This window comes from Giraffa tippelskirchi, chromosome 5, assembly GCF_054371585.1.
Source record: "Giraffa tippelskirchi isolate mGirTip1 chromosome 5, T2T-mGirTip1v1.2.pri, whole genome shotgun sequence".
NCBI classification, from domain to species: Eukaryota; Metazoa; Chordata; class Mammalia; order Artiodactyla; family Giraffidae; genus Giraffa; species Giraffa tippelskirchi.
The window spans coordinates 8,790,777-8,862,364 of NC_137279.1; the positions used below are offsets into that span (position 1 = coordinate 8,790,777).

The window sequence follows — 71,588 nt, forward strand, 5'->3', positions numbered from 1 at the left end:
CATGGAGGTGAAGAACGGGCTAGAGACAAAAGAGAGGATGAAGGAGGAGAGGAGGTGGGAGCAGGCTCTAAGTGGAGTGAGAGGAGAAAGGCGAGGAGAAGAAAGCGGAGCCTGCTGTGGTGAGTGCTCCTCTATAGTCACTTCCGGGGGTCTCCGGGCTTTTCAAGAGGACGTCTCCAATCCACGCAAAGCTGATTCATTCACCCTGAGCTCTTCTTTCATTCAGTTGGGTCCTGCCACAACATACGAGGAAGTCTGGACTCCCACCAAATCCCTTAAGGAATTGCTTATCCCTGAAGCTTGATATCGCCACATAAAACTCAGACCACATGCATAAAGAAGACCCCTGATTGTATTTCATGTGTTCAACTTTAGCATCTTCCCCCTGGAGAAGGAAATGGCAACCCACTCCAGTATTCTTGCCTGGAAAACCCCATGGATGGAGAACCCTGGTGGGCTACAGTCCATGGAGTCCGAAAGAGTCGGACACCACTGAGCGACTTCACTTTCCCTTTCCCTACCTTAAAACCATATATCAATATTTCATTAACTTACTTATCCAAAGAAAATGATTGCATAAGCATGAAACAAAAGCTATACCATCATTTATGGCATCTAGCCCTTTTCTGATAAAATTCTATTTATAAGTAGGTCTGTACTTTAACTTCATGATAGCAAAGGTTTGGTAGTAATAAATATAGAAGTTTAGTGTATCAATCATATTTATGTGCTAATAAATGTATATTAGTTTCTTATTGCTGCTATAACAAGCTACCACAAACTTAGTGGCTTAAAACAAGACAAACGTACTTTACATGTCTAGAGGTCGTAAGTCCAAAATGGGTTTTACGGAATAAATGCAGGCATCAGTAGGCTTCATTCCTTCTGGAGGTTCTGAGGGTGAATTGGTTTAAATTAAAGTCTCACACCTCCCAGCTCACGCTGCTTAGAATGGCCTTTCTGAGACTGTTTAAATCAAAGTCTACAAACAACAAATGTTGGAGAGAATGTGGAGAAAAGGGAACCCTCATAAACTGTTAAGGGAAATGTAAATTGTTAATTGGTGTATTCATTATGGAAAAAAGTATGGAGGTTCACTAAAAAACTAAAAATAGAACTACCATATGATCCAGCAATTCCACTCCTGGGTATGTATACTCAAAAAACGAAAACACTAATTTGAAAGTTATACGTGAACCCCAATGTTCGTAGCAGCACTATTTACAATAGCCAAGACACGGAAGCAACTCAAGTGCCCATCAACAGATGATTGGACTAAGAATATGTGAGATATATATATATACACATATATATATGTATATATATATATATATATAACTATCTCTATATATAACAACAGAATGTTACTCAGCCATAGAAAATAATAAAATTCTGCCTTTTGCAGCCACGTGGATGGACTTAAACAATATTAAGTTTAGCAAAATGAGAGCGAAAGATAAATACTATATGATATCACTTATATGTGAAATCTCAAATATGATACAAATGAACTTATTTACAAAACAGAAATAGACTCACAGATATAAAAAATAAATTTATGGTAACTAAAAGGAAAAGGGAAGAAGGAGGGACAAATTAGGGGCATGGATACAAACTACTATAAATAAAATAGATAAGTAACAAGGGTATACTGTGTAACACAGGAAATTATACTCATTATCTTGTTATAACCTATCTGTGCTCATGCTCAGTCGTGTCCGACTCTCTGCAACCCTTTGGACTATAGCCCACCAGGCTCCTCTGCCCATGGAATTTTCCAGGCAATAATACCGGAGTGAGTGCCATTTCATCCTCCTATAATGGAATATAATCTTCAAAAATACTGAAACACTATGTTATATGCCTTTATATGTTATTAAAGTAACTTAATACTGTAAATCTATACTTCCAAAAATGAAGTCCAGATAAATTTTGTCCAAATTTTGACATTTTCACAATTAGAAGAAAAATTAGGGTCAATCCTTAAAATTTCTATTTGAATATTCAAATCTGTACTTTAATTAAGGGCACTGGTTTTGAACCCCTTTTACAATGCCAGAAATTCGATTCTTATACTCCAAAAAAAAGATATGGTTTCCATGACCAATTCAGCTGGCCACATCTGCACTGCTTCCTTACGCAGAACAATCCTCTTAACCTCTCAGAGGAGTTCCTGTCTACCCAGTCTTTTCGATGGCTTTAAGTCTCAGAAGTCAACTCTTCAGATTGTCTATTTGATTCTGTAGGAATGGAAGCTTGGTTCTTGGACTTTAAGATGGAACTGAAGTTCAAACAAAACACAAAGAATCTATGTTATTCGGTCTGTGTAAAAGGAGGAAAATAGAGATAGCATTTGGATCATGCGGGAGAGACTGGAGGAGTCCCACTAGGTCAGTCCTTCATGGTGGTCCAGGGCCAGGCTGCCTCCCTCAGAGACATTTGCAAAAGTTGAGGTGTATTGATGTTGAGCCAGGGAAAGTGGAGGAACTACAAACACTTGTGTGGAAGGAGGTTGGGTTACTAAATCCAGCGCACGGGACACTTCTGTACTATGGTACATTTTCTCACCCAAATGCTAATGGCATCTCTGTCGAAAAGCAAATCATCTTCTACCTGCATCTCCTCATTCACGTTTAGTTCAATCACCTCTGCTCTCCAGTTCTCCAAATACGCGGTTTTCAGCATAAAAATATATGTAGGCCATAGGTGTTTGTGCTTCAAGTGGAGCAGTTTCTACCTTAAACAACACTTGTACTACTAGTGGCTTAGCTGACTACTTTGTAATGATGGGCACTGTCTGCAAGGCTACACTGAAACCGAGACACACTAAATTCTAAAAAATATTGTTATCTCTCTGCCCCATGTAATTTGAATGACACAACCATAAGTTCTGATTTTTCATCTGGTGACTATGCTGATGTTTTTTGTAAATATCAAATACTGTAAAATGTATTCTTTTTTTTTTTTTTTGCGTATCTATTGCTGCTTGTTGCATGAAATTTTAGAAGAATTCTTCATTCTGAATTTACTTATGAAATAGGTTGTTGACAGCTCAAAGTAATGGGAAAGCGTGCTACTTGATACACTCTAGATCTCTTGCTGAATTCCAGTTCTGGCTCCATCGCTATCTGGATGCCTTTGGGTAAGGTACTTGATATCTGTTGGTCTGCCAAATGGAATGGAATGTGACTAACAGTTTGTAAGGATTAAATGAAAATGTGTGTGGCTGGTAGGTAATAACTACTCAGTATATTTTAGCTATTAATAGAGTTATTGCTATGTCCTCTTCCATGCCTGCCACTCCTCAATATTCCTGCAAACACCTTTGAATGCCTACAGTGTGCTAGACCCTGAGGAAATAAAGAAGACAGCTCTGACCTCATAGAATTTATAATCTTTAAAAAGGAAATAGGTTTGTAAATAAGCAAATGCAACAAAGTGCTACGTTACTTGATTTAAAAGTGAAAAGGCTATATAGGCTATAGTGAGGACAGGGCAAAAATGGTCAGTTCTGAAGGCTCAGAAATTTCTATGGGATTTCTTTAAAAACAACATTGTCATTGACTTTCTTAAGCATAGTTTCACCTAATTCAAAAGCAACAGCTCTCATCCAGATGTGCAATGCATAGTACATAAGGTTTTAGGAAATGTTGGCAGTACTTCTGGAAAGACCTGGTAATTCTTTTCTAAGTGATTAATTTTAAGATACATCCTAATAAGAAACATAGTTGGCCAAAAGGAGTTGTAAGATATCATGGATTGTATTGATGCAATCTGATTTCAGAAATGTTCAAGTATGAAAAAAATGTGGAGTCAATTGTAGTAGTCTCCTCTGGTACTATAATTCAACTCTGGATCTTACATTTAATTGTTTGGAAAAGAATTACCAGAAAATACAGTCTAGTAGTCTCCTCTTGGGCTTCCCTGGTGGCTCAGATGGTCAAGAATCCAACTGCAACATGGGAGACCTGGGTTCGATCCCTGGGTCAGGAAGATTCCCTGGAGAAGAAAACGCTAACCCACTCCAGTATTCTTGCCTGGAGAATTCCAGGAACAGAGGAGCCTGGAGGGCTACAGTCCATAGGGCCACAAAGAGTCGGACACAACTGAGCGACTCTTACACACACACACACACACACACACACACATTTTTAGTCTCCTCTTATCCATACATTGCAAGTCCCCCAGTGGTTGCCTGAAATCGTGGATAGTATGACACTGGTTCAATCCCTGGTCTGGGAAGACCCCACATTCTCCAGAGCAACTAAGCCTGTGTGCCACAACTATTGAGTGAGGCCATATGCACAAAACAATGAAGTAGATATTAAAATTAGTTTATTTTTCTACTTAACTTTTAATAAATGAGAAGAAACACAGTAGCCTGTCTCATAAAGAACATTTATAATACATAACAATCCATAAAGCCTCATGGTGAGGTAGGAACAGCTTTGGAAAACAACGCACAGTCAGAAACATACAAAAAGTTAGGTAAAATGTTGCAGCACTAAAGACATTTTATCTGCATCTGCATTTCATGAGATGATAATTGCATTTAACTGTGCCACATCTGGCCCGAGGGCACCCTGTGGCAGACACAAAACAACACAACATAGAAGTTTCATAGAGAATCACAGAATACACTGATACACTTTATTGTGCTGTTTCAAGGCAGAACCATAACATGGCAATTTGTGTCTTTTTATATATAACCACATATTAATTGTATGTTACATTCCCTTCAGTATCTTTTTGCCAAAGACACTGAACCATAAAGTTTTTGGTTTAAAAGTTTAAATTGAATGACATACAAAAGTCTCCTGTGCCAGTGAAAATGACTGCTAAATATTTCAGAACTTGTTAGTAAAACTAAATAGCATTGCCACATAATAGCGGTCGAGTTACATCAAAATAGTGCTATTATAATTCCCGTTTAAGATGGTCAAACACTGTATGACAGTTTCAATTTAAGATAACAAACCCTCCACCTTCCCAAGTTTTAACACTGTTTTATGACTTAACTGAAACTCTATTAAAATAAATATTTCTATATTGTAGGATTCTTCTCCATATTTTTGTATGTGTGAACATCTTAAGACAGCAGGTAAATGACATTTCATCAAAAGATATTTGTTTATAAATAGTAAAAATCTACAACTCAATACCAGTTAGCCTACTAAATACTTCACATTAGGTTCCATAGGACTTTTCCTTCAAAACTTTCAAAAACTCAAAATTAACTGAGGATGTTAACAAGATACAAACATTAATATAGTCTTCTACTTATGATTTTCCAAGGTGCTCTTGATGCAAATTCTTCCTGTTCAAATTATATACCTTACTTACTCAAACATACTACTTTCTAAAACGTTAAAATACACACAGCAAAGTTTCTGAGTTTTTTACTTTTCCTTTAGGTTCTAGTTCATACTTTATACAGGGCAGATCCTCTCTGGAAAAAAGATTTTATTAAACAATCATATAACTAAAAGGTGACAATGGAGAATTAAATCTCTCTCATCACTAAGGTGGAATTTAGGTTGGAAAAAATGTCTGGGTTGGTTTTAATTCAGGCACATGCTGCACCTCCTTCTTACTAAATTGAGACAACAGACACATTTCTAAACACATATTCTAAATACACTGATCTTGCTCAAATATAAAAGAGCCAGCAGGAGAGATGCACCTCCTAAAACTGATGCAGTGTTATAAAACAGCATTTAAATATTGGGTTTAAGTCTCCTAAAAAATCAATGGAATTTCCCTCATTTTCTTTCAGGAAGGAATAAACTATTTTGGAAAAGATACTTAAATCCCACAATATTTAAATATAAAAGCATTTTTAAAAGATAATGCTAATATAGCTAAAAATGGGTTAGAAAGTGCATTGTAAAGAAATAAATAATTCTCTGCTAAAACTGAAAAGGTGGGTCAGTGCCCACTGATTTTGCTATTATGACAGAAATCCTTTGAAAAAGAGAATCCTATGGTACCACTTTGTTACTTATGAGCTACTTAAAATTATGAAAAGTGAAGTAACTAAAATCTAAAGGCTGTTACTTTCAAAGCACTTTGGAAAAAAAAAAAATAGCCCTTGTCCCATGCTTATACACCATTTAAAAAAAAACTTCTTTCAGTTGATGTCTTATGCCTTATGCAACCTTTAATAGACCCAATAGAGCATTGTAAAGAAAACCTCATTGAATGTAATATATATTACCAGTTATCCTTTTATATTACTACTGAAATATTTCTATAACATAAATTGTTTTGAGATCTTCAAAAAATGGTAAATCAGGAATGTACATGATATAATTTGAAGCTTTCTCTTGTTCACTCATATGAAATTCCCCCAATTTCATGTTTAAAAAAAATGTTTGCAAAATTCCAAGTAACTACCAGTTTAGGAATTGAAATATACAATATCAGAAGAGTATTAAATGATAAAGATGTATTGCAAATTGTCAGGTTATGGTTTTGGCCCATTGTAGTAAATGTGAACTTACAAACTGTGTTCCTAAAATTACCTCATTCTCAATGGAAAAATCGGGTGTTCTTAAACAGGCCCATTGCCAGCAACAGGCTTATACTAGGAAAAACTCACACCGTCTACCACAAAAGATCGTCCCTTTAAAAAGTTAACTGTCAAATGCCAACGTTTTCATCTTAAGACCCATTAAACAATGAATTATTTCAAATCCCAAAAGGTAGCCATCCCCAAAGTAGTCAGCTATAAAAGGTACTAAAGTAGTCAGGATACCTCGTTTCTAGAAAAATAGAGCTATACATGATAACTGATATTAATATTCATCCTTTTGAGGACAAAAATCTAGTTTTTTCACAAAGCATAATCCCTCTCTATCAGAAAAATATAACTTAAATACCCTTAAATAATATTTGTGTATGGATTTGAAATCCATTCGAACAATGAAATAGCCAAAAACAGTTTCCTGTATAGATACTACGACATCTTGCAAAATAAGCCACTATTGGAAGGTCTGAGCAATGTCAAGACAGAATGACTTATAGAATCTCAATTATGAATTTTTTCTTAACTAATTTTGCTTTTTGACAGTTTAATATCCAAACTGCATTAACCTTCAGATTTTTCTCTCAAGTCAATGGCTCTTGGCAAAGCACAAGCATTGCTGGTTGGGCTCAAAACGCTGTTTGAATCCCTTCATGATTGGTCACTGTGAAATGACTCTGAAGTTATTTTTAAAACTCACAATTTAAAAGATTAGATTAATAAGCTTTCATTTAACATGTAATTATTAAACAGTCTTAAAAATATTTATTGTATATATTTTATGAGTAAACTTTCAACTCTGTTTCTAATGCCAATCTTTCAAAGAAGTAATGCTGGTGAACATACCCATCTTTTAGGCTACCTTTGTTTTTTTTAAAAAAAAGTTAAAATTCTCAGAATAATTTAGATGTATAGTCTGATTATTAACTTACAAGAATCTAAATATTTAATTTGGTAAAACTTCCTTCCCTGCTCTTACTGCCCATATGCCCTATTATAGGTACACTAGTTCAATTTAATTATCTGTTTATTAGAATAATACTCAGCAACATAGGATACAGAGGACCAACTTATCTTCAGTATCATAAAACTCCATATGAAGAAAAAAAAGAACTTTTCCTAATAATATTCATGAGTCATTCTTAAAATATGCTGCCATTATGCTATGTAATGATCTCAAAGGGCAAGTAAATATTACATAAAACGGCAAAGAAAACCGACCTGTTGATTTTTAGAGTTCTAGCAATTATAATTCTAACAAACAAAATATAACACTGGGGGAAAAGAAAAGCAGAGAAATTCCAGTAACAATTTAAATTTATTTATCCCCCTAATTAGTTTTTTACCATTGAAAAACTGGAAATCAAATAGCATTATGTTATATAAGGTTTATACTTAAACAAAAATGTAACATAGTGTTAAAACTGGCTTTTCAAAACTGTTACAGCATAGCTGTACTCTGCACTAATAATCACAAAGTTGTAATATAGAACTCTGTTAAGCAGTCCCATTATGTTCTTACAAAAATAGAATTAAACTGTGACCAGACAAGGACTTCAATTACACTACTTGGCAAACATAGAATTTCAATGGAGTCTTTTTTCCTCTTGCAGTTTAAAGCAAAAGTCAGACATCACATCTTTTTCAAGACTCACAAAGATGATTCAGGTTGTTTGTTTGGCGTTTTTTTAATCTCTATCACAACAGCAGGGATGTTTTCAACTTTAGTCCTCTTGGGCTGCTTCTCTAGAGTGTCACTAAGTTCTAAACAAGAAACGCTAACTGATGGGGCCTTTTCTGCATCCTTCCCAGACTGGGCTTGTGGCCGTGTCCCACAACATTGCTTCAAAGCACACTGAGTTCTGCAGGCAAGTTCACACGGGACTACACTTGAGTTAGAGCCTACACTAGCAAATTCAGGCTGAATGGTGGTAGCGTGAATTCCGTGATTATGGAAAACGTCTTTAATGATCTTAGCCACCTGCATGTATGATGTCGGGTCTTCACATTTTATGTGAGCAGTGGCAATGATTCTGCTTCCAGCAAGTTGCCAAACATGTAATTCATGAACTTCCTCAACTCCTTCAACATTTCGAAGCTCTTTTATCAAATTTTTGATATCTATTTGTTTAGGAACAGTTTGGAGAAGAATAAGAGCAGACTCCTTAAGCAATGGATAAGTTGTGTAAAGAAGTATACAAACCATTACAATACAAAGAGTTGGGTCTAAATATAGTACCCAGCAAGGACCAGCCTCTCGAACTGTTGCCTGAGTACTATTAACTAATTCTACAAATGCTTTGCAGGGGTCAGGCGTACATGGGTTCACACAAATCTCCCCTTCAGGACAACCTTTCCAATTAAAGTAAAAGACTAAGGCATTTACTACCACAATCACTGAACCCAAAGCATCTCCAAAGACATGCAGAAAAACTCCACGCATGTTAAGTTGTCCAGTCTTATCTTCATCCTCTTCCAATTCCACCTCTTCAGGTTCTCTGATAAGATTCCCATTCACTTGTACTTCCACTGCATCATTTCTGGACTTTTCTGGATCTACAAAAAAATAAAAATTCTGTATCAAACACATCTAAAGTGTTTATATAAACATCCTTGCCTAATTCCATTTAAGAGATGGAGGTGAAAATTTTTCATAAAACATATGAAGAAATGTGTTCAGAGCAATTTAATATAAATTGACATACTGGGAACAGGCCAGGACATAACGGTCAGGGCTAAATTAAGTCATTAAGATGATACTACTTTCTCATACTCTAACCTCCTAACTTCCCACTTCCAAATGAAGTTCACCTTTTCTGTGGGGTCCTGGGAACATTCTATACTTGTTGGCATATATCAAAAACAAAACAAAATTGAATGCTATCACCCCAAATCATACACAACTATGGATAAGTTTAATACAAATGGCTGACCTGACACAGAGCTCTAGTCACTTTTCATCATTAAGGTGTTAAGGTTAACTTTTAGACTTTTGTCACTTATAAATGATAAAGAGTCCCTTGATAGAAGAGGTTTAGAAATTCAACCATATAAGCCTATCAACAATCACACAGAGACTTCACGAAAAGTTGGAACTAAATGATCACTATCTACCCTACTAGCTCCTAAACCAAACATATTGATCCTTTAAAGGAATTATACACACCAGAACAGCTTAATATTCTTTGGAATAACTCCTTGCAGAGTAGAAGTGAGAGGAAATTCAATTGTTTATTAAACATTTTCAATGTACAACTTCAATTTCATTAACATGATATCCTGAATCCTAGAAAGAGGAAAATTGTCTATGTAGTGCCATGCATGTGTGGTTCCACACAAATAGGTACATAGAAATTGGTATTTCCATATAAATGGAACCGTGGGAGGAAATACACCAACCCATTAAAAATATCACTGAGCTTGGTTAGTAGGGCATTAGGATGATTCCTTTTCTCATCTCCTCTTTCAACACCTATTTCCCAATTTCCTTCCAAGAGCACTTAATGTTTAGAATGAAAACTACCCATTAAAAATATAAGATGAATAAATTATCACCACTTTTACCTTAGTACAATCACGACAAATCCTAAGTGAAATGTTAAAACATGCCCAGACAGGTCCTAAGTCTAGGATTTTCAGGATTGGGTTTAGACTTAAGAAAATTAACCAAAACATGCATTGCTGTTCATAACAGAAACCTTTAACCAAGATTTTGAGTTCAGGAAAGTCAATCACTAAGATCGCTCTGAATACAACATTAAGAAACTTGTTTGAAGGGCAAAAGTACTACTTGGGAAGAGTAAGGTTCCAAACATCCAACAACTAAGGACCAAATGGGGATACTCTCCGGTTTTCCAAGAGGGCCAAGAAATTTAATTAGGAAGCACTGCTGATCCTGCTAACGCCAAAATCAGTCTCTTGGAACAACAGCCCGTAAAAGACTGCCAAGTGCAGTTGCGGACTGCAGCGGGCTGAGGGTCACCTCCTGACCTTTTGCCCGCTCTCACCGCCTCGGTGCCATCTACACCCCCATACGGGGGGAGGGGGGGATGCACTTCCCCGGCTCCTGACACCCGGCTGAAAGCGGGGGGTAGGGGTGGAGGGGGGCGTCTGTTTCGCCGGCTTCCCCGCAGGTGCGGGTGCGGAAGCCGGCCCGGGAAGGAGCGGCCCCGAGGCGGCGCGGCGCGGCCGGCTCGGGCACCAGGGGGCGTGCGGGCCACCCCGCCCGGGGCCATCCCGGGGTCTGGGCTCCCCAGGGCCAACCACCTGAGGCGGCGACTTTTCTCTCCTCACCTGTCTGGTCCAATTTCAGCCCGTTGGAGTTGCTGCTGTTGGCCACCAGGATGTTGGTCTCCTCCTGGTCGGGACCCTGCTCGCCCGGGGTCACGGCGTTGTCGCTACCTCCGGCGCGGCTGCTCTTGCTGCGGGCCCCCTTGGGGAGGCCGTGGCTGTGCCCCCCGTGCGAGTGGCTGTGGCTGGAGTCGTCGCCGAAGCCGCTGTGGTGGTGAAAGAGACAGAGCCCCAGCACGTTGACCACCAGCCCCGCCACGCCGACCCCGAAGACCACCAGCGGCTGCTGCATCTCGTGCGGCTCGATGAAGCGCTCGATGGCCTCCAGCAGGATGGCGAAGCAGAGGCCGGTCAGGAAGATGGCGTTCACCAGAGCCCCCATCACCTCGGCCCGGATCCAGCCGAAGGTGTTCTTCTGGGTGGCGTGGGTCCGCCGGGCGAAGCGCTCGGCCACCAGCGCCACCACCAGCGCCAGCACGTCCGACAGCATGTGGAAGGAGTCGGAGAGCATCGCCAGGGACGTGGTCACCCGGCTCACCACCACCTCCAGGACCATGAACATGAAGGTCAGTAACAGCATGCACAGCAGTCGGCCCCGGTTCCGACCCCAGCACCCCATGGCTGCGGCTGAGGAGCCCGCCCAAGCGCGGCCCGGACACTCCTGAGGAGGCGGCGAGGCGCCGAGGAGCCGGCGACGGAGGGAGGGCGGGCGGGAGGCGCGGGGCTCGGGAGTCTGCCGCGGGGCCTCGGTGACCGGACAGGGGCGGGCGAGCCCGGGGTCTGGCCGCCGAGCCCCCGCGCCTGCGGGCGTCCCCGGCCGGCCGGCGGCGCGCAGCTCCTCCTCAGGCGTCCGTCCTCGGAGCCGGCGCCGAGGCCCGGCTCAGCCCCAGCAGCCCCCACACACCCACAGCGGGGCGACGGCGGAGGCGGCAGGGAGCTGGGGCTCCCGAAGCCCGCCGACAGAGAGCCGGAGCAGGAGCGAGCGGGCGGGCGGGGGCGGGCGACCGGCAGCTCAGCGCTGAGGAGGCTCCAAGCATCTGCGGGTTCTCCGCGCAGGTCTTCCCCTTCGGCGGGCTTCCTCCGGTGTGGCTTAGACAGAGGAGCCGACGCCTGAAGAGCTAAAGAGGCGGCGGCCACGGCTGCTGCACTCGGCCCGGTGTCGGGCGCCTTCTTCGCCACCCGCCGCCCCCCCGCCTTTGCAGACGGTTTACAAAAAAACTTTGCTTTGCACTCGGAACCCCCGTTTTCACACGGACCCGAGCGTGACAAGGCCTCGCTGCCCCGCCCACCAGGCCCGGCACGCCTTCCCATTGGCCAGGACCCCCTCACGACAGCCGTCGCGTCCCGCCCACCGGCGCTCGCTATTGGGCGGAGGCTCAGAGGGGCGGGGAGGAGGCGGTGTCGCGGCTTCAACAGATGGGGGCGGGGCCTTTCCCTTCAGGAGCCGGGCGTGGGCCGGGGGCCGCGGCCGGGTGCAGAGACGGGCGTCGTGGGGGAGGGTAGGGGGCGCGGGCCGCGTGCAGCAGGAGGGGGAGGGGCAGGGCGGGGTGGACGGGGTCCCCTCGGCGTGGCGGGCCTCTTGCCCGGGCGCTGCGGGTCCTAGCAGCCCCCCTCACACCTGCCAGGGGCCAGGCAGCGAACAGACTTTGATCCTCCCAGCCGGGTCCACGTGGGGCGGGCCGCTCGGCCGCCGTGTGACAGTCGGTAGCCTGGGAGGGGCCGGGAGGGGGAGCCCCAGTGTGAGGAGCGGCGGGGGGCGCAGGGGCGCGCTCCTGTCAGAAGAACCGCGATGAGGGCCGACAGATTCATAAACAAGTGCAGCACGTAACTTGTGACTCTGCCCAACACCGAGTTGAGGAGTTCGTCCAGGACGGTCCTGCGAGGCGATGAATGGAATCTTTGTGAATGTTTCAATAAAGCAAATCACCCCCTATCGCCACCATCACCCGGAGACCTTGTGTGAAGTCAGATATTTCTGTCACCGATTATCTAAGGATCATTTAGGGTGCAAAACTTAAAGCAGGAGAAACCTGGGTTCTGGTTCTTGCTTTGCCACTAGCCAGCTGGGTGACTTTGGGCAAGTCAGCCGGTCTCTCTAGACCTGTTTCTTCGTCTATGCAGAGTAAAGGACTGGACAAGACGAGCTCTTATGATTCCCCCTGACTTTAAAATTCTAAGACCCTGTGACTTAAACATTGTATTTATACACTACAAACAGCAGAACGCAGTGTTGGTTGCTATGGGGAACAGGAGGGGCAGTGAGAATACAGAAGAATGAGCTTCTGTCCAGGTGGAGGTGAAATATAAACATAAAATTTTAAATTACGGTGAAATACTCCTGATAAATTGTGCCAACACTGCTTCAGATTGGATACATACCGTGCTGTGCTCTGAATGGAGACTAGCTAACTTGAAAGTGAGGGCTTCCTGCTTCATAAGTGGAGAGGTGTCTAGAGTCAGAATGGCCTGAACTGAACTCCCAAAGGCCTCACGACAGCCCCTCAACAGAGAGAAGAACCTCCAACTGCTCTGGATTGCTGCGAGACAAAGACAGTGCTAGCCAGTGCCTCGGGGTCTGTATCTAAGGCTTGTTTGGGGCCATGTATTTTTGCATTTAAAAAAATATTACTTCTAGAAAAGTTTTCTCACTTGTATATGGTGTATTTCTCATCTCCCCATCCAGACTAGAGAGCCAGATCCTCATATATTTCTGTTCTTCTGGAATGCAAAAGAATGGAGGAAACTTCCTGAGACATTTATTAAGGAAGAATTGACAGGACATAATTAATTGAGTATTGGGAGAGTGAAAGCTGATGAGGAGAATTTTTAAAAGATAGTTTTTAACCCGACAAGGAAAATATTGCTTAAAACAGGTGGAGAAGTTGGAAAGGGTGTGCAAGGAGCTGCTTTTAAGGAGCAAACACTGAGCCTGTTTTTAATGTGCTGAATTTTCAGTGAAGTCTGGATGGTGGCACTGCTAAGGAGGAGGGAGATGGGGTTGGGGACTTCCATAATCATCTTTCCCTTGGCGTAGACAATGGATGTTTGTGCATTCATGTATATGAACACAGCCCCAAACCTCCTTCAAACCAGATCCTCCTATATAGACATTGAGGAGCCACGTATGGGTCAAGATATCCCACGGAAATGTCCGGGAGGCAATTGGAAGACCATTTTGCCTCCTAGTGGGAGCTGCTGGGTCCCTTTACTTAAAAGATAGATTCCTTCAGGGAGTTCCTTGGTAGTCTAGTGGTTAGGATTCAGTGATTTTACTGCTGTGGCCGTGGCTCAGTCCCTGGTTAGGGGAACTGAGATCCTAAAAACCATGTGCTGTGTGGGCAAAAGCAAAAAGAAAACAATATTCCTCCAAGTGTAAGTATTTAATGTCCAAAAAGAAATCAATAAGACGATGCAGAAGGCGAGGATGCTCAGCAAACAGTAGCAATCCTTTCAATAACTAAGCAGACTGAATTGGGAGACGTTCAGACCCACGTAAAAGGGGCTCTAGGTTCAAGTCAACTCAGTAGTCACTTATGAGAACCTGTGTGGTGTGGCATTTTTTCCCCCTCTTGTAAGCCACTTCCCAGACAATGTGCTTTATGCGCTCATAACCTAGAAGCAGGGAGGGGGGTCAGAGATGCATTTTCCATTTTGGAAAAGTTATAATCATGCATTCCAGAAAGAGTAACATTTACCTATCAGCAAAACATTTCAGTCAAATAAACTTTTCTTCCCCCTCCCAGCATAGTGTAGTCAAAATACTTCAGTAGCTTGACTCAAAGTTGTCCTTTTTTAGCTGATTGTCCTGGCATAGCATTAACACAGCCAGAAGTGGATTAAAATGAAGGGAAGCCATACCATTATTCACCAACACTCCTGGAGGCTGTGGCCCCAGGTTGAGTAAGATGGCTTGGCTTTTCCTTCCTAATTCTTGAGAATTCTCCTGACAATTTGCTTAGTGTTCAAACTGACTAAACTCAGCATACTTTAAAGATGAGAAAATAATGCTCATTTTGGAAAGAGACTGCCAATTTGAGTGAAAGTCAAATGTTGAACACCAACTTGGCAATTTCAGAGCCCTCTAAGACACCTCCCTGCTCTATCAATGCCAAGCTTCTCCAAGTTGGATCTTCTTAGCTCAACGAGCTAGCCTGAACCTTATCAACCCAAAGTGTAGGTTCAAAAGGATTCTTGTAAAAACAAGAACAAAAACTGCTAAACACAGACACACCTATGAATATTGGGTTTCAAAAATAATTGAGTGTTAAGGACAGATAGATGAATAAAACCATGTGAAAAGCAGATTGCATTTGACTTTGGTTGATGGCCAATCAATTCTAATGTTCAATCTTAGGGCAAAAATGATGGGGGAAGTCAGATCTGTTTGTTTTGTTTTGGAATGTATTGACTAATTATTAAAAATATAAAATCTCTACCAACAACATGAGGGCCAAGGCTTGGATTTGTAGCTGCTCCCTGAGGGAACAAGCAGTAAAAAAAAAAAGAATAAACAAGTAACAATGCAGTAATAAAGCCCAGAAACATCACAAAGGTGCTCAGAGGTATAAGGGAAACCATATGAAAGAAAGGGTCAGAGCTGGAAACCCTACTGGGAAGCAAATGGGAAGCAGGAATGGGGCAGGGAGTAGAATGTCCAGTGAGAGGCCCCAGACAATCACGGAGCTTTTTGTATGTGTTGGTTAAGCTAAAGAATGGCAGGTGAGAGTGAATAGCAAAGGAAAACTCATTTTTCTTAGAGACTGAAAACTGGATCTAAGATCTTGTCATGCCTGGAAATTAAATCTAGAAATAAAGACCCTGACACCTATACAGAAAGGCTCATGAAAAGCATTTGTGAATTTCTTGGGTGCAGTGTTACATAATACTAGAAATTGTGGAAGGCATATTTAGTCAGTTTTAAGGTTTAGGCTGAATGCCCATTCTTTCTTTAGCCCTTCTAACTCTAGGGGTGGGAGACTGTAATTAAAGTACAAAGTACAGAAGTCTAAAAAAAATCAAATTTAATTTAAAAGCATTTTTTTATGATTCTCTCCATTACTTGTCTATAAAGATGATGTTGACTAGCAGAGTGTGTTGAGAGTTTTACATACCTGATGACTTTTAGAAAGTTCAGGGAACTGGTCCTTAAAAATGACCTGTTTTGGACAAGTTATTAAAACTCTGTAGGCCTCACTTCCATATCTTTTTAGTGAGGGGTTCTAAGAGATGGCCATTTAACTGGAGTTACGTGTGTGTGTGTGTGTTAGTTTCTCGGTTGTGTCTGACTCTTTGCAACCCTATGGACTGTAGCCCACCAGGCTCCTCTGTCCATGGGGATTCTCCAGGCAAGAATACTGGAGTGGGTTAGCATTTCCTTCTCCAGCGGATCTTCCCAACCCAGGGATGGAATCTGCATCTCCTGCATTGCTGGCAGGTTGTTTACCATCTGAGCCACCAAAGGAAGCCCTAAGATGTGACTAAAGACCATACTCCCTGCCTCATATTCTCATGAGGGGTGGGAAAGAGAGCCTTTTAGGCTACCTGTACTTGGGGTTACCATGAATCCAGGGCTGAAAATTTTAACCTGCAGATTCAGAAACCACACTTTTGTCATTTTACCTGAGGGGAACTGATTCACATAGACTCAGAATGGACTGAATTGCTGACCAGAATCCCCACTTCGTTTTCTTAGTCTTGGAGGAAGGAATCCATTGCCCAGAGCCTGCCTCCCTCTTGTGGGAAGGGCCTCTCAGAAGCAAAGCTGTATGTGGAGGAGAGAACTGGGCCAGAGGAGTTGGGTCTTCTGTGGAAGAGACAGTTTCAGCTCTGTCTCCTGAGCTGTGAGAGTCTCCTCCTCATCTCTCCACATACACCTGGCCCTCCTGTCCCTGAGTCATGCTCCATTTTGCTGCCAGAGTGATCTTTTCGAAACCTAGATCTGATCATGACAAAATACACGTCCTCCACCACCACCTCCATCACCTCCATCACCACCTCCATCACAGCTGCAATCCCTCGGTGGCTTCCCAGCGCCCAGAGGGGATAAGCCAAGCTCGAGCGCACAGGGCTGGCCATGGGCTGGCCTCCCCAGCCTCATCCCATCACCGCAGCTAATGGGCCTGGCCTTTCTGAACACCATGCCTCCTTTTGCCAAAACACCTGTGCATACCCTATTCCCTCTTCCTGGGACACTCTTCCCTCCCTCCCCACCTTAGTTCTTACTCATCCCTCAGCTCTCAGCTTAAGAGCCACTTCCTCAGGGAAATTTTCTGTGACCTCTCTGACCAGGTCACATCACTCTAGTACAAGTTCGCTTGGCTCCCGATCCTGATTTTTGTGGCATAGAGCAAGGATGCCATTTACATTTATCCATTTGAATATTTGAGTAGGCTGAAGGCTCCATGGTGGTCTAGTGGTTAAGAGGTTAAGACCCTGCACTTCCAATGCAGGGGTCGTGGGTTCGATCCCTGGTCAGGAAACTAAGATCCCACAATGCCATGCAGCACAGCCAAGAATAAATAAATAAATTGGGTGGCTCTGGTGGTAAAGAACCTGCTTGTCAATACAGGAGACAGAAGAGACAGGGGTTCAATCCCTGGGTTGGGAAGATCCCCGGGAAGAGGGCATAGCAACCCACTCTGGTATTCTTGCCTGAAGAATCCCATGGACAGAGGAGCCTGGCGGGCTACAGTCTACAGGATCCAAAGAGTCGGACACGACTGAAGTGACTTAGCACGCTCGCACACAAGCTCCATGTGGGCAAGGGCAGTGTGTGCTTTTTTGTTCACCATTGTATCTATCCCCAGCCAACCTGGGACTCAAAAGTGTTTGTTGAATAATTGAACGAATGAGTAAATGTTGGTAAATTACCTTTCTCAAGTTTAGTAATTCAGGCATTTGTTCAACAGATCCTTATTGAATATCCTTGTTTCCCTGTCTACACTGGAACTTGAGAATTGGAGAATCCTCTTCTTTCAGACAGTGTAGAAACCACTGTGACACAATATTATTAATTAGCCATTGTTTTCTTTACTTCAAACAGGCTACCACAGTTTTGCTGTGATATAGTCACAAAAAGATGCAATTAATTGAATGAAACTAGGACCCACCCTTGAAAACCGCCATGGCAACATTCTAGGTTCTCATATAGTTTTCAGAACACGTCCACATTCCTTATTTAAGGTGCATTGATGACCCTATAAGGTTTGCAGAACAGATTCTACAGATTATGGGATGAGACTCCAAGAAATGAAGAAATTTGCTCAAGGTCCCTCTGCTTGCAAGGCCCTAATCACACCAGCACTGGGTTTGTTTTTAACTTCATACCTCAATTTGGGAGAAACAAACTCAGTGTGAGGCTCCAGACTTCACACTCACTGATTACTACAAATTCTATCATTTGTCTCAGTTTTAAAGGTCTCTGGTTCTATGGTTTTCTTATTAATTTGTAATTACTATAAGGACTAAGGGGAGGTGGCCTACATGTGAGTGACATCTCTTTAGCAGGTCACTCCCAAATCTGATTCTCTAGTGGTGTGTTCCACAATTGGGTTCTGATCACACAAGAGTTTGTAGAGTGAATTCCTCATTGTTTTGCCTACTGTTTTTATGTATCTCTTCCTTTCAATTTCTTCAATAGTTTGGATGCCTTCTGAAGGACTAACGTTAGTGAAAATAGTGACCCCTCGCCTGGGGTGCCTTGTCAAAAGCAGATGCTGATTCAGTGAGGTCTGTAGTGGAGCCCGACATTCTGCATTTCCAATAAGCTCCTGGGGGATGCCAATGTTAGTGTTTCCCAGATCATACTCTGAGGACCAAAATACTAGAAGCTTTTTTTTTTTTTCTGGCTGCAGCAAGTCTTACTTGTGGCACATGGGATCTTCTGTCTTAGTTGTGGCATGTAGGGTCTAGTTCCCTGGTCAGGAATCAAACCTGGATCCCCTGCATCGGGAGAGTGGAGTCTTAGCCACTGGACCAGACCACCAGGGAAGTCCCAGAAGCTTTTTGTTTTTAACCTTAGAAGGAGGCTATTCTGTGAAGTTAATCTGTTCCCATGCAAAAAAAAAAAAAAATCCTCAAACGTTAAAATGTTTGATTTTACTTTTTATTTTATATTAATCTGTCATATTCATATTTTATTTTGCACTAAATGATATCATATTAGAATTTTTAAATGAAATCAAATTTCTTTTTCTTGTAGGTAAGCACACCTTAAAATTAATCAAGCTCCAGGTGTAAATATGCATTTCAGGTTTTGCCTTCACTGTGTCAGGAAAAAAAAAAATTCTTGACAGTTTTTGGAAGTATTTGTTATTCTGACTAACATTAATGGCTCCTGAAGTCTGAATAATTGGTTGGGCTGAGGAGTCAGAGCATGACTAGGGGTCTCTTGCACTCAAACCTTTCATTATCCAACGTGAAAAGCCTTTTCTATCAATTACTGATCAAATTCTCATTAGGAGCCAAAGAGACTTAAAATGAAAAAGGGGTGTTTAATATTTAGGCAGCCCTGGAAATGGCAGTAGACACCAAAAAGGGTAGGTGGGAAGTGAGGCTAGAAATGATTCCCTCTAGCCTGTCGTCTGCTGATTCTGGAAGAAGAGAGCCAAGATATAGCCTCATGGTAGCTGCAGCCACAGACCATTCCCATGAGTCCTTGTTATTGACTTTATTTATGCTTTGCATTGAGCTTCAAGGTTTTTCCATCATAAGGTCAGAGTTGACCCTCTCTTGAACTCAAGAGAGACATCTTTCCGTCCCCAAAGTGCCATTGTCTTAAAAGTGAGCACAATCAAAACTACTGGGATTGCATTTCCAGGCGTTGCTCAGGTGTCTTCAAATTTGAGAGCAATCCTTTAATGGAAAAACCAGTGTCTGCTAAATTGGGGCAAATGGAGATTGTTTTGTCTCTCAACTGCCTCCCAGTGTGGAACCAGGAGGAAGATGGAAGAGCTGAGTCTAATGGAAAAGACTGCCTGGCTCCCCATGCTGGGATGAAAAGAAGGATGAGCTATTAAGTATTCCTCTCTGTTTCTGTGGCCAGACTTCCAGTCCAGGCCAACGCGTCTCTCGGAGCAATTACGTGAGCACTTCTAATAGGTATCCCATTCCTGCCCTCCTCCAGTCTGTTTAACACAGTGCTTTCTGATCAATATTCCCATATATCTATGCTCACATGACACTCTTGTTCAAAACCCTCAGTGACTGCCCATTACCCACAAATAAAGGCACACTATTTTATCTAGGTATTTAAGGCATCTTGCATGTGATCTTAACTTGTTTATCTCTCATTCCTCTTCCACAAGCTTGCTGCTCAAACCAAATTATCCTAAGAAATGGTTGCAAGTTACCTAACGGCTCTGGGCCTCCTTTCCCCAGTGTGGACCAAAATAATATCCTATATCATTGGGTTGTTGTGAAATAGATGGGTTAATGCATATAAGATGCTTAGGACAATGCCTGGTACATGGAAAGGACCTGTAATGGGTTGAATAGTGGCTCCCAAAGGATATGCCCAATAACCTATAATTCCTGGAAACTGTGAATATTCTCCCTTATTTGGGAAAAGGGTCCTTTGCAGATATAATTTAAGTCTCAATATATTTCCAGGAGAGGCTTCCCTGGTGGCTCAGCATGCACAGAATCCACCTTCAATGCAGGAATTACAGGAGATGCAGGTTCTATCCCTGGGTTGGGAAGATCCCCTGGAGGAGGGCATGGCAACTCGCTCCAGTATTCTTGCCTGGAGAAGCCCATGGAAAGAGGAGTCTGGTGGCTTACAGTCCATGGGGTCACCAAGAGTCAGACGCAACTGAAGTGACTTAGCACGCACGCACATATTTTCAGGAAAAGCAAAAGGAAGATGAGCTTAAACAGACTAATTCTTCCATTGCGGAGATTCATGTTGAAATAAGTGGGCTATAGTCCCATGCCTGAAAACCTTCCCTTACACATACAGAGATGTTGGTTTTCCTGGTATTTCTCACAGTGGAACTATTCCATTACTTGTTCACACATGAGCCTGTTTTCTGTGTGACCCACATAACTCCTTGGGTTGGTTGGTGAACCCCTAAACAGCAGGGAGCCAGCTCTGCCTTAAGCTTTTTCCATCTGATGACAATTGTTCTCATGGCTCAGTGTGGATCATTCCTTTATTCCCCCTCACCCACACACACACAGTTTGAGAATTTAAGAGATTGACCACTAATTACTAACATGATGCCAGACTGACTTTAAAAAAATTCTCCTTATTTGGACATATTTTCAAACTTAGAAAAACTTTCAAGGACACCTCCCCCCCCACACACACATATCCTTCACCTAGATGCAACTATTATTAACGTTTTATCCCATTTGTTTTAGTGTTTGAACTTTCTCTCTCTTTTGAACCATATGAGGCTAAGTCCCACACATCGGGCTCCTTCAGCACTAAATACTATGTACATTTCCTGAAAATAGGAATTTTCTCAACATAACCACAGGGCATTTTTACCAACTTTATACATGAACATCATCCACATTCCAATTTTGTCAGTTGATCTACTAATGTCTTTTGAAGTATTATCCACACCACCCCCTCGTGCACAGCATCAAGTTTTGGGTCAAACATGCATTTAGTTGTCTTACCCCTTTAGCTTCTAATCTGGAACATTTCCACATCCTTTGTCTTTTATGATGTTGATATTTTTAAAAGAATACAGTTCCCCTTGGCTTTTTTAAAGAAAATAGAATGTTCACATTTTTTTTGTTTGTTTTTGTTTATGCATTCTTGGCTAGAATATTGCAAAATGGATGTTCTGTCTTTCTAAGGGTATTACAGCTGGAGGCGCATGATGTCTATCTGCCCTTCAATGGTAATGTAAATTTTTCTCACCCATCAAGGTGTTGCTCAAATTGTCTACTGTGTATAATCTTTTTCTCCCTTGAACTAATAAGAAGTCTCTGGAGAGATACTTTAAAACCATGCAAATATCTTGCTCATTTACATGCCCCCCCTTAGATTTAGCATCTATTGACAGTTTCTGCCTGATTCCATTTTAATTAGCTAATTAATTTATTTATTATTTGGGGCTGTGCTAAGTCTTCACTGCCGAGTGCGGCCTTTTCTCTAGTTGTGGCGAGCAGGAGCCACTCTCTAGTTGTGGTGCTTGGGCTTCTCATTGGGGTGGCTTCTCTTGCTGTAGAGCATGGGCTCTGGGGTGAGCGGGCTTCAGTAGTTGCAGCTCCCAGGCTCTAGAGCACAGGCTCAATAGTTGTGGTGCATGGACTTAGTTGCTCTGCACCATGTGGGATCTTACTAGACCAGGTATCAGACCCATGTCTCCTGCATTGGCAGGTGGACTCTTTACCACTGAGCCACCGGAGAAGCCCTGACCCCATCTTTATTCTGATGATTACCAAATGATTTTTCCTGCTCCAGCAGTCTCTCCATATTTACCAGTCAACCCTCAGTATTCTCTATGTATGTATGTATCTGTCTATCTGTCTATCATCAGTAAGGGCATTCCTGAATCTTATTTTTTCAGTGGTTTATAAATCATCACTCTACTTAACTTTGGTGCTTAATTTGTCCCAGTGGGATTTAGCCAGTGAAACCTCCTTCAAACGGGCTCCTGTGTCATTTATTTAACGAAGATTTCTAGATTTTGATTCAAAGGTGAAATACATGACTTTAATAGTTATTTTATGTATCTTATCATAATAGGAGAGAAGGTAGTATGGTTAGGTTTTAAGAGTTGAAATGAATCCTGGGTCAAGTCCGGCCTTCTGATTTATTGGCAGTGTTTCTTGGGTAGATTACTTACCCCTTTCTATACCTCAATTTCCTCATGATAGTATGACAATATTAGAACCTACTTCGTAGGGCTGTTTTGAGAACTAAGTGAGATAATGTATGTAAACTGCTTAGTAAAGGAACTAATACAAAAGTCCTTGATGCTTGTGGGTCAGTGCCATTATTTCATCGCCCATATGACAGTTTGTACATGGGTTGGCTTGTCTCAGTTGCTCCTGCTACTTCTTATTACTAATAGCCCCCATCCAAAAGTTACCCCCAATTCATATCTATCTGTCCTTTTACGATACATATCAATTAACTGAATTGTTGAATATTATGGGTCTCCAGGGATCCAGAGATAGTCTCGCCCCACTTTCCTTTTGTTGAAAAGGAGGAGTCTGAGACCCTGAGAGGTTAGATAGCTTGTTCCAGGTCACCCAGGAAGAGAGGAAGAGCTCAGAAGCGTGGTCAAGTCTTCAATTATACATCCTGTAGGCCATCGCCTATCTCTACCATATCAAGAGCAACATTTAGGGACTTCCCTGGCACTCCAGTGGTTAAGATTCTGCCATTCCACTACAGGGGGCATGTGTTCTATCCTTGGTTGGGGAAATACTGTGGCCAAAAAAAAAAAAGTAGCATTCATTTGGTTTCTTTTCCCAGTCAAAGGGTATTATTCAAAGCATCAGTGGGAAAGTATCTCATTTTCTGTATGACTCATCCTCGTTCCAAGATTAACTAACATGCTCCACTTTCATTCTTTGCCTCCCACTCAGTTTCACATCCAGGCAAAGTCCTAAGAGTCTCCTTGCCCTCTCTGCCCCCACCACCCCCCCATCCTCTCCCCTCCCCAGCTGTGCTGTTACCTCCTGGCCCCAGACTGTCCAACCATCCTCAGATTCCTCTGACCATTTTTGTTGGACTCTGGTTTAAGAAAAGCATGTCTTCCTGAAATACCACTCTGAACTATGTTGAAAATAGACTAAAGAAATAGACTTACATTGAAGCAGATGTACAGGGACAAGTGTTTGTTCATATGCTTCCAACATTTCATGAAGGTCCCAGCATTATAGCAAAAAGCATGCATTTCTGGACATATACATTTTATTTCAACCTCCTCCAAAAAGAATTAAGGATTCTTCTGATGTGTTAGGATGTTGTTGAACCAAGTAGAACTGGGAATAAATGTGCCATTAGCTGAGGCTTGGGGGATCTTTTCATTGTGCCAAGATTTTCAGTTTGGGGTTTGTTTTTTGAAACACGCTCTGACCTGCATAAGTTGATCCTGCTTACATCAAAATGCTAGTAAAAATACGGAAATATTTACCGATGGAATGCTACGATGTCTGGGTTTTGTTTCCGCACAATCCATGATGTGGGGAAAGTGGGTCGGGGTATAAATGAAGCAAGACTGGCCATGAAATGATAAGTGCTGAGTACACGGGGATTCTGTATCTTTCTATGTGGCTGAAGTGATCTATATTGAAAAGTCTATAAATACTAGTTTAAATTTTCATAGTTTGCTTTCTACCTCCCCCTCCCCTCATTTATTTCTATTTGTTTGTTTGTTTTTCTCTGCTTCTCCCAAATCTGCCCTTTCTTGAAAGCGATCTCTGGCCATGCACCCTTTAGTAAAAGCTTTCTGAATGTTTGACTACTTCCTTAATCCACTAAGACTTCCCTGGTGGCTCAGAGGTTAAAGCGTCTGCCTGCAATGCGGGAGACCTGGGTTCGATCCCTGGGTTGGGAAGATCCCCTGGAGAAGGAAATGGCAGCCCACTCCAGTATTCTTGCCTGGAAAATCCCATGGACAGAGAGGAGCCTGGTGGGCTACAGTCCATGGGGTCGCAAAGAGTCGGACACGACTGAGCGACTTCACTTTCACTTAATCCACTAAAACACTAATACCAGTTAGCACCCTAAATGCATGAGTTAAGACTTATAGCCCCCTAGCTTGGACATTTTAAGGGCAGGGACTAAATCTGATACTTTGGGATAAAGCCTACACTGCATGGCCTAAACCTGGCCTCAGTCAGTGCTTCCTAAGTGATGGACATGCTTGTTGGTAGATTGGAAAAGACTGGTGAAAAGTGTTACCAAAAGTGTCGATGTAAAGAGCAGTCTATTGATTTGTCATATATATTTTTTTTCTTTAAAGCTCATCTCCATAGAGTTTACAATATCTCGTTTTACCTTGAGGGAGAATTGGCTTAAGAAAAATTCTCCTTGCTATTGAAGCCTTTCAAGTCAAGCAGGGATTCAAGAGCAACTAGTGAATAGTTTACCCCCAAAGGAGACTTAACGAAATCAAATTCTATACGTGGGAATAAACCTCGAACTCTTTATCTCTCCTGCTGCACAGTCTAATGGAAGGAGGCAGGAGGGTGAGAAAATATCAAGAAGGAAAATGTCAGTTTTTAAAGCTTTCAAAACTTTGCCTGGGGAGCCATCTTGGAACCATCTCATTTTAGGCTTGTCTGTGCTGGTTTAACACAGGGTGAGAGCCAGATTCAAAGGGCATCTCCTGGAGCTGCACTTAATTAGTTCCCTCACACACACTCATCTTTCAAAATCCTCAGAAATGGTGCTTCCTCAGAGCAGGGGAAGAGCCCCTGCAAAGTTGGAAAGAGTCCAAGTAAAGTGTCCCTTTGTTCCCCCATTGGGGAGCACAGCGGAGTCACCCCTGTGTTGAGACCGTCTCCTGTCTGTAAGTCCTCCTGGAAAGGACGAGCCACAGCCGCCCTCTAGATCAGATCTGACTTCAGTAATAGCCCTCAGAGTGAAGAAGACCTTTCCGTCCGCCTAACCTGAAAGCCGTCACTCCGCAGTTTCTGAGGTTGTGGACACCGTTGCTATCTTCTGTCTTCGCGTTCTCACTGATTCGCCTTCAGCCTTCTCTTCTCCAGGGAAAATAATCCTTGAAGAGGATGAATCAGGAAAGTGCAGTTGCCTGGCATTCAGCCAAAGTATAAAAGAGCCAAAAATACAGACCAGTGTGCCTTTGCCGGCGGAAAGCTCCCCACAGGGCCTCTCTGAGTGGGTCTTTCAAGACTGCCCTAGAGCCGACTCTTCAATAGAACAAATGAGGCCTCACATTAGAGAAACCCTGTTCTCTCCATGAAACACTGGTTGGGATGACAGAAAGAGTTACAGCAAGAAAGCGTTTGGTTAGACTTAAGGAAGAACTGTAGGGAAGAACAAACTCGAACCAAGAGGTTAGGGGCGTTATGAAGCCTATGCCCGCAGACAGTCGTTAGTCTCGGACGGTTCCACTGGTCACCTGCAGGGAAGCAAGTGAGCCAGATGACCTCTTGAAATCCCTTCCAGCTTTCGTGTCCTTTGATTCTAGAAACCCAGCAAGTTTCCCTTCTGTTGGCTTGTACTCTGAACTCCATGTGAGTGACCTTGGCTGGGCTTTAATCACTCAATCTCTAGATTTCCTCAACTGTAAAACAGTTGCAAGTGGTGGCAAGTCCAAGGGGCCAGGGAGCTGTATGACTCGCAGTTGCCAGATTTCTTCCAGCAAGGTGGCACTTTTGAGACGGTCGATAGTGGTGTGTGGCTGAGTTCCAGCAGGTAGGCCTGGGGGAGAGAGGTTGATGGAAGCTTTCTGCGGTATCCAAAGGATGTTTTTCTCTAGGAGTAAAGCATTTTAGTGCACTCTTAAGTGTACGGTGAATAGGGGACCTTCTTTCTCTGAAAGAGAGTTCTGAGGCATTTACATTCTCTCCCCCAACACCCTGAAATGCCTTCTAACTACAGCATGAGTTAAACACAGGCCTGATGCGGGGTATGTACTATCTCTCAACTAATACTTTTTTTTTTTGGTTAAATTTTGGCTGCACAAGTCTTCCTTATAGTGTGAGGGCTCTTCACTGGGGGGCACGGGCTTTCCCTAGCTGCCAAGGCAGGCTCTTCAGTTAAGGCACACAAGCTGAGTTACCCTGCAGCATGTGGGATCTTTTAGTTCCTCGACCAGGGATCCAACCCCGGGCCCCCTGCATTGGGAGTGTGGAGTCTTAGCCACTGGCACCATCAGGGAAGTCTCTCAAAAAATACTTCTTTCTTGCCTGTTGTGTAGTGTGTCTCCTGCAGTCAATGAAAATGCCCACATTCAAACTCGGGGCCTAGGAAAGGCCAGCAGCAGACAGGCCCCCCTGGGACCTGATAGCACAAGTGGTGGTTCTTCCTCAACAAAGACGTTGAGCCGACCGTGGCTTTGAGAGCCAGGCTTTATAAACGAGTGACCACAACCACAAACCACAGGGCATCAAGGGTTCATATACCGGGGTTTCCCTGGCACACTGGTGGTTAAGACTCTGCGCTCCAAACGCAGGGAGCACAGGTTCAATCCCTGGTAGGGAACTAAGATGGGCATAGGCCCCCCAAAAGAGTTCATGCATGGAAACAGGAGGAGATGTGTCTCACATTTCCCTATCTTGTCTACCACAGTGGAATACAAAGGGCCAGTGACCTTGTCTTTGGAAATGAGGGACAGGTTTGTCTGGCAGCTTTACCCAAATGGCACAGGTCTGTCTGCTCGGCAGAGCTAGAAGTCACTGAGCGAGCTCCCAGGGGCAGACTGAAGCCACACTCCACTCTCCAAGGTGGCCCCTCAGGTAACAGAGGCCAACCAGGCAGTTTGAGTAGGAATACCCGTGTGTCTGTGCTTCTACTTACGTAGTAAAAGGAGCAGTGGGTCAGTCAGGAAACCTGGCTGCTAGGTCTGGCTCTGACCAATAGTCCTTGCCGCCTTAGACAAGTGGCTTTCTCTCTTTCCGGTTCTCGGTTCTCCATCTGCTAATTTAGAGACTCATCAGTGTAATTCAGGTGCTGGAGGTCTCCCCGCCCTCTCACACCCAGACCTACAGGATCAGTCTCCAAAGGGGAGGACTGGATATGTGAAGTCTGCCAAAGCTCCCCAGGAGGTTCTGACGTGCACACCAAGGAAAGGACCACTGGACTGAGACTGGTTCTCCAGGCCTGAGAGGATGGAGGAAGCCAGCAGGTAGCTCCCAGAGTGGACAGTGTAGCCCTTAGCCCAGTTTAGGTCCCTCCATCTCCAGGGGTGATCAGGGGGCTCACTGCCTGTTTGTGCAGTTTCTCCAGAAATGTTTGGGATTGGTTTCGAAAGTTTATACTGTCTAATGAAAATGCCAGTGCACTCAAGCCTTGAATACATTAAAAAGTAATGAAGATAATTCTGTAATTACCAGACATGACCTCACGAGTAACCCTTATCCTCATGGAATCTGCTGAGGACGCTGCTTCTCCCCTTCTGGATATGTGATCTACAGCCTCCTAAGTTCTCTAACAGGGACCTCTGAGAGAGCCATCTGGCTCAGCTAGATATGCTGAAAAGGATTACACTCCCCACAAGTTTCTCATCTGTGCAGTTTCCTTCGAAGATATTACACATGTCTGTGGGTGGCGAGATGAAGGAAACATTTGGCCAGAGAGCCCAGGAAGGCCCAGTCCTCTGGCCATCAGCCCCTTGCCATGAGGTCAGCTATGCTCAGAGAACAAGGTGACAGCAGAGACTGTGACTCTGGGCCATGGGCCCCAATCGGTCCCCAATGTGCAGCCAGTAGTCTAGGCTGGGCTGAGCCCCTGCCCCTCTGACTTAGGCATAAGGCAGCTTTTTCCTTTATCCTTTTTCCATAAGTGCACCCCTAGGTCTAGATCTCACCATGTCCAGAGAAGAGAAAAGTCCAGGCAACAAGAACACAGGGACATCCCTGTTGGCTAAGACTCTGCACTAACAGCGCAGGGGGCTCAGGTTCGATTGCCAGTCAGGGAACCAGACCCTACATGCCACAGCGGAAGGGGGCTTCCCAGGTGGCGCTAGTGGTAAAGAATCTGCCTGCCAATGCAGAAGAGAGAAGAGACGCGGGTCCGATCCCTGGGTTGGGAAGATCTCTTGGAGAAGGAAATGGCAACCCACGCTGGTATTCTTGCCTGGAGAATCTCATGGACAGAGGAGCCTGGTGGGCTATAGTCCATGGGGTCACAAAACATCAGACACTACTGAAGCGACTGAGCACTCACACACACAGCAACTAAGACACAATGCAGTCAAATAAATAAAAAATGAATAAGTTAAAAAATAAAAAGAGTACAAGGAGCAGAACTCTGGGGCAGAAGGGTGTTTGTGTCACTACCAGGATTGCCCAGCTCAGGCCCCCCAGTCTGCAGCCATTCTGACTTGACAGACAGCTGGAAGAGTCCCAAGAAGGAAGGCCAGAGAGAGCCAGAGAGAAGGTAGATACTACTTCTCCAGCAGGAGGGAGTGTCCATTGAGAGAAAGAAATGATGGCCTACCTTCAGCTTAGAGCAGGCTGGGGTTGAGCTCCCACCAAGAGTGCCCATCCTGTTAAGATCAGAGACTGTGGCTTCCTCCCCTGTTCTCCTAGGATCAGCATAGTTACCAGCACATGGTAGGTCTTAAGTGCATATTATGAGCTTAGTGTGTCTCTCTAAAACTCGTATGTTGGAGCCCTAACCCCCAGTGTGATAAGATTTGGAGATGGGACATTCGGGAGGTCATTAAGGTTAGGTGAGGTATGAAGGTGGGGCTTTTACGTATCATAAGAAGAGACACTGGAAAGCTGCTTTCTGTCTCAGCAGGCAAAGAGAAGAATCCATGGGAGCACACCGCCTGATGGAGGCCCACAGACAAGCTAATAGTAGATGACTTTTGTAGCAGTTTGAAAACTGCTTGCTTTCAAACCTACCTTGTAGCAGTTTGATCCTGGACTTCTAGACTGCAGAATTGTGAGAAACAGATTTCTTGTTTAAACCATCCAGTCGATGGTATTTTGCTATGGCAGCCTGAGCTAAGACAGTGCTCCACACATTTTAATTGAATGACTGAAAGACTGAACAAAGGAACAGGATTTTGCTTGAAGGTATAGTAGAATGAAAATCATATCACATCCTCTGAGACGCAAAGGATGCCCAATTCAAACAGGCTTGAGCAAAACTGGACAATGTATCGGTTTGTGCATGTGAGAAGTCCAGGAATTTATCTTGGAGCACAGCTGGACTGAAAGGCACCAACACTGTCTTCTGGAATGTTTCTCTCTCCATCTGTCTGCTCTGTTTTGTTCTGTGTTGACTTCATACTCAGCAGCACTTCTCCAAGCTTCTCTGTGACCAGCTTAGCAGCCCCAGCTGAAAGCAAGTATTCCATTCCCAGGGGCTTCCCAGTTGGCGCTGGTGGGAAAGAACCCAACTGCCATTGCAGGAGATACAAGAGATATGAGTTCAAAGCCTGAATCAGGAAGATCTCCTGGAGAAGAGAATCACTACCCAATCCAGTATTCTTGCCTGGAGAATCCCATGGACAGAGGAGCCTGCTGGGCTACAGTCCATGGGGTTGCAAAGAGTTGGACATGACTGAGGCAACAGCACGCACACACATCACATTGCATTCCTAACAAATGCCACAAAAGTCCAGTGGTTGACTCTCATTGGACTGACTCAGGACACACACGCCTCCTGAATCCCTCATGGCTAGAGGGGTGAAAGGTGTGGGTGGTTGATGTGCTCTTCCATGGGGGCTGTAGGGTCAGCCTCACAGGAACCTCTTGGCTTTCCAAGAGGGAGGGTGGTTTCCCCAAAGGCAAACCAGGCCCATTACCTGAAGAAGGAGACTGGAAACTTCTCAGGCAAAACAAACATGGAAACAGCAGGTATCCAACACAGGTTGTGTGTGACTGTCATGGGTTAATATGGATAGTAAAGCCAGAAATTAAGGTTTTTGTTTATTCATTGCTGTTAAGGTTAATATTGTGGTTAATTTGCTTTAGTTGAAAAATTGGAAATGTGAAAATGAAAACATGTTTGAATTTCAATCAGTGTGCTTGAATTTCATACTAAAGTCTTATCCAACAATATCCTTTTAAAAATAACTTTTATCTCATTATGCAAGTTATACTTATACATTATAAAAAAATTTTCAGAAAATACAGCAAAGTACAAGGAAGAAAATGACAATCCCTTATAATCCTAAAAAATACTAACTACTAAAATTTTCTTCTGAAACTTCCCAGATCATTTAAAAAAATTTTTATTTATATATTTTTAGTTGCACTGCATCGTCATAAGTTGCATGGGCTTTCTCTAGTTGCAGAGAGCAGAGGCTACTCTCTAGTTGCGGTTTTTGGGCTACTCATTGCTGTGGCTTCTCTTGTTTTGGAGCTTCCCAGGTGGCACAGTGGTAAAGAATCAGGCTGCCAATACAGGACACACAGGAGACCTGGATTCGATCCCTGAGTCGGGAAGATCCCCTGGAGGAGGACATGGCAACCCACTCTAGTATTCTTGCCTGAAAAATGCTGTGGACAGAGGAACCTGGCAGGCTACAGTTCACAGGGTCACAGTCAGACACGACTCAGCATGCACACATGCTCTTGTTGTGGAGTGCAGGCTCTAGGCCCTTGGGCTTCAGTAGCTGTGGTGCACGGGCTTATTTGCCCCGAGGCATGTGGAATTTCCTGGTCCAGGGATCGAACCTGTGTCCCCTGCATTAACAGGTGGATTCTTATCCACTGTGACACCAGGGAAATCCCCCAGATTATTTTTAATTTTATATATGTGTTATGTATCATGCAATCTATTTTACAGAGTGTACTTTAAGAAACATATTTGAATGTTCAACATTTTTTCATGTTTATAAATATCTAAATCATTGTTTTTAATAACCACACGGTATGATATTTATTTAACCAATTGGTGGATGTTGTTTCCAATTTTCCCCTATTAGAAACAATGCTCCTGTGGACAACCTTGACCATATAGCTTTACACACTTGTGAGATTATCTCTCCATGATAAATCCTAGAAGTGAACCTGCTGTGACAAAAGGCACAAGTAGTTTTAATTATGGTGCATATAAAAAATTAGCTGTTTATGTCTTTTGCTCAATTATCATTTTCTTGTTGATTTAGAAAAGTTCTTTACATATTAAGGATATTATTTGGAATTAAAATTTCTAGAAACAGACCCTGAGACAGATTGCCATGAAAGAGTTTCTTAGGGAGTGCCCTTGGGATCAAGACCTAAGAGAGGGTGAAAAAAAGCAGAAGTGAACAGAAGGCCCCACTTAGCTGACCTCATGGGGAGTGCTTGAGCTGGAGTGGCCTTTCACAGTCTGTCTTGAGGCAAGAGGGCCAGGTCTTCATACTCCTTTATCGATCAATCATTGGATGAGAGCTGCCGTCAGAGAGGGGGGGTGGCCATGCAAAGTGGCTGTCTTCAGCTGAGGACAGTTGTAGGAGAGGAGCCTAGCTGTGAGCTATTTGACACCTACACTCTCTACAGCTAGGGAGACCCCAGGACTGTTGGTGGGATCTGAGCAGTGCACCCCAACATCCACTACAGTTATCTCTGACTGCCGTGTATGTTGCAGATGTTTTTCTCACTTTGTCATTTTTCTATTGACTAGTTAATAGTTATTGTTTGCGTGTTTTACTGCTTTAAAAAATGTTTTATAGAGTCATATCAACTTGGTTTATTTCTTTATGGTTTCTGACTTTTATATCATTCTTAAAAGTCCTTCCCCACTCCAATATTAATAAAAAATATTCATTTTCCTCCACTAGTCTCATTTTTGTTCCCATTTAAATCTATAATCCTTCTAGAGTTTATTTTGATTCAAGGAGTAAATTGGTATCTTTCAAATGCTAAGGACTAATTTTCCTAACACCATTTATTAAACAATGCATCTTTTCCCCATGGTTTTTAAAATGCCATCTTTAGCAAAACTAACTAACTATTTATGTTTCACCTCATTTCTAGTTCACTATGATATTCTATTGATCTGTCCATACTTGTACTAGTATAACACTGGTCTATTTGATTTTATATTTCAGTTGTCATACAGTAAAACCCACCCCTTGAAGTGTACAGTTCTGAGTTTCGCCCAATGCATAGAGTTGTGTAACCATCACAATCAAGATAGAGGAGTTCCCTCATTCCCCAAATTCCCTCATGCTGCCTTTCTGCAGTCAAACCTCACCTCTCCCTTTAGCCACTGGCAATCACTGATGTGATTTCTGTCCCTGTTGTTTTGCCTTTTCCAGAACGGCATATAAATGGAATTATGCAGCATGTAACCTTTTGAGGCTTGCTTCTTTCATTGAGCATAATGTTCATACAGTCCTTCCCCATAGTTGCATGTATCAACAGTTCCTTTCATTTTACTACTGACCTGCAGTCCATTGCACAAATATGCCACAGTTTGTTTATTCATTCCCCAGCTGAGAAACATTTGAACTATTTTCAGCTTCTGGAGATGATGAATAAAGGTGTTGTCAATATTCAGTTTTTGTGTGAACATAGGTCTTCATCTCATTTGGATAAATACCCAAGAGTGGGATTTCTGGGTCATACTTTTTTTTTTTTGCTATGTGACTTGGCTTGTGGGATCCTAGCCCCCCGGCTAGGGAACAAATCCACCCCCTCATTCCCTCCACCCCCTTGCAACCAGTGGAAGCAAGCAGTCTTAACCATATAGATCACCAGGGAAGTCCCAGGGCCATACTTTTAGTCACCACATATGTACCTGAACATTGCAATGCGTATTCATATATGAAAAGGAAAGTGACTCCTTCATTACCTTATTATTCTTTTTAGTCTTTTCTCCTTCTCTTCTTCTGTCTCCTTCATATCCCAATAGGATATCGGCTGGAGTTACATTGAATTTACTGATTTGTGTAGAAAGCCACCTATTTTAGGTCATGTTACCTCCTACCAGGGCTTCCCAGGTAGCTAAGTGGTAAAGAATCCACCTGCCAATGCAGGAGATGCAGGTTCAATCCCTGGGTGGGAAGATCCCCTGTTGTAGGAAGTGGCAGGTCGCTCTAGTATTCTTGCCTTGAAAATCCCATGGACCCAGAGGCCTGGTGGGCTACAGTCCATGTGGTTGCAAAGAGTTGAACTCAACTGAGCAACTGTGCACACATACACACCTCATAACAAGGCAAAAGTTCCTGAAACGAAACCAAGAGGAGCCTCAAAATCTGATGAACAGACAATTTGTAACTTTGCTAATTGTTCCACTGTTACAGACAAGAGCAAATACCTCTACCCTTAATGTATATGTACTACCAAGTCATTTCCTTTGTATGCAAGCCAGCAAGACCCAGGTGGGCCTAATTCCTCTAGATCAGGTGAGCAGAACCAGTCAGTAGAGTATCCTGGAGTCAGGTCACCAGAAAAGCATAGGTGATCCTCAGAATCACCACTGGTTGTTCTCAAGGGTAGTCCATCATCTTTAGAATCTCCTTACTCTGACACATGCTGCTGCTGCCGCTAAGTCACTTCAGTCGTGTCCGACTCTGTGTGACCCCATAGATGGCAGCGCACGAGGCTCTGCTGTCCCTGGGATTCTCCAGGCAAGAATACTGGAGCGGGTTGCCATTTCCTTCTCCAGTGCATGAAAGGGAAAAACGAAAGTGAAGTCGTTCAGTCGTGTCCGACTCTTAGTGACCCCATGGACTGTAGCCTACCAGGCTCCTCCGTCCATGGGATTTTCCAGGCAAGAGTACTGGAGTGGGGTGCCATTACTCTGACACATAATTCAGCATAAATCACAGGGGAAGCGCATCCCATTAGGATGCTGGAATTTCCAGGTGGGAAGAGTCCTGGAGAACTCCCCAGGCTCCTTGCTTGGAGACAAGATTACATTTGAGACGCGAGGAACAAACATTCTCTGACTTCCTTCAACAGTTATTTCCAATAAGTATCAACCCTCACCATCTGTGTCTAAACCAAAACTTTTGTTTTCAACACATTTCCTCCTTACCTTTCCTTGAAAAGACAGTAGCTAACTCTTGCAAAACTAGAGCTGCTTGTTCAAAGCCAGCCCTGAGCATGGAGCTTTCTCATTGGAGAAGGCGATTGTAATTATGTTGTTTATCCACTTAGGCACACTGGATCTCAGCCACCTCAGGGACTTCCTTTTAATTTGTTTGTCTCCTTTTGTTAATTGGATAAGATCAGTGAAATGAAATGTCTCTTATGGAAGTGCTGTTCACTGCAAATGCACCAGTGTGGGATTCTCTGGGATTTGCCAATAGTAAAGAGATACAGAGAAGAATCCACCTGCCCATTGCACTGGAGAAAGCGCAGCTGCTACTTTACGTCAGGAAATAATCCGTTTCTTTTAAGGGCTCACAAGGTGCTCTGATTTCCCGGTGTTTTAGTCCATCCCATGTTTTTCAACCTACAGTAGTAATCGGTCTACAGCATGGTTATCAAGTAGGACATTTATTCGGCCATCTATGACTTTATCTTTTTGGGCTCCAAAATCACTGCAGATGGTGACTGCAGCCATGAAATTAAAAGACGCTTGCTCCTTGGAAGAAAAGTTATGACCAACCTAGACAGCATATTAAAAAGCAGAGACATTACTTTGCCAACAAAGGTCCGTCTAGTCAAGGCTATGGTTTTTCCAGTAGTCATGTATGGATGTGAGAGTTGGACTACAAAGAAAGCTGAGTGCCGAAGAATTGATGCTTTTGAACCATGGTGTTGGGACTTTTGAGAGTCCCTTGGACTGCAAGGAGATCCAACCAGTCCATCCTAAAGAAGATCAGTCCTGGGTGTTCATTGGAAGGACCGATGTTGAAGCTGAAACTCCAATACTTTGGCCACCTGATGTGAAGAGCTGACTCATTTGAAAAGACCCTGATGCTGGGAAAGATTGAAGGCAGGAGGAGAAGGGGATGGCAGTGGATGAGATGGTTGGATGGCATCACCGACTCAATGGGCATGAGTTTGGGTAAGCTCCAGGAGTTGGTGATGGACAGGGAGGCCTGGTGTGCTGTGGTCCATGGGGTTGCAAAGAGTCAGACACAACTGAGCAACTGAACTGAACTGAATGCTTTCATTCAGCCCTGGAGTTGAATTAAGCACTTACTTTGGGTTGGAAGTTATATAGTCCTTGATATTCAGGTTATTTATGATTGGTTAGAAACTATAGTTTGGAGATTAAAAATGAAGGCTCTGAAGTAAAGCCAGGGATGGAGCCAGGCTTTGTGAAGACTACAGCTAACACAGTTTGGAGGTCTCTTTAAGAAAAAGAACAGACAATCATGAACACAAAATTAGGCACAGGGACGTACAAGGGGCTGGGAAAGTGAAACATCAGCTCATGTGTTTCTCAGAAGCCCCTCTGAGCTAGACACACTTCTATTTAAACCCCAGCTGTGTGATCTTGGGCAAGTGACTAAAACTGCTCTCTGCCCACATCCTCATTTGTGAAATGAGATGAATGAAATGAGAAAAATGATGAAATGATAAAATACACTTTATGGTAGTGTGAGGAGGGCTCCAAAGATGGGGATGAAAATCCTTTAGCCCAGTGTCCGACCTGTGAGACAAATGTTAGCTATTATTCAGGGTGCCATTATCCATATGAGCTTTCAGCCCAGTAGGATTTCATACCCATAAAACCCGGCTTCCTGAGCAGAAGTTAGGAAAGAGAAGGAGGATGAAGTCCAATTTCATACATTCTTGTTAATCCAGCTTCTAAACCGCGTGAGCATGAAGCTCAGCCTTGCTGGCTACAGCAATGGAGAGCAGGCATTCCTGCCTCTGTTTTAAAGTCTCCTTGCCCTGAGACCTGATTCATTCTGAGGTCATAAAGCATTTATCTTCCAAAACAGTGTATTAATATCTGATTGTGCAGTTAAACCGGACCTGTCTAGTTCTGCTTTCCTTAAGTATGTTCATTCAGCAGAAATGAGAAGGATAAATACAAACAAGTCTTTTTTTTTTTCTATTTCAATGTGCAAGGAGGGGATGGATGATAATAAAACAAGAAAGGCCATTTGGAAACTATTAAATGACATCCTTTGTATTTGTACAGCACAGTCCTCTGATTTTGATGCCACGATGTCCATATGAAGTAGGTGAATATATGCTTCCATGTTGCCAGTTTACAGATTTTTTTCTCTTCTTTTCCTATTTCTTTCTTTTTCTTTTTCTTTTCTTTTCTTTCAGGGTCCCAAACTGCCCTTTCCCTTAACCCTCACCCAACAAAAATAAGTACTTGAATATTCTCTATCTCATACCTTGTCGTGGACATCAGCCTTAAGAGCCTTAAGAGTTCTTGCCAGTGCCTTCCTATGAAAGAAGAAGCCTGGGCAACTGGAAAATAAGTTGGTAAGTTATCAAAGAAGACAACTGCTGCTTCTCCTTTTGAAATTTTGTTTTCGAAATCTTAGTGGATTTTGAAGCCTGGGATATATGAAAGTCTTAAAAACAAAATACAATTATGCTTCAGTTAACTAGGATCAGTGGGAGTTCCAAGGGGTGGCTAGGAGGAGGCGATGATTTAATTATCCCACAATTTTTTTTTTGATAGCCACCTCTCACCATGCCAAAGAGCCATGCAATCAAGCAGAATCAGCATGCTTGCTGTGTGAACATGATTTCAAGACAAGCTTCCAGCCTTCCTTCCAGCAGATTGCCAGACCTTAAGTCTCTTCCTTAAGAGGAAACCATGACTGGAAACAATGACTAGAAAAGTATACGAGAATGTCCTCCTAGTAACTGAAGTTTATTAAGTTATCTAATGGTTAACCAGAAAAGCTTATTTGTTTTAGGCTTTGTAGTAGAAAACCATGCTTATGTGTTTATTCAGTTCTTGCTTTAGTAGCTAGAACAGCCCTAACACATGTTTGTGAAACGGAGCCAAGTCTTATAGCCCAACCCTATTGCTGGTGCAGAGGAGGCATTCAACAAATGTTTGATAATATAATTAATTAATAAGGTAGGGATTGAAACAAAGACAGTGTTTAATTAGTTAACTAGTTTTCTCTAGTCTTTTCTTTAACTATGTAACTGACATGAGGCATAAATTACTTGAACATAGTAAAAATATATAATTTTTTATAAGTCCCATTGCTTGGACTCTATAAGCTTTCAAGGCATTCCTTGTTACTTAGGTTCACTTAAAGTCATCATTCTTTTGGAACAGATATTGTTTTATAGAAATATTTACATTTAAGAAACCTCCAAAAATGTCTCAGGGGCTTAAAAAAGACAATAGATGTGAGTCAGAAAAAGAAGTGGTCATCAAATATTCCTCAAGTTTCTGCTGTGTGCCAATCTTGGAGGGTTCATTGGTGAGCAGAACAAACATGGGCCCTGCCCTACAGAGGTACAACTGAACATAATATAAACATAATTACAACTTGAAATCAGATTCTAGTAGTGACCTAAGTGGGATTAAGGGGTGCTAATTTAGTTCAGGAAGATTGGAGAGATCTCTTTAAAGAATAACATTTAAGTGAGACTTGCTACAAGAATAGGAATTAGTTAATTCCTATATCCTATATAATATCCAACAAATATCACCAAGTATTTCCCATAGGGCTTCTCTGATAGCTCAGTTGGTGAAGAATCTGTCTGCAATGCAGGAAACTCCGGTTAGATTCCTGGGTTGGGAAGATCCCCTGGAGAAGGGAAAGGCTACCCACTCCAGTATTCTGGCCTGGAGAATTCCATGGACTGTATAGTCCATGGGGTTGCAAAGAGTTGGACACACCTGAGCAACTTTCACTCACTCACTCATTCCCCATAAAGGGATCAGTCTATGAGAAGATCATGAGGGAGGAAGAAATTTGGTACATCCTGGGAATTTTACAAAGCACAGAGACCAAGAGCAAGGTAAGGCAGGGCCAGCTCATGCAGGCCTTGTGGGCCACTTGTAGGGGACTGTTCACTGCCTTTGATGATTCCAATCCCCTCTCTTCATCCCCAACACAACCCTAAACATGTTCCCTGGAGCTGCAAGTGGGGCTGCCAGCCTCTACTGCCAGGAGCTACAGGGGATGCTGAGCCCACCCCCAGCTCAAAGAGTGGCTCCTGATTGGTCCAAATCAATCAGTGTGCTCTAGTGAGTCTTATTGGGTTAGGAGTGTTCACATGATCTAAAGTGGCCCAATCAGATTGCAGAGAGAAGTTTAGCTTCCTTGACTGGGAAAACCTTCACTCTTCTGTCCTTCCAGATACTAAGCCAAGGGAGAAGTCTACCCTTACTTAGATGCATCCAGTGCCAAGTGCAGCGGAGAAGAGAAGTGGACAGAACCTGTAATCTAAGGAACATTATTGAGCCGCCCAAATTCAGCCTGAACTCATCCATGTTTCCTTGTTGGTTAAGATCCTTGAATTTACCAATTTTTTCTTTCTTTCTTTTTTTTTTTTTTTTTTGCCAAACACCATGACTTTTCTGTGTTTGAGGATCTTTTATTGTTTTGTAAAACTATTCTAATGTATCTCACACTTACCTCAAATCTAATTGGTGTAACAGCATTTAACTGAGAATGATTGTAAAGGTCAATCTGACATGTGTTTTGTCAAGATATTCTTGTTTTTCAAAGTTGTATTGGCTATTTGTGAACCTTTTAATTAAAATTAAAATTTGAATCAGAAAGTAAATTTCCATCAAAAAAAATTCTTGAATTTACTCTTCCCTTGGTGTCCCTTGTTTGGACACTACCATCCTAGCTGCCTCATCTCTCTGGTAAATGCTTTGCTGTGCTGTGCTCAGCCGCTCAGTCGTATCCAACTCTTTGCGACCCCGTGGACTATAGCCCGCCAGGCTCCTCTGTCCACAGGATTCTAGGCGAGAATACTGGAGTGGGTTGCCATGCCCTCCTCTTTTCTTGGCTGGATCTCCTTAAACTGTGGTTGTTCTGGAAGTTTCCTCTGAACTTCCCTCCACATTTTCTCTCTGGAAGATCTCACCCTTCCTGTGGTCTCCCTCTTCACTTACGGGTCTGCTCACCAAGTGTTAGCATTTCCTTATGACATCTCCACGTGACTGACAGTACAGTTTGAATACCTCCAGTACACTCGCTGGTAATGCAAATAAGTTCCACATTGACGTAGTTTCTCTTTAGAATCTGCAGCTACTCCTGATTTCCCGACTTCAGAAATACTTCCTCAAAATGTATATAAAGAGCCAGTGGGTGTCTCCCAGAGCCCAAGAACAGGAAGTACAAGCAGAATGCTGTCAGCCTTCAGGGATCCTGCCTGTGGCTCCCCGGCACATTCTCGGAAGCCATATCTGCATTGGCTACGTGTTTCTTCATACTGCAGGCTTCTTCCTGTGCCCCTTGGTCCGTAGAAGAATGAGGCCAGTAGCAGGTCACAAACTCGCCTATCCTATCTTCAACCTCCCAGAGAGAGACAAACCTCACTTTCTCAGTTCTAGTGCCAAGCTGAGGAGAAGTTCTGATGGACCCACCTCAGGTCAGGTGCCCCTAGGCAGGGCCGGTATGTTAGCACAGTGGCCTCGACAGTGACTGTGGAGGGATGGTGGGGAGAGGGCAGTTCCCAGAAGGAGGGAAGTGTCCATTCCTAGAAATGGGAGGAGGGCTAGGCCGCCAACATGATGGGGATCCAGGACAAGGGCCCTTCCCTGCGAGTGAGGGGACCGCTCTCAGAGAAGGGGTTAAGGAGATGGGGCAGGAATCCAAAATTTTAACCAGGTCAGAGACCTTGTGATCATTTTTGACTCCTTCTCTGCCAGCACCCACCCACTTCCCTCATGTCTAATAAGACACTCCAATTACTTCTTTCAAAATACTTCCTAGTTGTCCCCAATGTCTTTCCTCTTTGACTTTGGTTGCCTAACCTTCTGCATTCGCTAATGACCCCATTAGTTTGCCAGACTTTCCCTTCTCCCAACCATTCTACAATGAGGCTAATCTTCCTAAAATACCACCTGGAAAAGGTTACATCTCAGGGTTGAAAAACTCCAGTGTCACCTGGCTGCCTGGGCTGCCTTTGCTGGTGGTAAAGAACCCACTTGTATGACGCAAGAGATGCGAGTTCAATCCCCGGGTCAGGAAGATCCCCTGGAGGAGGGCATGGCAACCCACTCCGGTATTCTTGCCTGGAGAATCCCATGGACAGAGAACCTGGCAAGCTGTGGGCCCTAGGGTTGCAAAGAGTTGGATGCTACTGAAGTGACTTAGCACTCTCGCATGCACCTGGCTGCCTACAGAAGAAAGTCCAGTCAGCTGGCTAGTCAAGACAGTCTCCAGCTGTAATCAGCATCCTTGATGCCTTCTCAGCACCCGTGACCACCCAAGTCTTTCCATGGCATCTCCCAGCCACATACCCAGGGTGTGCTTTAACCCACCCTCAGCCTCACGAATGGGGCCCAAGTGGCTTAAGCCCCGAAATGATGCCCCATCAGCCCGGTCCCAGGGACTGGTTCAGGAAGAGCTGTGGAGAGAGGTCCACACCAGCCAGTATATTTTCCAGACCACTGTCACTGGCTCAGGAAATGGTCTGTGAGCCCAGATGACCCACCAGAGTGAACCATGTCAGGTGGAGGCACAGAGGCCCTATTTGTTCCTCTTGGACATAAATAGAGAAGCTAATACAGTTCTAGGTGCTGCTACCAGCCACCTTCATCCTCAAGAATGTCTGAAAGCAGGGCAATTTGCCTAAAATCAATTTCCTGGAAGCCAATTTCTGAATCAAATTAAAAAATATATGCATCTTCATTGACTGTTTTAAAAGAGAATATTCCTTCAATTATGTTTTGGTAGATTGCCTTGGAGGCAGGCCGGTCTGTGGGTTTAGGATGACGCCTCCTTCAAGAGAAGAATGGAAAGGCGCTGATGTAAGGTTGTTGCTGTGGCCCTTGAACTCTGGATCGGGCCTCGCCTGAAGTCTGCCATGGGGTGGTGCCAGCTTTTCCCAAACACGAGCCAGTCCAGTCCTGTCGAGTTTAACCCAGATTTGGCAGGGTTTTCTGTGAGAGCAACTGGAAGCATCCTGATACAACAATGTATCTTTCTGAATGTTTCCAAATTCTGGTCTAGGAGCCTTCTGGATCCCTGGCTCCAACCCCACCCATCTTCTCAGGTTTCCCCAAGTAATCCCCAGGCTTTTCCGATGCCAGCACTGTCCTCGCGACGTTCCTCCCTCCCGGCGGCGCTGGCCTGTCCTGGCTCCTCCTGGCCTTCCAGAGAAGAATCTCCATCCTCTCCTCGGGCTGCTCCAGCCCCCCAGGCCCAATCCTCTCCAGCTGTTTTTGTCCCAAGAATCAAAGGCTCACTTAATCCCTTCAGAAGAAAGCGAGGCAGCCCCCGGGCATGCCTTCCCATCTCCTCCCGAGCGCCCTCCTGGTTGCCTTCTCCCGCTGTCCTCTCTGCTCCCATCCGTTAGCACAGTTGGTGTTCCCTTGTAACATCTGCGGACATATGCCCTCCCCGCCGACCCCCGTCCAGAGCCCTGCTTCTACCTTGGGGTCGGGCGGGTATTCTTTCTGCTTCTGCTCCTTCAGCCACTGTCTCGTTTTCCCCATGGGTCCAATCCAGATTTCCTAGAGAGACTCTGTTGGAGTAAGCAATCTTACTTCCTGGGGCATGCTGGGTCCCTGGCTAGCCTAAGCTTGGCTGGTTATGGTCCTAATGCCGCAGACCAGTGACAGGTTGTATAGTCCCATTGTTCCCTTCCATAGAGTTGAATAGTGTTCAAGTACCTGGGAGCTGGGAACTGAGTTGTTCCCACCCCAGCAGTCAATCCTGAACCCCTCGCACCCCCAGGTCCCCAGTGACACTCCCCTGTCCAAGGTAACAGTGCCCTGCCCCCCTTCCCTGCTCCCTGCTGGGGGCCAGTGAAGCAGCAGGCTGTCAAGGGCCACGTGAATGCTCCCAACCACCTCCTGAGGCAGGAAGGGGCAGGTTGGTCCACTTGAAAGATGGAGAAGTAAAGGCAGAAGACTTCTTTGGGGGTCACACAGGTCTTGCTGATTGCTGGGAGCTGGGGAAGCACCAAGGTCACTTCCAGGTCCAAGGCTCCGCTCCCTCTGCCTGTCTCCCCACCACCCCCACCCCAGTAGACCAAGCGCCTTCTTCATTACCCAGACCCCTGCTCATCACTCTCATTCTGTCCCCGGAGCCTTCTGAGTCCCGACTTCAACAAAAAGGCGGTGGAGGAAAGGGGAAGAGCTGGGGGCCAGAGGGAGGTGGACGGGGAAGCCCGGGTTCACCTGACAGTGTCTGAAGGCGGAAGGCTGCCTCCGGCCCATAAAAGCCACACACTGGCCTGTTTTCCCCGGGCATGGCCTGTTTTTCCTGGGCAGGAATGCACCTGCCAGCAAGTGAGAGGAGCCCAGGGCAAGGCTTTCTAACGACAAGGGATGGGGATGGCTTCTGGGGGAAAGAGAATCCCCACTCCTCCCTCTGCCCCTCGTTAGTCCTCCAGTCCATCTCCTGACCCACTGGGCTCCGCTCTCTCTTCTCAGAGCTACGTTTTCGGAGTAGACACACAACATGTGCTAGGACGGTAAGGCCCACAAGAGCCCTTGGAGCTCATCTTGTCCAACACTATCTTTTTCAGAGTTGAAGAAACTGAGGCCCAGAGAGGGTCATGTCTTGACCAAGGGCACGCAGCTAAAGACCAGTGAAGTCGATCCAAGAAAAAAAAAACAACACACAGTGCTCTGGACTGCCTCTTGATCAGTCACCCCTCTAAAAGGCCCCCTCGGAGAGAGCGCCAGCCACGTCCCAACACCGTGTCCAAGAAGCTGGACCCCCTCTGAGCTCCTCAGGCCTGCCCAGGGGCCTCCGTCTGCCCTGCCACAGATTCTGTTCCACCCAGGGACATCCTTCACTGTAGCGACGATGACCCTGAAGCAGGCTGCCCTGTCTGGCTGTGGTCAGTGTAGGGTAAGGCAGTTAGAGAAGGCGAGGTTCGGAAAAAGAACGAGCCTGACACTTTACAGGAACAGATCACCTTTAATGAGGCGAGAAGGGGCAGCCCTCATATTAGTGAGCTGCTGCACTAACCCAAGAAAAGAGAAGTATATATAGGCATATATGTGGAAAGCTACTGTCTTAAGGGGGCCTGTTCTTCTCCAAGGTGGTTCAGAGTAGTCATCTCCTAAACGGATGGGGCAAGGAATTCTGGAGATCGGCCCGAGGCTAGACTGGCTGGGAGCTGGGCATGATCAACCTTAATGTCCATTTTTTTTCTTCAGGTGAGAAGAAACTCTCTTTGTTTTGCATAGAATGGTGGGAAGGACCCGGAGGGGAGTTTTAACTCCAGGCTGTTTTGAGCCGTGCAACTTTCCTTCAGTCAGACAGGCTTCCGCAGGCACCACGGCCTGAATGCTACACACAGGCCAGGTGCCCTCTGGGCTCTGCGGCCTGTGTGCCAAGCGGGGCCCACCGAGCCCCTCCACAGGCAAACCCAGCCCAGCCGGCTGGCACTGCGGCTTTCCGCCCCCGTGGCTCCCTGCCCTTTGCCGGGGTTTGTCCTGCATCCTCTCATTCACCTGCTCCATGTGTGGGGTGCCTCGTGGAGCCCTCTGTCAGCCCCTGCAGAGGACCGTTCTCACGCCTGGCTCTCTGGCCAAAACGGACAGGCCACCATTTTGAAATCTCGACAAATGTAGACGGGACAGAACGGACCTTCCAGAGCCTGCAGGGCACCCGCCCCCCACCCGCGCCTACAACTATCACGGCTCATCTCCGAGGAGCAGGCTGGTGGGGTGGGGGGCGAGGATGAGGGGCAGGGCTTCAGGTCTTGCCTTCACACGGTCTTAGAAATAGCCGGGATGAGTGTCCCAGGAAAAGGCTATTAATAGGCCTCCTTCCAACACGCTCAGCTTTCCGGGCTGGAGCTGTGTGAGAATGAGTCAGCAGATGGAAAGGGCTAATGATGAACGTGGGGGAGCAGAACCATCGCTCAGCAGGGGAAGGGGAGCTGTGAGCTGTGACACTGCGCTTTTCACCAGCCTCTGGGGCTTCCCGCCCGGCCCTCCTCCGAGCACGTGATCCGTTCAGCTGGTGCCTTGCAGATGCTGTCAGTTCCAATTCTGAAACCAGAACATTTTTTAAAAATAATTTTAATTTACTTACTATTTATTTATTTTTGACTGTGCTGAGTCTTCCTTGCTGCTCGGGTTTTTCTCTAGTTGCGGCGAGAAGGGGGCTCCTCTTTCTTGGTGTGTGCGGGCTTCTCATTGCGATGGCTTCTCCTGTTGGGGAGCACGAGGCTCTAGAGCGCATGGGCTCGAAGATTTCGGTTCCGCGCTCTAGAGCGCAGGCTCAGTAGTGGTGGCCCGCGAACTTATTTGCTCTGCCGGCATCTGTGATGTCTTCCCGAACCAGAGGTTCAACCTCTGTCCTCTGCATTGGCAGGTGGGTTCTTTACCACTGAGCTACCCGGGAAATGCCTGAAAGCAGAATTTAAATCAGCGAAAACATCCAGAAAGTCCCACTCTCCCTCCTGTACTTTCCCTTCACTGGCTAAGTCGGTGACCAGGGAAGAATCCCCGTCCCCTGGGGCACGGAGCGCTGTGTGGGCAGTGTTGATGACCCTCTGCACACCTGCCCACCTGCCGGCTCACTCTGGGACGAGTTCCCATTGTAGACTAGACACACGTTGTTGAAACCCAGCCCCTGTGACAGGCAATTTTACAGATATCTTCCCATCCTCAGAATAATCCTGTGAGGCCAGGGTATTGATATCTTGCTCTCACAGATGGAGAATCAAAGCTGAGAGATATTAAGCTATTTGCCAAAGGAGCCACAGCCAGTGTCACTTATCAAGTGACTCTCATAAGCTAGGGGCCTGCAGTTTTCTAAGATAAAGATCCTAGTCTACAGATGAGAAAATTGAGGCTCAGAGGAACAGAGGGAACCCAGTAAGTGGTATTATGATTTGGTCCTGGGTCTGGGGGCCCCCCTACATGACATGGAAGCAAGGGCTCCAGCTCCAACTCTGCCTCTAAATCCACCACACCTCCTGCCTCTCCAGGAAAGCACTCACTGCGCCCTGACTGAAAGCCCATTAGTCTGGCGGCGTCCAGTATCAGCACTGGCTGACTGGCCTCCGGACAGACCTTCTGGTATCACAGATCACACATTGCCCTCCATCCTCCTGAAAGCCAGGGACCAGGCAGGGCAGATCCCAGAGTGTTCACGTGTACTTAGTTGCTCAGTCGTGTCTGACTCTTTGCAACTCCATGGCCATGGACTGTAGCCTGCTGGGCTCCTCTGTCCATGGGGATTCTCCAGGCAAGAATACTGGAGTGTGTTGCCATGCCCTCCTTCAAGGGATCTTCCCAACCCAGGGATCGAACCCAGGTCTCCCACATTGCAGGCAGATTCTTTACCTGCTGAGCCATCAAGGAAGTCCAAGAATACTGGAGTGGGTAGCCTATTGTGTCTCCAGGGTATCTTCCCAATCCAGGAATCGAACTGGGGTCTCCTGCATTGCAGGCAGATTCTTTACCAGCTCAGCTACCAAGGAAGCCCCAAAAGAGTCCATTCAGGAGAGCAAAAGTTAAAAGGTTTCCTGAGAATCAAATGTTCCTATGTCTAACTTTACCAACCAGAAGCCACTCTTTTGGGTGGCCTAAATTCCGTGGTGATATGAGTGGAACTTCCCATCAGCCCCAGGTTTAAATGAAGTGGCCTTAAAGGTAACAGATACAGCATCAACCTGCCAATTTTTATCACATCGTAACAGTTCTGTGGCTTATGGCTAGTAAATTTACGTAGAGGACTATTTGATTCTCGGGAAAGTTGTGTGCGAAAGGGGTAATGAGGGATCAAAGAAGGAGTCTCAATGGGTACTTTAACCTCTGCTTTCTAAGAACTTCAGGTGGTGACAACCATGACAGAGTACAGAATGTTTTTAATATTGGGGAGAAGGTGTAATAAGACAACCCTTCTTGAGCCAACCACCCTGTCAAAAATAGCCCTTCTGTTTCCCGTTTTTACTCTGCCTTAACTTTATCATAGCCCATTTCTCTAACTCACATGACAGTATGTATCAGCATCTTTAGTCCCTACCTCCCCTCTCTCCCATAGGAATGTTAACTCTGAAAGAACAAAGACACTGTCTCTTGTCCACTGCTGTTCCCCAGAGGCTGGAATGCATAAGAAGCCCTTGGTTGGACTTCCCTGGTGGTCCAGTGGTTAAGAATCTGCCTGCCAACGCAGGGTTTGATCCCTGGTCTGGGAAGACACCCCAGATGTTGCAGAGAAACTAAAGCCTGTGCTCCACAACTTCTGAAGCCTGTGCACCCTTCGGCCTGTGCTCCACAACAAGAGAGGCCCCCTCAAGAAGCCCGTGCACCGCAACTAGAGAGCAGCTCCTGCTCACTGCAGCTAGAGAAAAGCCCGCACGCAGCTACAGAGACCCAGGGCTGCCAAAAATAAAAGGACTAAATAAATAGAATTTTTAAAAGAAGCCCTTAGTAAAGGTGTGTTGAAGGAATGAGTGAGTGAGTGGGTGTCCCCTTCGTTTAACCCTCCATGCCGGCTTCTCTAGGAGTGGGGATCAGAGTCCCCTTAACCTGGCCTCCCCTCGCCTCCGTGTCAGTCAGATGGAGCATCTCCCCATGCTCTGCTCTTTGAGGAAGAGACAGGAAGCTGGTGTTTATGAGAAGGCCCCTGTTGAGACCTACTGAGTCCTGTGTGTGTGTTAGTTGCTCAGTTGTGTCTGACTCTTTGTGACCCCAGGGACTGTAGCCCGCCAGGCTCCTCTGTGCGTGGGATCCTCCAGGCAAGAATACTGGAGTGGGTAGCCATTCCCTTCTCCATATTTTAAGCCCCGAACAGAAGATCAAACAAAGCATAGCTCCCACCCCATCTAAGGCAATCCCCATTCTTGAGAGTCTCCCCGCTCTGAAGTGTGGCAGTGTTTGAAGCTGGCTGTGGAGAACAGGGAAACTTTCTGGAAAGCACCACCCTCCTCCCAGATGACTACGGGCCCTTCAGCTACCCACCCACAGTCTAAGTCACGCTCCCCTGCCCTGCTGCGCCAATCTTGTTTTGTCCACCGATTCAGATTCCCAGAGCCCCAACCAAACGGCATGTACATGTAGTCTGCCCAGGCCTTGCAGACAACAGGACACTTAGCAGATGAAAGGGGTTCTCCTCAAAAAGGCCCGGGTTGCACAATCCCACCGAGCTCCCTGGAGTGGGAGGCTGGTCCCTCTGAACTTGCGATTACCACCGTGGAGATGAAAGGCTTCATGTGGGAGAGAGCCATCCCCTGGAGCCAAACAACACTGGAGGCTGGCCGGCTGCCATCTTGTCAGGGCCATTCTTGGCAGCCGGGCCGGGTGACTGGCTCCCTCACGGGCCAACCCGCCTGGGGCAAAGTCAAGGTGCCCAGGCCAGCCATCGTTCCTCGGTGAGCACAGAGCTGTGGCCTGAGCGCTGCTTCAGCCTTCTCAGCTCCAGCCTGGGCCACTTTGGTGAGAGCAGCTGCCTTGGCACATCCAACGGGAACAGACTGAAGGTCGCAGCTTGCTCACCTTTCCCCAGGCCCCCTGAGGATTTCTGACTTGACTTAGAGGCGAAGGAAGGGCACGCTGGGGCACCCAGCTCAGGGGGCCGTGAGGGCTGGAGAAGGTCACCGCCCAAGCTTGCCATGCTTTTCCGACCTGGTCAGCCCCTGGTCTCCTGGCCCAGTGCCCACAAGTTGGCTAAACAGCAAAAGTGTCTGGAGTTCCCGGTAAAAAAGCAGATCCCAGGCCCCACCCTGTGAGCTATGACTCCATACACACGAGGTGTGCAGGTGTGCTAAGTCACCTCCGTCGTGTCCGATTCTTTGTGACCTCGTGGACTGTAGCCCACCAGGCTCCTCTGTCCATGGGATTCTCCAGCAAGAATACTGGAGTGGGTAGCCATCCCGTTCTCCAGGGCATCTTGCCAACCCAGGGACTGAACCCGTGTCTCTTATGTCTCCTGCATTGGCAGGAGGGTTCTTTACCACTGGCGTCACCTGGGAAACTAGGGCCTAGAAATCTGGGTTTTTACAAAACCCCCAGACAGTTCTGACACAGGGCTCTGTGGGCCAGCTGTCCTCACCACCTCCTTAAGTGGAGCTGGGAGGAGCAGAGGCCCCAGTGACTAGGGCTGTGGAAGCAGCTCCCACGGGGGCCACTTGGCCTCTGCCACACTCCTGCCAAAGGCTCCAAAGCCATGTCCAGAATCCTCACAGGATGAGAGCACCTTCATCCAGAGAGGCAGAAACCGCCTACGCCCAGCGAGGGTGTGTCCCTGGGGCCGGCTCCACGGAGTCCCCCAGAGTCCCACGTGCAGTGACCCCCAAGGTGTGCTGTGTACCACAGGAACACGCACGCTCATGGGATGGCGCCTGAAGGGGCAGACAAAGGCTGGGAGCTGTGTGTCCTTTTAACCAGAAAGGATCCTCTCTCTAGGGAACTGAGAAACAGCTCCTGAAGCCCAAAGCTGGACCTGTTGGAAACATGGCCTGTCTGTCTCATCAACTCTCATTGCTCCAGGATGGCATGAGGACAAATTCAAAAGCGACAGGCTGGGGAGGGGGGGCCTCCTTGCACACTCACACCCACCACTCATAAAGAGTACACACAGGCTCACAGCTGCATTCACCTGCACATACATCACACACTGACATACACCTTCACTTGCTCGCACTCACTCGCGCTCGCACTCACTCGCACACGGACTCACAGACTGAGCAGGGGGCGGGTGTCTAGAGCCAAGGCAGGACCTTGTCCCTGGTTGTTTCCAAGCTTGTGGAGGAAGTAGACTCTGCCCTCTCCTGCCCTGGGAGACAGCTGGAGACTCGGGAGGCAGAGGAATTTCCCTGAGGGCCTCCCCACTTTGGCGGGGCAGGGAGGGGCCCGCTTGGCAGGCCAGCCTGGGCCCCCACCAGAAATCTCTTCCCAGCTGCCCTTTCTTCCCCTTGGCCTCCCCTGCCACCCCCTCCCTGGGGCTCAGGTTGGGGTGTACACCCCTGCAGTCCTCAGTCTGCAGGGCTGGGGTTGCCTGGTGTTGCTGGGCAGGGAGGGATGGAGCTAGGAAGGGGGAAAGGCAGACTCTCAGGGGAAACTGGCAAAGCGGGAGGAACTCCTCAAGTCAGTGCTCTTTTCTTGAAGACAGTTCTTTTCATCACAAGGACAGAGGGTCTGGGTCTCTGGGGAGCAATATCCCCGAGTCTCCACTGTGGTCAGTACTGCCCACATCCCATAACCACGAGCCAGGTGGAACTCTCCAGCCTGATTAGCCAGAGACCCAGGTCTTCCCGGTGTTTGGCAAACAAGCCCCTCCAAGCTTTTCAACGTGGAGACCCAGAAAACCTACCCACCCACCCTCCTGGATCCTCCCATGAGCCTCCCATAAACAGAGCTTTGTAACCTTTGTTACCGCTGGGCCTCCGGGTCCCCGCCTCCACCCACAGCTTCCTAGCCCGGGTGGCTCATCCACCCCAGGACCAGGCCTTCCTCCCGGCACGCCCCGTGGCCTGGGCCATACCGCCCAGGCCCAGCAGCCTTGGCCCCACACAAAGAAAGACTGCTTTTGAAATGGTTCCTGGATGCTCTCAGGGCTAGAGTCCCAGCCTCCGACTCCCGTGCACCCGGGCCAGCACATTCTTCCGTCCTCCCATTGTCCTGCCCGCCCGCGTTCTTGCCAAGAGCCGCCCTGGGGAGTTGGGAGGGGAGGCGTCTGCTGGGCCTGGGCTCACTCGGCCCCCAGATTCCGCCCCCACCCCCCACCCGTCTCCCAGAGCCCCCTGCAGTCCATGGTTTCCTGCAGCTTTCTCCTGCATCCCGGACAAAGAAGGTCCCTCTTCTGAATTCCTGGTCTGAGCTCCAGATTGCACCAAGACCGCCTCACTGAACTCGGAGTCCACAGCCCGAGCCCACCACCCCGAAAAAAGACTTCTCTGAGCGAGGGCATCCTCACTCCCCCGGAAGCTGTGGGAGGATCCTGCATCTGACGGACCAGGGCCCATGAGGGCTGTCTGACCGATGAGGGAAACCAGGAAAATGGGGAATTCCACTGTCACTCCTCGTTGACCGGGGACTCCACGGCTCAGTCTGGCTCTGGGACCACACCTGGGCTGAATGCCCCGAGGAAGCCTGGGACTCCTCCCCTCTGCTGACCACAGACCCTCCCCCCACCCCCCCACCCCCCCCACCCGGCTTTGAAACCAGCGACCCAGAGGGCCCTGACCCTAATGCTAACACATGTTTTTTTCTTCCTTTAACCCTGACACTTGTTAGTAGCGATTCCCAGCACCTAAAGCCTCCCCCGCCCTGCCCTGGCCTGGCTGTCTGGTTCCTCTGTTAATGAGACTCCGCGTTCCTCTTTGTCTCTTTGATCCAGATTTTAACTGGCCCAGCCCTCCCCGGCCAGGCGCCCGGGCCACGAGCCAGGCCCTCCCCAGGGTGGATGCTGCTAGGAGGCTGGAGGCTGTGGAGTTTTGGTCTCTGCTTGTCCAGGGTCTCAGACTCTCATGGGGATTCCCTGATCCTTGGTTGGCCCAGCGTCCTCCCAGGGTGAAGAAGCTGGACATAGCCTCACCGAGCCAGGTATTTCTACTCATTCATTTATTCATTCACTCATTCATTCATTCGGTGTGGTCAGGACAGGCTGCTCACTCTAGGAAAACCGTCACATGGCCTAGTCTCCTAGACTGTGAACTCCTGGTATCTGTAAGGAGGGCACCATATTATAGTTTTAAGTTTCTAAAGCCCGGTACTAAGTCTAATATATAATATTTCCTTAATAAAGAATTACTGGTTGAATGAATGAAGGCATTCACAAACGAATGAATTGAGCTTCTGGTCCCGTGGCCCATTGTCCTATAGAAGGAGACTTCCAACTCTGGGAGAGCTGTAGAGACCCCCTGGTCAGTGCATTCCTGCTACCCCCTCCCCTGACCCCCACTGTCCTTTAATGTCTGTTTATAGAACTGGGGGTTTTCAGGTTTTATGAGGCAGAAGGTTGGATGCTGAGACACTGCAGGCCAAAAATGACTGTTGCATCCACTAGAGAAAGAAATGGCAATGGTGACCTTAGTGTTTGTTTAGAAAGTGAGTCATGGGTGCGTGGGAATGGGTGGCGGTGGGTTTGGGGTTACTCTGATTCCCCATGTCTCTGCAAATCCTTCCAGAGGAATGCCATTTGGTTATGGTCTTTCCTATCCTTCCAGAAGCACACCTCTACAGCACCAGCATGTGTGTGTGTGTGTGTGTGTGTGTGTGTGTAAGTATATCAACAATCAGGGGTCTCTTTGGAACCTTGGGATAAACATAGAAAACATGATCCCTTGTTCAATCTAGTTGAGCCGATGGACAAGAAACCAAAATGTGAAATACACTGTGGAGTATGCAAAACACAGGGTGGGCCAATGCTTAGTGAATCTGGTTTATTAATATCATGAGAGTCGGCTGTGAAGTGTGAACTCCATGAAGACAGAGAACTTCTTATCCTCACATTCCCAGCCCCAGGCCCCATGCCTCACGTGGAGACACAGAGTAGGGGCTCGGTGAGTATAGCTGGGGCAGATGGATGCTTAATGTGAACAAGCTTCACAGAACAGAAAAACTAAAATGTGGAAAAGTCAAGATAAGAAGGCAGAACCCCGGGCTCCCCAGGAAAGGTAACAAATTCAGGGAACTCTAAGATAATTCTGACTTGTAACTTCAAAGCAATCCAATGTGGATTGCCTTTCTAAACTGCAACCAAGTGGTGTGGGAAAGGAATGATTAAAGAAGAAAAGTTCTTGGAAATTAAAACCGCGATTGCTAACATAAAATAAAATACTGAATAGGGCCTAGAAGAAAAAGGTGAACCAATCTTCCAAAATGTGAGCCCCAAAGAAAGAATCAATCTAAGAAGCCCAACATCCAAGAGAATAAATAAAAGGAGAGAAATCATCAAACAAATAAGCAAGTTTCCCAAATCTGAAAAAAAGATTCAAACCTTACAGTTCGAAAAAGCCCACCAAGTGCTATACAGGATGAATGGGTGGGAAGAAGAGCCTGCCTCAGTAGACACAGCTTTATGGAAGCGCCTGGGTCTTCATATGCAAGAGTAAATGCTATTTGGACCTCAGACCTTCAGCAACTCTTGCCTGCCCTATTTCTAATGGTGGGCAGGGCCCTGAGCCATTCCAACCCAGTCTAACTGAGAGGGCAGGGGCAGGCTTGTGGAGACACTACCCTCACCCTGCCTTGCTTACCAAAAGGGCAATAAAAGCAAATAGGTTCCAGCTTGCTGATATATGTATTTTCCTTTGTTCATTCCTCCCATAACTGTTGCCCCATGCTAAGTGACTTTCCCCACGTGGTTTAAAAGCACGGACACTGGAGCCACCCTGTCTGCATTTGAATCCCATCTCTGCCTTTTACTAGCTTGGGCAAATTACTTAAGTTCTCTGTGCCTCAGTTTTCCATCTATAAAATGGGAATGAAAATAGAACCTCTCCCAGAGGGCTGTGAGCATTCAATCATTAATATGTGTAAAATAGGTCTAACAGTACCTGTCCTGAGAACAGTACACTAGACGAGTGCTGCTATGATTATTTAAAGACATCAGTTCAGTTCAGTAGCTCAGTTGTGTCCGACTCCTTGTGACCCCATGGACTGCACCACACCAGGCTTCCCTGTCCATCACCAACTCCCAGAGCTTGCTCAAACTCATGTCCATCGAGTCAGTGATGCCATCCAACCATCTTATCCTCTGTCGACCCCTTCTCCTGCCTTCAATCTTTCCCAGCATCAGGGTCTTTTCAAATGAGTCAGTTCTTTTCATCAGGGGGCCAGAGTATTGGAGCTTCAGCTTCAGCATCAGTCCTTCCAATGAATATTCAGGACTGATTTCCTTTAGGATTAACGGGTTTGATCTCCTTGCAGTTCAAGGGACTCTCAAGAGTCTTCTCCAACACCACAGTTCAAAAGCATCAATTCTTTGGCGCTCAGCTTTCTTTTTAGTCCAACTGTCACATCCATACATGACTACTGGAAAAACCATAGGTTTGACAAGATGGACCTTTGTTGGCAAAGTAATGTCTCTGCTTTTTAATATGCTATCTAGGTTGGTCCAAGCTTTTCTTCCAAGCAGCAAGCATCTTTTAATTTTATGGATGCAGTCACCATCTGCAGTGATTTTGGAGCCCTCCAAAATAAAGCCTCTCACTGTTTCCATTGTTTCCCCATCTATTTGCCATGAAGTGATGGGACCAGATGCCATGATCTTAGTTTTCTGAATGTTGAGTTTTAAGCCAACTTATTCACTCTCCTCTTTCACTTTCATCAAGAGGTCAAGAGGCTCTTTAGTTCCTCTTCTCTTTCTGCCATAAGGGTGGTGTCATCTGCATATCTGAGGTTATTGATATTTCTCCTGGAAATCTTGACTCCAGCTTGTGCTTCATCCAGCCCGGAATTTCACATAATGTACTCTGCGTATAAGTTAAATAAGCAGGATGACAATATACAACTTTGACATACTCCTTTCCCGATTTGGAACCAGTCTGTTGTTCCATGTCTGGTTCTAACTATTGTTTCTTGACCTGCATACACATTTCTCAGGAGGCAAGTCAGGTGGTCTGATATTCCCATCTCTTGAAGAATTTCCCACAGTTGATTGTGATCCACACAGTCAAAGTCTTTGGCGTAGTCAATAAAGCAGAAGCAGATGTTTTTCTGGAACTCTCTTGCTTTTTCTATGATCCAACGTATTTACATCAAGGCAATCACAAATGCTGCAGGCCAGGGCCTCTTACTCAGAGAGCTGGGTTATAAGCACACCACTAGATAGGCCAGTTGTCCCTGTGGTAATTTTTAACCCTTTTGATACCTCCTGCTCAAAATTCCAAAGGTCAGAAGCATGGTCAGCCCTCTCGAGGTCTGTGTGTATCCTGAGCGGAAGTAAAAATTTGCCCTCTATTCTTGAGGGTGCCTCAGGCCTGCCTGAGCCCCTGAGGAACCTGGTGTTGCAGTGGCAGCCAAAGTGTCATACGGGTGACTGTCCCCTCCTGACGTGGTGACAGAGATGTGAACCCTGAGTGCCAGATATTCATTATCCAAAATTCATGTATTGTGTGTCTATCACACGCCACACACTAGGCCCAGAGAACCCTAGTCCCAGCCCCAAGCCCCTTATGGCTGTCTCCTGGCCATCAGTAGAGCAAAGGGCCTAGAAATAGCAGCAGCTAGAAAGCATAGGTCCTTTTAGAATAGTGGTTCTCAGATTTGAGGGAGCACCAGAAACACCGGAGTGCAGCAGGTGGCTGAGCGCCAGAGTTTCTGATTCAGTGGCAGTCATGAGTGGCGCCAAAAAATGTTCATTTCTTTTCTTTCCTTCTTTTTTATGTTTTGGCCACACCAAGTAGCCTGTGGGATCTTAATTTCCCAACCAGGGATTGAACCCGTGCCCCCTGCATTGGAAGGCTGAATCTTAACTACTGGACCCCCAGGGAACTCCCAGAAAAATGTGCATTCTTCCAGACTTACCAGGTGGCTCAGTGGTAAAGTATATGCCTGCAGTGTGGGAGACCCAGGTTCGATCCCTGGGTCGGGAAAATCCCCTGGAGAAGGAAATGGCAACCCATTCCAGTATACTTGCCTGGGAAATCCCATGGACAGGGGAGTCTGGTGGGCTACAACCCATGCGGTTGCAAAAATCAGACACGACTGAGCATACACACACACACACAAGCTCCCAGGTGCTGGGATGCTGATGTGGCTGGTGTGGGCACTGCATTCTAAGAACTACTGCCCTAGAGATTGCAAACCAGACAGTGATTCTCCAGGGAGCAAAGAACAATGAGGGAAAGTTTGCATCTCCAACTTATAAATAATTTACTTAGAGCCTACTGGCTTAATCAAGGTCTTCCTTGTGGCTCAGCTGGTAAAAAATCCGCCTGCAATGCCAGAGACCTGGGTTTGATCCCCGGGTTGGGAAGATCTGCTGGAGAAGGGAAAGGCTACCCACTCCAATATTCTGGCCTGGAGAATTCCATGGACTGTATAGTCCAGGGGGTCACAAAGAGTCGGCTTAATCAAAGCCTTTAACGAGTGAATGGGTTGGCTGAGACCAGTTCCCGGGTGTGGATGCAAACTCACTTGTGGAAACGCACACACATTTGTGTTTACTTGTGGGCAATTCCAGACCTCGGTGCACAGACCATCCTTCCAAGTCTTTAGTGTTGTAATTACGTTTGAGGGGTCTGCAGTCTTGAAGCCCCGACTTCAGACCTGGCTCTGCCTCTTGCCAGCTGTCGAATGCTGGGCATGTTTCCCACTCTCTCTGAGCTGTCATTTCTTCAGCTGCCAAGAGGGGCCAATAATAGCATCTACTATAAAACAGGACTGTTTTGGCGCAGATGCTAAATGGCATGAGAGGTGCTCAGAGCATGTATAGTACGTGCCTGACACTTGGAGGCCATCATTAACCTTGAGAGAAATAATGGTCCTATTGTTCGCAATTTGTGTTTCTAATTAAGTGTCTATTAAGGTGGCTGGGGATTGGGGAGAGGGCGGCGCTTCTGTCTGTCAGATGCGCTCTGTGTCCCACATCAGCCTAGCATCTGGGATCTGGGACGGTCACCTTCTGCCTGTACCTTCCAACAGTGTCCTGCTCCCAGGGCATGTGACAAATGCCAGGGGGAGCTCTGAGCGCTCAGTTGTTCCAGCTCCACCCTGGAGATGCAGGAGTTAAGATTTAGGGGAGGCCTCTGGTTCAGAAGTTTCCTCTCTCTGAAACAGCTATTTCTTCAAAAAAAAAAAAAAAAGGATAGGAGAAATGGTGTTTGTATGTTTTTACATATACATTTTTTACTGCCTAGTCCCCCTCATCCCATATACCGTCAAAAGAGGTTTTACAAAGGTGTGCGTTGTTAATTTCATTTATCCAAGTGCTCTGTCTGTTCTATAAGCGCATGCATCCCCAGAGCCTAGCACAATGCCTGGTGCTGGACTGGCAGTCAGCAAATGGATGAATGAGTAGCTTGTCTGACTACTGACCCAAGGGAAGGGGCTGAGTGCAGACGCTTGGGAAAGAAGAAAAAGCAATTTGGCACCGGGTTTCTCCAGCTGGTGATGAGGTGGTCCTGGGAAGAAAGAGCTGGCGCAACAGCTAAGAGCAATGGCCGAGTGTTGGCACTTGCCGCAGGGGGTCTGTGCTCCTGAGCTAAGTCAGGACCTGTGGATCAAATCCATCATGACTGCTGAGGCATGGAGCCCTGGGACTCCCGACCAGTCTGGTCGTCACTCCTCCTTCCTGCGAGTGCTCCTTCTGTCTTTGCTCCCGCTGATTCCTGAACTACAGTTGCTACTTTTAGCAAGTCAAAATTCAGGATGTCCCGGTTAAATTTAAATTTCACATAAATAACAAACTCCGCTTTAGTATACACTTGTCTCAAGCACTATTTGCGACGTGTACTAAAAATTATTTTTCTATCCGAAATTCAAATGTTCTATCAAAAGTTCTTCATTTTTCCTGGCTACCCTGCCTGGGCCCAGAGGCCCTCTTGAGCTCATCCACTTGGGGAAACTCTCTGCCTTTGAGGCCCAGTCCTAACGGCATGTCTCAGAAGCTTTCTCCGATGCTTCACTCCATCCCAGGCAGATTCACTGTTCTAGTCCTGTGGTCCCATCTCACATCTGAATGTTAGGTACAGGTTGGCCACCCCCACTTCTCTGCCCCATACCCTTGGCCCCTGGGGGCACCCAGAACATTGGAAGCACTTGTGTTAAGAAGAGGAATGGGGAAAAGTCAGAACCATAGACAGAGGGGGCTCCCCTGGTAGCTCAGATGGTAAAAAATCAGCCTGCAAGGCAAGAGACCTGGCTTCGATCCCTGGGTGGGGAAGATCCCCTGGAGAAGGAAATGGCAACCCACTCCGGTATTCTTGCCTGGAGTATCCCTTGGACAAAGGAGCCTGGCAGACTACAGTCCATGGGGTCACAAAGAGTCAGACGTGACTAACAGTTTCACTTTCCACTTTCTGAGGGAAGAGAACAAGTCTCTGACTGTAGACACGTGATGTCTCTGGGGGGCTACCCCATCAGAACTTTGTTTCCTTACTCCATTCTCTGCAGACTCTCTGAACAGTGAAACAGAGAACGTGGTTTACTTAAAACTGACACAACCTTCTTTCCTAGCAACTCAGGCCATCATTCAAGGGTCCTTTCATAGGTGTTCTCTTCCCTACAGAAGATCTAAATCCCCTGAGTGATTTGTGTGAACAGAAGCACACTCCATGGGAGCAGAAAGGAAGCTGAGGACCCACACTGCGATTGATTAGGCCATCATAGAATTTGGAGCGATGGTGGAGCACCTGCAAGGCGGGGCGCGGGCAGCCCCATCTCCACGTCTCAGAATCTCGGTGGAGTCACACGGCTCTCTGGGCTGCCAGTGCTCATCCTTCTTCCCAGGCTCGCAGGCCTTTCCTGGACTACGGAGATTCCTGGGATGTGTTCACACAGAAAGAACTGCAGGGGCCCTCCCTACCCCGCCTCTCTCGTGAGTCATCTCCTCCAGAAGGAGAAGAAGGCAACTGGTATCTCGACCGTGGGGCTGCTGGGTGGGGAGGCTTAATCTTATCTCAGCAGCCCTGGTGCCTCACTGACTGCATCCACAACAAAATGGCCAAGAAGCTAGTGGGTAACCAGACCACCTTCCCTCCCTACCGCACAACTCCTCGAAGAATTTGCAGCCAGACTTCCCAGCCAAGGCAGGTCACAGTGTTCGGGAACTGTTGACCGAAACCACTCGCCATGGCCTGGCCCGCTTGCCTGAGCTGTCTCACAAGGGAAGTTCCAATAAAGAACCTGGTGTTGTTGCCAAACAAAAACCCAAGGGAGTTCAGGAGGTGCCAAAAGAGGAAGGAGACGACCAAACTCCCTGATTCCTCCTCACTGGAATCCATCTTGGCTGAGCAATACGCTAAGACCAGGAGGGAAGCCGAGGCAGACTATGGGCCAAGCTAGATGACTGGCCAGAGACAACCCGCAAACTCATCCTCTCCCCATGAAACCTGAGCCTTCAGAGCATGTGGCAGAGCAGTCCTCCTGGGCTCCCTTACCCTCCTGCTCTCCGCCCAGGCGCACCTTCCCAATAAAGTCTCTTGCTTTGTCAGCACGTGTGTCTCCTCGGACAATTCATTTCCAAGAGTTCGTTAGACTAGAGCCCACTCTCGGCCCTGGAAGGGGTCATCAGGGCGTTCTCAGTGCCTCCACCCCGCTGGAGGACCGTGGTCAGAGGGAGTCTCCAAAAGGGAAGTCCGATCAGAAGACCAACTGCAAGACCTCCTCCACCCTCTGCCCCATTGACTCGGGTCCTGTGGTTGCTGGGCCTCTGCCTAGGCCATCCCCAGCCTGAGAATCCAGACCTAGCTCTTTCCAACCAGTGACCTCAGCTCTGAAGGCTCCACCCCCAGGGGCCCGCTGAGTTTGAACTCAGTGGAGAGCAAGTGTTAGTTGCTCAGTCATGTCCTGCTCTATGTGACCCCGTGGTCTGTCCTTGGAATTCTCCAGGCAAAGATACTGGAGTGGGCTGCCATTCCCTTCTCCAGGGGATCTTCCTGATCTGGGAATTGAACCTGGATCTCCTGCATTGCAGGCAGATTCTTTACTATCTGAGCTACCAGGGAAGCTGGAGCTAAAAGTAGGGCCTTCCAGAGGCAGCAATGGAAACAGTGACAGACTTTATTTTGGGGGGCTCCAAAATCACTGCAGATGGTGACCGAAGCCATGAAATTAAAAGACCCTTGCTCCTTGGAAGAAAAGTTATGACCAACCTAGACAGCATATTAAAAAACAGAGACATTACTTTGTCAACAAAGTTCTGCCTAGTCAAAGCTCTGGTTTTTCCAGTAGTCATGTATGGATGTGAGAGTGGGACTATAAAGAAAGCTGAGCACCAAAGAATTGATGCTTTTGAACTGTGGTGTTGGAGAAGACTCTTGAGAGTCCCTTGAACTGCAAGGAGATCCAACCAGTCCATCCTAAAGGAAATCAGTCCTGAATATTCATTGGAAGGACTGGTGTTGAAGCTGAAACTCCAATACTTTGGCCACCTGATGTGAAAAACTGACTCCTTGGAAAAGACCCTGATGCTGGGAAAGATTTAAAGAAGGAGAAGGGGATGACAGAGGATGATATGGTTGGATGGCATCACCGACTCAATGGACATGAGTTTGAGTAAACTCCGGGAGTTGGTGATGGACAGGGAGGCCTGGTGTGCTGTAGTCCATGGGGTCGCAAAGAGTCAGACACAACTGAGAGATTGAACTGAACTCCAGAGGCAGTGGGGAGTAAGCAGGGAGACAAAATGATCTGGCTGGCCCAGAGGCAGAGAAGTCCCAGACACGTCTGTGGGGGCGGGGCTGGAGGGAGAGATCGGAGAGGAAGGAGGTGATGAGGCAGGAGGACTCCAGGATGTAATTACAGCCTAATTTCCCCAGCAGCTCAAAGGTGCGGGGGCTTTGCTTCAGGAGCTGCTGTAATTACATCTTGATTGGAATAATAATAATAATAATGCCTTTCTACGTGTTGCCACTGGAGCAGGGCTGTTGAAAGGGTGGGGAGAGAAGCCCATCCTTTCTTCCAGATCAGCCTCTGGTTCTGCCTCCTTCACTCACACAGAGGCGGCTTCGGGGGGCTGTCATCACTCGGGTCCAGGCACTCACTGCTCGGCTCCGGAGGCGGGGAGGCTGGGCTCTCTGGCCCCATCGGTATAGGGAGCTGTGAGTCTTAAGCTCTCCACCCTCTTTCCTGGTCTTCCTGGGGACCCAGGGCTGGTTGGGCTGGTGCCTAACATCTGTGACTCTGAATCAGAGGACAGGTAACCAATGTACATGAGCCTGGGAACCCCAGCTTCTCCTGCGACAGTCTTTTGCCACACACACCCCCCTCTCCCCACCAATCACCCCAGAGAGTTAGCAGCCACCAAGAAGACGAGCAGGAGAGAAGAGCAGTTGGTGATCATCCTGACTCCCCGGCTGGGAGGGGGAGGCAGCCGTGGGGCCTGGGCCTGGTACCTCTCATGAGATCAGGTAATACACCCTCTTAAAGGGGAGGTCAGCGTTAAGCCCTTGATGTTTGGCCCATCTCCCATGGCTAAGGCTCCCTGTAACTGAAATGTCGCCTGCGGAGAAGGGACAGGATGGATTAACAGGAGCGAGGCGTTGCCGGAGCCTCAGGTCTCGGGCTGACACCAGCAATGTGCGTGCTCAGTTGTGTCCGACTCTTTATGACCCCATGGACTGTAGCCCACCAGGCTCCTGTGCCATGGGTTTTCCCAGACACCAATACTGGTGTGGGTTGCCACGCCCTCCTCCAGGGGATCTTCCTGACCCAGGGATTGAACCCACATCTCCTGAATTACAGGAGGATTCTTTATCATCGAACCACTGGGGAAGCCCGACAACAATACAGGCTCCAATATCGAGAGCACAAAACCTATGCCTTGGTACTGAGCCCTTCCCGACATGATCTCATTCATCTTCATGACACCCTGTAATGCGAGTACTAAAATTAGCCCCACTTTACTGCTTAGGGTGGTAAATAACTTGCCCAAGTCCTACAGCTGGCCGGGAACTCAGGGCTGCCTGTCTTCAAGTCCACCCTCTGAATGTCTGCACTGTGTCCACTTCTGGGGCTCTGTGGTTCCAGACTGTCTGTCGTTCCTGGAGCTTCAAGGGTGCAGCCTCATTCTCAAAGCATTGGGATGATGGCCCTGGGCTAGGGGGGAGAGGAGGGACGTCAGTGGCCAGAGGTATTGATAGAATCCATGATAATCCTTGTGTGCCGTGTGACTCAGAAATTACCTAAGCCTCTGAGCCTTGGTTTCTTCAGTTGTCAAACTAGCATGAGGACGTATGTGCCTTAGACAAGCAGATGAGGATACAGGAGCTGGTGTACATCATCTAGCAGCTAGGTCAGGCTTTCAAACTTACTCTTCCGGAAGGCTTCCTACTGCTCAACCTCAGTTTCCCCATTTGTAAATAAGAAGAATGACTTCCAACCCCCTTCAAGGCTCCTTCTCCAGGATTATCCCTTAGCCCATCCTTCCCTCCAGGCTGGGGACTTCACTCATGCCAAGTACACAAGTGATTTTTGACTTTGGCCTTGAGAGGCATGCCATTCGTGGGTGGTGATGCCTTGGCCAGAAGCAGGCCGAATGACAGTTTATAGCTTTGTTTAATGGGAACAAGCAGCCTTGCTCAGTCTCTGGAGATTGTCCAGTGACCTATAGCTAGGGAATGGACCCTAGGAACATTTTTGGCTTTGGGGGAAAAGCAAGCAAGATGGGAGATTGCTGCAAGGACCTACCGCAGAAGCGAACGGTGGTGGTACCCAGACGTATGTCTCTGAGCCACACACCCCTCCCTGAACTCCACACATGCTCTTCCATTTGCCACTGCCAAGCCATGCATCCAGCCCCCATATACTTTTGAGAGGCGGATGTCAGAGCACTCTTACCACCCCCAGCCAGCCCTGGGGGCCACTAGACTGATGTAGGAGCCTGCAGTAGGGGTGACTGAGGGGCCAAGGTTGGAGGAGCTGCTCCAGGTTGTCTCAGAATCAAGGCAGCCATCGCCGGGGACTTCCTAGCAGTCCCATGGTTAAAATTCTGCACTTCTGCAGCAGGGAGCATGGGTTTGATCCCTGACCAGGCAACAAAGATCCCACATGCCTCTCAGTGCAGCCAAAAGCAAAAAGAAACGGAAATGTGGTCGTAGCCTTCCCCCAACTCCCGACCTGGCTGGTGGTCAGCAGAGAGTAAAGCAGGCTGCCTAATCACGCTTTCCTGTTCCTCCTCCTGTGGAATTCCCCTCAGCAGGGGCGAACCAGATGCTTCTGTGTGCCTCTGTCTCGGGGTCCACAGGGGCCACGATCCAGCAGGGGAGACAGCTAGCCAGGAGGAGGACCTGGGAGGCAGGGGAAGGCAATGGGCAGGTGCCCGGTGACCTCACAGACTGGCACAGTGCAGCCCTTGCCAGAACTCAGGGCTCCCATGTCTAGTGCCCCACACATTGGCATGGCATGTGGCCTGGTGCCAGCCAGAGCGGGAGACAGGATGTGGCAGTCTTCCGGGACGCCCATCCCGGGAGGGAGGCCCAGCCTCCTCGCTCCCCAAAGGCCCTGGAGCTGGGGCACCAGGAGGTATGAAGCACGCAGAGATCTCAGCATGGGATGCGAAGGGCTCAGAGAGAACCATCCCACCCCCTTACCCCCCAGGAAGGGCTCTGTCCTGGGCGCTCAGAGGGAGCTGAGAGAGTAAATAGAGTTTAGAAAATTGGGTAGTTTCAAAATATCACCGAAATGTGAGGAAAGAGGTGAGTGAAGCTTTATGGATAGGCTCTGATATCATCTCCCTTCCAACTCCCTTCCAAACTCCCTCCCAAGTGAAATGAAAACAAATGTCTATGTACAAAACCCTACAGCCACATCATTCATAAAAACCAAAAGGGGGAAGCAATCCGTGTACATCCATGGATAAACAAAGTGTGGTAAATATACACACTGGAATAATGATTCAACGATAAAAAAGAATAAAGTAGTGACATATGTTACAGCATGGATGGACCTTGAAAACATCATGCTAGGTGAAAGAAGCAGTCACGAAAGCCTACATATTACATGGTTCCATTTTTGGCAAAATGTCCAGACTAGACATGTGCTTAGAGACTGTGGTTGCCTAGGGAAGAGTGGATGGAGGACGGACAGCTACAAGTTTCTTTGGGGAGCATGTTGAAAATGTTTTAAAATTAGATTATGATTATGGTTACACAATTTTGTGAATGTATCAAAAGTCACTGAACTGAGCACCATAAGTGGGAGCTGAATTTCAATAAAGCTGTGTTTCTACAGCAACGTGGATGGACCTAGAGATCATCATACTATGTGAAGGAAGTCAGACAGAGAAAGACAAACATCATGTGATATCACTTATATGTGGAATCTAAAACATGACACAAATGAACTTGTTTAGGAGCCAGAAATAGACTCACAGATATAGCAAACAAACTTACGGTTATTAGAGGGGAAAGGAGGTCAGTTCAGTTCAGTCGCTCAGTCGTGTCCGACTCTTTGCAACCCCATGAATTGCAGCACGCCAGGCCTCTCTGTCCATCACCAACTCCCAGAGTCTACCCAAACCCATGTCCATCGAGTCTGTGATGCCATCCAACCATCTCATCCTCTGTCGTCCCCTTCTCCTCCCGCCCCCAATCCTACCCAGCATTAGGGTCTTTTCCAAGGAGTCAGTTTTTCACATCAGGTGGCCAAAGTATTGGAGTTTCAGCTTCAACATCAGTCCTTCCAATGAACACCCAGGACTGATCTCTTTTAGGATGGATTGATTGGATCTCCTTGCAGTCCAAGGGACTCTCAAGAGTCTTCTCCAACACCACAGTTCAAAAGCATCAATTCTACGGCGCTCAGCTTTCTTCACCGTCCAACTCTCACATCCATACATGACCACTGGAAAAACCATAGCCTTGACTAGACGGACTTTTGTTGGCAAAATAACGTCTCTGCTTTTAAATATGCTATCTAGGTTGGCCATAACCTTCCTTCCAAGGAGTAAGCGAGTTTGGGAGTAGCACATGAAAACAATTATATGAAGAATAGATAAATAAAAATAACAAGATCTTACTGTATAGCACAGGGAACTGTATTCAATATCTTGCAATAACCTATAATGGGAAAGAATGTGTGTGTGCGTGTGCTTGTGTGCCAAGTTGCTTCAGTTATGTCTGACTCTTTGTAACCCTATGGATTGTAGCCCAGCAGGTTCCTCTGTCCAGGGGATTCTCCAAGCAAGAATACTGGACTGGGTTGCCATGCCTTCCTCCAGGGGATCTTCCTGACCTGGGGATCAAACCCATGTCTCTTATGTCTCCTGCACTGGCAGGCAGGTTCTTTACCACTAGCACCACCTGGGAAGCCCCATATATCAATAAAAAAAACCTTTTTTTTTATCGAAGTATAGTTGATATACAATGTTGTGATTGTTTTCAAGTATATAGCAAAGTGACTCAGATATATGTATATACTAAAGTAAATATAAAAATAAAGCTGTTTTTAAAAAAAAAAAGTCTCTCAGTTGTTTATACTTGGTCTTCAGGTCTTCTCCCATCCTCTGCTGGCCCCAGTCTAGTCAGGCTTTTGCTCACTGCTGACATGAGATTGCCATTGTCAGGATCACCGTAAACGTCCATGGAGCCCAGGGCAGTGGTCAGGTCTTCCCCTTGTCCTCCCCATCAGCAGCATTTGACTTGACTTGTTCCCTCCCGCCTCCCAGGAGGGCTTTCTTTCCTGTGCCCCCTTGGTCTCCTGGGCCTGTGCCTTCCTCTCCTGAGACCTCCCCTCTCATTCTCCTTGCCTGGTTCCTCCTCATTTTGCCAACCTGTGGCTGTTAGGGCCACACCCAGTTCTTAGTGTCATCTTGCAGTGTTAGAACCTTAACCACCATCTCTACAAGGGATGATGACCTTAGAGTCTCCAGCCCAGCCTCTCCCTGAAGTCCACACTGGCTCAACATCACCAGCTGGACATCTGATGGGCATCTCACACTGATCTGCCCAAGGATGTGGAGAAATCAGAATCCTCACCCCCTGCTGGTGGGAATGTAAGCCAGTTCCTCAAACTGTCATGGAGCTACCGTACAACCCAGCAATGGCACTCCTAGGTACATACCCGAGACAGGAAAACAGATGTCCACACAAAAATGTGTGCTTGAGGATGTTACCGAAAATACAGTATCAACATTCATGAATTATTTACTTTTAAAAATCAGTCCAAGTAAAATCAAGGGGATGCATCAAGCAGCACCACCTGTCTGGCATTCCATTATGAATAGGTGACTCTCTTACCCTTGGACTGGAAATTGCTCAGAGTCATGGGTTTGCTATGGGGGGGAGGGAGGTGAGACCCACAGATCAAAATAGCAAAGGAGTTGGGGGGAGAGGGCTGAGAAAGGACTGTTGAATTTTGTTTCTCTCTGGACACACCCTACCTCCCTCATTAGATCAGAGTTTGCTCAAGGAGTCTTCTTAGAGATGGTGTGCCTCTCCCATTAGATTGGGAGCCTCTCTGGGGTAAAAACGTATGTTGGGAGTCTGCTGAGGGCAGAGCTGGAAGCCCTTTTCCTCACTATTCACTGCCACACCTTCCTCTCTCACCAGCGTTCCCTTCACAGGGCTGCCAAGAGCACAGACGTTCAGGGGTTATGGACAAACAGACAGAAGAGCTAATGGCCATCAGAAGGTGCTGCCAGGGACGTCTTGTGCCAACCTAGGTACTGGCCACCAAAGTACTCCCAGGCCACACCCTGTGTGGTGGGGAATGTGGGATTTGCCACCCTGAGCTGAATCTTCTGTGGTTTCCCCCGAAGAAACCACAGGCTGTGTTACTGGCCTGAGATCTTCCCCTCCTGCCACATAATCTTGGGTCAGAGGAGGAGTCCCTTGAAACCCCCCTATCCCACCCTTGTTGTCAGAACCACATGTCCTGTTCCCTGAGGAAGACAGTGAGGAATGGCAGTCGTCATGGACTGGAATTCAGGGAGCATCTTTGCAGGCGGGTGAGCAGGAAGATCCCTGCTGGCAGCTTACTCAGCCCCAACAGCTCCTCTCTGCCCACACGGGGAAGCAGCCAGAGCTGTGGGCCTGGCCAAGGAGCACTCAGGGCTGGCAGCAAGCTCGTTAAGTTCTGGTTGTTCCCTTCCCTCCATCTTACGACAGTTCCAGGGGAAACTGAATCCAGGGGAGCAGCTCCCCAGACTGAGTGGCCATCACACAAAAATGGCTTCTTGACCTGATACTGAAGCTGAAACTCCAATACTCTGGCCACCTGATGCAAAGAACTGACTCACTGGAAAAGACCCTGGTGCTGGGAAAGATTGAAGGCAGGAGGAGAAGGGAGCAACAGAGGATGAGATGGTTGGATGGCATCACTGACTTGATGGACATGAGTTTGGGTAAATTCTGGGAGTTGGTGATGGCCAGGGAGGCCTGGCATGCTGCCATCCATGGGGTCGCAAAGAGTCAGACACGACTCAGCGGCTGGACTGAACGGAACCTGGAGTTCTGGTCCCAGCTCTGCCACTCCCTGTGCGTGACCTCGCGCAAGCCAGCCTGGCTTTGTGCTCTCAACTTGGTCGTCTGTGAATTGAGGCTAAAAGAATGTCTACTCGTGAGGATTGGGGACTTCCCAGGTGGCTCAGTGGTAAAAGATCTGCCTGCCAATGCAGGAGGTGCGGGTTTGGTCCCTGGGTCGGGAAGATTCCCTGGAGGAGGAAATGGCAACCCACTCCAGTATTCTTGCTGGGAGAATCCCATGGACAGAGGAGCCTGGCAGCTGCAGCCCACGGGGTCGCAGGAGTCAGACAGGACTGAGCGACTGAGCATCGCGTGGCTCTCGTGAGGATTAACTAAGATGATGCCTATAAAGCAGCTCTAGTGGTGCAAGGGCTCCACGAGGCACTCCCTACATGTTATTTTAAGACTATTACTGTTTCTGCTGTCCCCTCCCACTGTCTTTCTGGAAGCTTCTGGTGAGCTGGTTACCACAAAAGCATAAAGGATCTATGCAAACATGGGGTATGTCTGAGGCCTGCTTTATCAGAAAGGAGAAAAATGACGTCCCACGGACACCCTCCCGGGGCCCCAAAGGGAAGGAGCTGTCAGCTGGGAGAGTCCTCACCTTATCCAGCCACACAGCCTTCCCGGTGGACAGCACTCTGCTTGTCAGCTCTGTTTGGGTGACGGGGAGTGCTAACCGGCATCTGCCCTGAGAATTCCAGAGAGAGTGCTCCCCACTTCTCAGAGAGGGGCAAGTTTTCCTAAGAACCCAGACTCTTGCCTTGGAAAGATGAAGTACCGGGTCTGCTTTATGTTCTTCAAGGCAATTGAGGATTTGAAATAACGTATTTTATTTGCTCTAGTGACAGGCTCAGTGGTTTAGAACAATGCTGCGCAATAGAATTTTCTGTGATAATGAAAATCTCCTATGTGTGCACTGCCCAGCAGGGTTACAGCTCTCCATGTGTGGTTAGTGGGCGGTTGAGACGCAGTTAGTGCGCTCAAAGAACTGAACTTTTCATTTTACTTAATTGTAATTCCTTTCGATATAAGTAGCCAAGTGGAGCACAGGTGGACCGAGGCTCTGATCTGCCCTGAGCAGGTCTGAGGCAGGCTGGGTGAGATGTTCACCTTTCCTGAGCTTTTCTCTCTTCTGTGTCATGGAGATCATGATGGCACCTGGTTCATAAGACTGACTTGAGGATTTTAAAAGGAAGTGAATATAAAACTCTGACTACAATAAGAACTCAACAAAGACCAGCTATCGTCATTACTTTTGACAACCTCTAGGCTTCAGGGGCCTTACTCCTTCAGTCACCAGATAGCTAAACAGTTAAGATGTGCCAGACATGATTCTAGGCACTGGGATGCAAAAATGAGCCTTTGAGATCCTGCCATTTTCAGGAATCTCTAACTTAATGAGGGAAACCAGGGTAATCAAGGGCTGCCATGCAGAGATGGTAGTCACTGCTGTGGGATCCCAGAGGAGACCTGCAATATAGCCTCGGGGGGGAAAAAGGGTCAGGGAAGGCTTCCTAGAGGAAGCCGTGTTACTTTCTCTACACTTATTGGCTTGATGACAACTTGATGTTGCAGCTCCAAAACTCACCACCACGTGACCTTGTCTCTGTAAGTTTTGTATTAGTTTCCTTTGCAGCTGTAACAAATTACCACAAGCTTAGCGGTTTAAAACAACACGTTATTGGTGTCTTACAGCTCTGGAGATCAGAGGTCTGAAATGGCTTATCCTGGGCTAAAAGCAAGGTGTCCACAGAGCAGCATTCTCTCTGGGGGGTCTAGGGGATAATCTGTTTCCTGGTCTTTTTCCAGTTTCTAGAGGTGACCTTCGCTCCTGGCTCATGGTCTCTTCCTTTGTCTTCAAAGCCATAGCATCTGCAAATCTCTTACTCCCTTTCTCTCTCTCTCTCCTGCTTCTCTCCTTTAAGGACCCTTGTAATTTCATTAAGCCCACCCAGAAAATCCAAGATAATCTCTTCATCTCAAGATCCTTAATTCAATCCCCTCTGCATAAAGTAAAATATTCACAAGTTCTGAAGATTACGACATGGACATCTTTTCTGTTAATTCTTTCAACAGCTTGAGTGACATATAGATCACATACCATACAATTCACCCATTTAAAGTGCACAAGTCAATGGTTTTTAGTATATTCACAGATATGTGCAATCATCACCACAGTCAATTTTAGAACATTTTCATCACCTCAAGAAAAATCCCTATTCACTTCAACTCTCACCCATCTACTCTTCTCCACCCTGGCCCACAATCTTAAGCAACCACTAATATACTGTTGGTCCTTATAGATTTCCCTATTCTGGACTTTCATATGGATGGAATCATACAATATATGATATTCAATGGCTAATGTTTGTTTAGCATGATGGTTTCTAGATTTATCCATGTTGTAGCATATTAATACTCTGTTGTATGGATATACCACATTTTATTTATCCATTCATCAGTTAATGGGCATTTGGGTTGTTCTCATCCTTTGGCTATTGTGAATGACACTGCTACAAACATTCGTGTACAAGTTTCTGTGTAGACATCTGTCTCCATGTCTAGTAGATATCTACGTAGTAGTAAAATTGCTGGATAGGACACAGACATCTTGCAGGGTGGGAGTGGGGTAGTGTTGGTGCATTTGTCTGTCTACCATGTTCTTACTTTAAAGTCTTCGAAGAATCTGATAACTGAGCCCTGCCTGTGAATTCATTCACTTGAGTCAGGACTGCAACTGCTGCTGCGTGTGGAGGCAAATTCATAGGCACACACAGGGCAGTACGTGGGATGGAGCAGGGCCAACCAGAGCAGAGATCAGTCACTGTGAGTCTGCACACTCCTCCCTTCTCAGATGTTCGCAAGTTGTCCGGCTGTGCCTCATTTTTCCCTTGGAGTCTCTGCGATGAGTCCTTTCTGCAAACCTCTCCTCCTGCTGGAGCTGATCTGAGTAGGTTCCTGTTCCCTATATGAGACATGAATACCGCTCACTTCACGAGGTGGCTTTGAGAATCTGGTGAAGGCTCAGTGAGAAAACTCATGAAAGTGGTGAAGACGGTTAGGTGCTCAGCAAATACAGGTCGATCTAAATTTGCTACATGTTCTCTTAACTATTTCAGAAACAAAGGTTTGAGTTGGGGGGAGACCCAGATTGAGCTCAAGTTCTATTGGAGCTGAATGCACACATGGGGTGGTCAGCAAGACCTCTGACAATCGGAGGCTCAGCAGAAACGGATGCAGGAGGTGGTGGGGCCCATCAGGAAGTGACAGAAGCTGCTTGGGGGGAAGCCCTGGAAGGTGCAGCTGTGCAGATGGGACTTGTCGGGGACACAGATGAGGCATCCCTGGGACCTTCGGGGATAATCATGGGAAGTTCTCAGAAAGCCAGGGGCCCAACCAGGCAGGAGGGCAGGAGGTAGAGTGACAGGAAGAGTTACTTTGCAGGCTCTCATGTTCCATGAAGCTCTTCTGCACACTGTCACTCAGATTTCCCACCAAGGAGAGCAGAGTGCCCGACAGGCTGCCTCCTGGAAACCACCAGAGGAGGGACACGGGGCATCTCTTTCTCTGGACAAGGCTCGGGGTCACTGCATGGATAGTGTCTTTCATTCCTGCTCCCTCTGGACAGCTGACACCCAAAGTCTCCCTCTGGGAGCTACGTTACATTAAGGGCTTGGATTTAAGAGAGTATATATATATATATATATATATATATTTTTGGTTTTTTTTGCAAGGAGGACAAAGTTTGGGTCAAATGGGTCAGCCTAGTCCAAGTCACAGGGTAGGGGAGCTCAGCAGAGGCCAGGAAGGAGAATTATCTGGGCACAGGCAGCTAAATAGCTCTTATCACCGAACAGGCTACCCGGAGGGAGGCAGGGCACATAGGGAGGGACGAGGGGAGGGAGGTAAACTCAGACAGGTCAGGAGGGCGGAGGTGGAGACTAGAAGGAGATGCAGCAGGGATCCCGAGGAGCAGAGAAGAGTACAGAGGGACAGGCAGGCCTGGGAGATCACTCACCACCCTCGTAATTCATTCATTCATTCATTCATTTCTCAGGATCCTACTGAGGACGTGCTGTGTGCCAGGCCAACTGGCAGGCTCAGGACACCAAGGAGGAGGAAGACGTGGACCTGCTGCTCCAACCAAGGCTCCATACATCCATGGGGCCCCCAGAAGGCAGGTGGCTCACTCTTCCGACTTCTTTTCCCCACTGACATCTGGCCTTACCTCCAGGGGAGTCTTCTATCTTTGGGACCAATAAATGGAGAATTATTTCACTGAAAAACTCTCATGGCCCCCAACCTCTTCGGTGTCAATGTTTATTCCTAGAGGCAGCCCCAAAGGCAGGGGAAGAGTGAGGAACGTGAACGCAGGGCCGCGGCCCATGAGCTGACACGTGTCCTGGGAACCCCTTGTCTCTGCCCTGAGATCCCCCACTCTCCTCCAGGATGCCCCCCCATCAACCAACAACTTGCACAGGGCCATAGAGGAAGGGAACCCCCAGAAACATGGCAGGAGAGAGTGTCCAGGGCCTGGAGAAAGGAGCAGCATGGAATAGCAGGGCAAGCTCCAGAGACTAAGACAGGCCCTGGGTGCAACTCTGGACTCTGCGGCTCATGAGCTGTGTGACAGGTTCCGGGGATGTGAGCCCTCTGAGCCTCTTTGCTTCCCCTCTCAGAGGAGAAGTGTCCCCCCCAGGGTAGACGCAGAAGCTTAAACCGGACAGCACGTGTGAATGTGACCAGCTTCAGTGTCAGGACCTACCTGTTCAGGAGGGAAACCAGGGCCGGGTGCCCATCTCCTCCTTGGGAAACATGTGATCCGGGGCTGTCGCAGGCATTCTGGCAGCTGGGTTTCCGTAGTCTACAGGGCAGGCCTGGATGTTCTAGAGATTACCACCCTGCCTTCAGGCAGCTGAACTTCGCAGAGAAGATGGGTTCACTGGTTTCCCCCTGGAAACTAAATCTGCCTGGCGCTTCTCAGTTTCACTACCAACCTTGTTAGGTGAATAAGAAAGATAATAAGAAACCCATTTTACGGATGAAGAAAGAGAGGCCTGGAGAAGTTAGATTTTTTCAGAGTCATTCACCAGGGAAAGATGTCTCA

At 46.8% G+C, this 71,588-nt stretch overlaps 1 protein-coding gene and 2 long non-coding RNA genes across 3 annotated transcripts; 2 read left to right on the plus strand and 1 right to left on the minus strand.

Moving 5' to 3' along the window:
* Nucleotides 1-4,318: 4,318 nt before the first annotated feature.
* Nucleotides 4,319-12,058, minus strand: SLC30A1 (solute carrier family 30 member 1). Its single transcript, XM_081489715.1, has 2 exons — nucleotides 10,820-12,058; nucleotides 4,319-9,082 (listed from the first exon to the last, which is right to left on the minus strand). The coding sequence occupies exons 1-2, from the start codon at nucleotides 11,433-11,435 to the stop codon at nucleotides 8,178-8,180; spliced, it is 1,521 nt and encodes a 506-aa protein (XP_081345841.1). The 5' UTR covers nucleotides 11,436-12,058; the 3' UTR covers nucleotides 4,319-8,177.
* Nucleotides 12,059-13,064: 1,006 nt separating this feature from the next.
* LOC145506063 (uncharacterized) lies at nucleotides 13,065-39,043 on the plus strand. Its single transcript, XR_014053522.1, has 3 exons — nucleotides 13,065-13,389; nucleotides 36,602-36,763; nucleotides 38,614-39,043. It is a non-coding gene; the product is annotated as an uncharacterized LOC145506063 (long non-coding RNA).
* On the plus strand, nucleotides 24,351-30,448 carry LOC145506064 (uncharacterized). Its single transcript, XR_014053523.1, has 3 exons — nucleotides 24,351-26,168; nucleotides 27,809-28,853; nucleotides 29,217-30,448. It is a non-coding gene; the product is annotated as an uncharacterized LOC145506064 (long non-coding RNA).
* Nucleotides 39,044-71,588: the final 32,545 nt, after the last annotated feature.

Coding starts and splice junctions, on each gene's coding strand:
- SLC30A1 (XM_081489715.1), bottom strand. CDS start 11,435: ATGGGGTGCTGGGGTCGGAACCGGGGCCGACTGCTGTGCATGCTGTTA. Junction 9,083..10,819: donor GCTGAAATTGGACCAGACAG/GTGAGGAGAGAA, acceptor ATTTTTTTGTAG/ATCCAGAAAAGTCCAGAAAT.